This window comes from Phodopus roborovskii, unplaced genomic scaffold (assembly GCF_943737965.1).
Source record: "Phodopus roborovskii unplaced genomic scaffold, PHOROB, whole genome shotgun sequence".
Lineage (NCBI taxonomy): Eukaryota > Metazoa > Chordata > Mammalia > Rodentia > Cricetidae > Phodopus > Phodopus roborovskii.
In genome coordinates this window covers 5,938,591-6,000,840 of record NW_026125397.1, presented here as the reverse complement: position 1 = coordinate 6,000,840, position 62,250 = coordinate 5,938,591, and the positions used below count along the sequence as shown (strand labels likewise).

The 62,250-nt window shown below is 42.8% G+C and overlaps 2 protein-coding genes and 3 non-coding genes across 5 annotated transcripts; 4 read left to right on the top strand and 1 right to left on the bottom strand.

The window, feature by feature from the left end:
• Positions 1-7,590: 7,590 nt before the first annotated feature.
• On the bottom strand, positions 7,591-35,792 carry Slc18b1 (solute carrier family 18 member B1). The gene is made up of 14 exons (XM_051175394.1): positions 35,567-35,792; positions 34,349-34,488; positions 27,024-27,119; positions 26,446-26,519; positions 24,918-25,065; positions 21,637-21,793; positions 15,240-15,376; positions 13,651-13,752; positions 13,225-13,316; positions 11,746-11,841; positions 10,445-10,519; positions 9,263-9,356; positions 9,107-9,159; positions 7,591-8,717 (listed from the first exon to the last, which is right to left on the bottom strand). The coding sequence occupies exons 1-14, from the start codon at positions 35,604-35,606 to the stop codon at positions 8,651-8,653; spliced, it is 1,371 nt and encodes a 456-aa protein (XP_051031351.1). The 5' UTR covers positions 35,607-35,792; the 3' UTR covers positions 7,591-8,650.
• A 9,885-nt stretch (positions 35,793-45,677) lies between these two features.
• Positions 45,678-47,703, top strand: Rps12 (ribosomal protein S12). The gene is made up of 6 exons (XM_051175393.1): positions 45,678-45,696; positions 45,806-45,856; positions 45,969-46,085; positions 46,880-46,982; positions 47,217-47,318; positions 47,618-47,703. The coding sequence occupies exons 2-6, from the start codon at positions 45,843-45,845 to the stop codon at positions 47,678-47,680; spliced, it is 399 nt and encodes a 132-aa protein (XP_051031350.1). The 5' UTR covers positions 45,678-45,696; positions 45,806-45,842; the 3' UTR covers positions 47,681-47,703.
• LOC127215244 (small nucleolar RNA SNORD101) lies at positions 46,314-46,386 on the top strand. Its single transcript, XR_007833930.1, has one exon. It is a non-coding gene; the product is annotated as a small nucleolar RNA SNORD101 (small nucleolar RNA).
• Positions 47,070-47,144, top strand: LOC127215246 (small nucleolar RNA SNORD100). The gene has a single exon (XR_007833932.1). It is a non-coding gene; the product is annotated as a small nucleolar RNA SNORD100 (small nucleolar RNA).
• Positions 47,408-47,537, top strand: LOC127215245 (small nucleolar RNA SNORA33). Its single transcript, XR_007833931.1, has one exon. It is a non-coding gene; the product is annotated as a small nucleolar RNA SNORA33 (small nucleolar RNA).
• Positions 47,704-62,250: the final 14,547 nt, after the last annotated feature.

Below are 62,250 nucleotides of genomic sequence, written 5' to 3'. Positions count from 1 at the left end.
TTAAAGGTCTGCATCACCACTGCCCAGCCTTTTGTTTCAAAGATCTCAATTATGTTGGTCTACTTTATCTATTCGAAGAAGAGAAATGTGTGCTCTTGAAGGCCTCCTACTTTGTAAATCTCTCCAGAGCAAGCTGACTCCCACTAAGGATGATCTGAGGGAAAACATAGTTCCTCCCAAAGGTACCACTGAAAGAGAAGAGAATTCTTAGACCAGGCTGGTCTGGAACTCAGGGATGTACCTGCCTTTTAAACACGAACTTGCCTTCAGAGAACTCCCCAATCTGCTTTATGCTTTTCACCTTGAAGACAAGAAGGAGAATTTGTTCTGGTAAAAATGGAACAAATGAACTGTACTGCAGTTGCAAATAAATCTGATAAGTGCGACATTATACAAATTAACTGAATTTAATTCAATTTTGAAGAAAATGCTGTGATACCTATGTTGATTATGTTATATTTTATTTTATTTGTGAACTTGAGATAGCTAGGGTCATCTGGAAAGAGGAATCTCTTTTGAGGAAATGCCTCCATCAGATTGGAGGCAAGTCTGCAGGAGCATTTCCTTGATTCATGCTTATTTATGTGGGAGGGCCCACTATGGGTAGTGATGTGCCTGGGCAGGTCGTCTTGAGTTATTTGGGAAAACAGCCGAGCAAACCATGGGGAACCAGCCAGTAAGCAGCATCCCTCCATGGTCTCTGTTTTAGTCCCTGCCTTGAGTCCTTGCCCCGATTTACTGCGGTGATGGACTATGATTTCAACAGGAAGCCAAATAAGCCCTTTCCCTTTTAAGTTACATTATTTGTGGTCTTAAGTACAGTAATAAAAAGCAATGGCTTAGAAGAAAGCCTAGTAATAAGGTCACCCTAATGTATTCAAGCATAACACCTGTAATATTGGCCTTGCACCACGTGGCAAAAAAGCAGTTGGTGCTGTGCAGGTATGTTATCTTCTGTGAGGAGCAAATGAGGCATTGTGCAGTGGGAACGTAAACAAATAAACAGTACGTGGGCCTGGCTCAGTTTTCTCATGCAACAAATGATATTTGGCTTCCTTTCTACCTTAGAAAGTTCTTGTGGAGAAAAGCACACGTCATGAGCTAGTCTTTATGTTTATCCTAGAAATAAAAGGCAATGTGGCTTCAAATATTTGAATGTCTCTTGTGTGAGAGATATATCCTGTGAATAAAAGTCAACAAGACAGATCAGAAGCCAAAGTCCTAAGGAAGAGGATTTCACCGACTGCCTTCCATGAATAAATATGTTTTAAATCATTGTAATTTTCAGGATAATGCAGTAAAGTGACAAGTCTATTAAGTTATCATGGCTTAACGCAATTGGTTGTGTGCTGTGTATGTGTGCTCTTGTTCATGTGTGTGAGTGTAGGTGCACTTGTGAGTGTGGGTGCACATATGTGTGGGATCAGATGACTACCCTGGATGTCATTCTTCAGTCCTGTTCCCCCTCCACGCCCTTTCTCACACAGTGTCTCTCACTGGGATCAAACTTGGGCCTTCACACTTTCAATGCAACCACTTTATAGACTGAGCCCTCTCCCCAACCTGCAAATGGCTTTCTTTAATTCCATGTAACCCAATTACTTAACTTTTCCTTTCTTCCAGTGGTTAATATGCAAATAGTGACACCTACTGTCATTAGTGAAAGATTCAGTGTGCACAGCACAGCAGGTCCAGCTCTTGGAATTCTGCAAAGGAACAGAGAATAACTACCACCTCTTATTGATTTCTGTAAAAACCCAGGTGGATGCCCAAAGTTGATGCTGTATATCTTCCCTGAAAAGTCTCCCTTAATTTATCAAGATGGAATGGTCTGTAAGCACGGTTTGCTGATCCCTGCTAGTGTAACTGCTAAGTTTTCCTGGCAATCCCCCATCTCTGCATCCCAAGCCTTGAACTAGAGGTGGCCCTCATGCTTGCCTGGAATTTCCATAGGTCTGGGGATCTGAACTCCGGTTTTCACACTTAATTGGCAAGTGCTTTATTCAATGAGCCATCTCCCAGTAGTTCCATTTTGTTATTGTTGCTGTTTTCTTTGTTTTCAGTAGAGTTTTCCATGTAGCCCAGGCTGCCTTTGAGCTCATGAAGCAAAAAAATTCCTCCCACCTCAGTTTCCCAAGTGCTGGGATTAAAGTCATGAACCCCTCAACCCAGCTTGATTCCGCACTTTTGTTTCACAAAGCTGACTCTTTGTCGTTGGAATAATTCAGTGTTAAAATTCTGTGAGCCCTTTGCCTTCACAACTTAACAGAATTCAAGTAAGCATAACTACCAGATTTCTCAGCATCTTCTCCCAGGAGAGTCGGCTCTAGAGGCATTATCATATAAAGTGTATTTTAATATAAGCCTCTAGAATTACAGCAAGTAGTGATTGCTTCCTGTCCCAAGAAAAGCTTTTGACAAGGTGACATTGCATCACTATTCCATGCCCTCTGCACACACAAGTCATGTAACATTTAGAAAACACTTGCCCAAAGGTAGAAGTCTCAGCTTGAGGCTTGAGTTAAATAGAAGAGCTCAAGTAGGAGAGTGTTGGACACATTCCACCTGACTTCATGTGGCAAATTCTATTAAATAATAGAATTACTATTTAATAATTATAAGCTATAATTATAAAATGGGTGTAATACTAATTCTACTTAAAATCTCCTCTTTGGAGGCAACAGATATGAGTCTGAGGTGTACGCAGATATAAAATTAACAATTGGAAGACATTTTCAAATGTTTCCACTTAAAAAAAAATTACCTGTGAACTATGCTAATTACTTAGTTAACTGCATATTTTTTACGTGGTTTTAAATTGAATCCCCCTGAGCAGTGGTGGTGCACACCTTTAATCCCAGGATTTGGGAGGCAGAGGCAGGTGGATCCCTGTGAGTTTTAGGCCAGACTGATCTACAAAGCTACACAGAGAAACCTTGTCTCTAAAATCAAATAAATAAATACATAGATAGATAGATAAATATGATCCCTTCATTTGCATATGAGTTGATTTAAGGTAGCTTTTCTTTTAAGATTTAAGCCTGATTACAGAATTATTAATACTGGTTATTTCTTTAAGGGTTCTTCTTTTTTTTTAAAGATTTCTTTTTGAAATATTTATTTATTTATTATGTATACAGTGTTCTGCTGCATGCATCCCTGCAGGCCAGAAGAGGGCACCAAATCTCATTATGGATGGCTGTGAGCCTTCATAATGCTTGGATTTGAACTCAGGACCTCTGGAAGAACAACCAGTGTTCTTAACCTCTGACCCAACTCTCCAGCCCATCTTTAAGGGTTCTTAAATGATGTTCATTAAGGATTTGCAAATTTTGGAAATCTGTGTCTCCCCCTCCCCCTTTAGCTTGATTCTACGTTTCAGAGCCCCTTGAGTCTTACAAACCTTCCCACTGGCTATATCTTATTTCAGAGCCCTCATATCTTTATGCCTAGAAATGACATCCATAAATCCACTCTAGAAGGAATATCTAAGGATGAATTCCCAAAAAGAAAAAAATCTGAATTTTAAATTTCATGTTGAAATTCTTATTTGGCCCACCTGACTTTCTGAATAAAATCAGAGGAAAGGGTATGGGAATTCCCCTGAATTTTCCCCATCTCTCACTCCAGGAAATATTTCAGTATCTATCATATACAAACCAATAGACACTCAAAATAAATATTTTGTTTCCAGCAAGGTCAATAACCCCTTTACTTCCTGTATTAGGAACCAGGACTGTCCATAGGGATTATTTAAAATGACTTTATACATAATTTCAAGGACAGTTTGGATTATTGTAATGTTCGGAAATTTAAAGTTCTAAATTTTGTACTGAAATAAATGTAATTGTTCTTTTAAATATGTGAATTAAGAGCTAGAGACATTGCTCAGTGGTAAAGAACCTGCTTTGATCCCCAAATCAAAAGGTGTGTGTGTGTGTGTGTGTTTGTGTGTGTGTGTGTGTTTACAAGTCTGTGTGTGTATGTGTGTTAGATGAGTGTCTCTTTGTGTGTGAGTGTATGTGTAAGAGAAATTTTAAAAGGGGAGGAGAAACCTCAGAATAAAATCTTGGCTGGCACTCTCCAAGCCTTCCTTTCTCAGATACACTATGAGATCTCTTCTTTATTCCCATAATTATTTTTTGCTAATACATTTTTTGTATATTTTATGCTTTTATTGGCTTATACTAATTGCATATATCATATATTGAGCTTCACTGTGACCAGCTAATACCTGCGTGCATGCATTTTGATCACTCGGTCACCCTCCCCTCATCTCCCTCCCACTCCCACTGATCAGCTTCATTTTCTCGTCTAGTTACTGTCAGCTCCTCATTCCTTTTTACACCTTTTGTTCTAATTCTTTCCTGGTCTCTTTTTTCTGTGTGTGTGTAAGTGTATACCACAGTGCTTACATGACGGTCAGAGGACAATATGTGAAGCCTGTTGCGTGGCTCCCAGGGATCAAACTCGGGTTGTGAAACTTGGCACAGGCTCTTTACCCACTCAGCCAACTTACCCAAAGAATGTCATTGTTTTTGGTTGTTTTCTTTTTTTGTTTTGTAAGAGTATGGGTACCTAACCAGTGGCTACACCACTGGAAAAGAAAAAAAATATGTCTCTTTCTCCCTCAGTAACCATTAACTGCCTTTAGATCCTGGGGAAGAAGAGACTCTTATGAGTCTCAGGTTCCCCCAATTCAGGCTCAATGGGCCCAGTATTACGAAGGTCATTTGCAGGTGATCTTTTCTTCTGTGACTTCAGGAGTGCAAGCAAGGCATCAAGGTGCACCTTTATCCCAGCACTTGGGAGACAGAGGCAGGAGGATCTCTGTGAGTTCAAGGCCAGCCTGGTCTACAGAGTGAATTCCGGGACAGCTGGAGCTGAACTCCAAACTAACAAAAGAATATAGCAGTCATGTCACCATAGGAGATAGTGTTCCACAACAGTTCACTACATCCCCTGCTTTTACATCCGCTTCCATTCTCTGAGCTGAGGCTGCAGTAATACAGATGTCCCACTTCTGGCTAAAAATTCAACTGTCAGTTATTCTCAGGGTTTCGATCAATCACGAGTCTCTACCATTACTGCTGCCCACTCTAAAAAGAAACTTCTCTGACTGAAGCTGCCAGCAGCACCAATCTATGCAGATACAGTTTTTCAGAGGGGATTTGATCAGCTCATCATTTCCATTTAGCGACTGTAGTGACATATTATTTATGACTTATTAAAGCTTGACAGGCGATTCAGAAAGCAAAGTCATCCACAGGCCACAGAAACCAGGCACACACCTTTAATCCCAGCAGCTAGAAGCTAGGAGGTGTTGGTAGCAACTTTAATCCTAGGACTCAGGATTAAGAGACGGATGGATCTCTGTGAGTCCAAAGCTACTCAGATCCACACTAGACTGAATCAGTCTAAAAGAGAATTATAGCTCACATCTTTAATCCCTAACATTAGGGAAGTATCTAAGACAGAAGCAGGGTCTCTGAGAGGCATTCATTCTCCAGCCACACTGAGAGGCAGCAGTCTGAGACTTGGTAAAGACCCTGTGCATGGATCAGCCCTTTTAGCCTGAGCTAGAGGTGACAGCTCGTGGCCAGCTGCTTTGCTTTTCTGGTCTTTAGCTTGAAGGTTGAACCCAAATATCAGTTGGGTCTTTTACTTATCTGTATTACAAGCAACAAATGTAGTTTCCTCACTAGGGTCAGTTACTTCTACAGTCGTGGGCATCTGAACAGGTTTACAGTATGAGATAGGAGTTCCCACTTGGGAAGTGGTCTCAGTTCCAGTGAGAAAACATTGATTGGCCCCATAACAGTCTTGCCGAGACCGCACCAAATGCATTTCCCTTGTTCTTACAGGGTCTCTCCATCAGCCTCTCTGATTGCTTTCCTTCTGCGCTACCCACATACAGTACTGTAAATAATTTAAGTCCTATTCAGCCCAGATTTCATTATTTAACATCATTTCCATGTGACCGATTCTATGGAATGACACCAGAAAGATCTCCAAGACACGGAACAGCCACAAGGTATCCCAGAAGAGTTCTGGTGAGGATCCAGTGATGATGGTATACCAGAAACCAGAGGCCTTGAACCAGACTCATTGCAATAGACATTTGCCAGTCAAGCTGATGGGACAAAGGGGTTGTATATGGCACGTTGAAGCTTCCAGTGCCACCAGGACAAATGAAGAGATGTTGGAGAGGCAGGAGAGAAGGAGAAGCAAAGAGATTTTTCTGTTTTGTTAGGGTTTGGTGTTTTAAGGGTTTTCTGCTTTTGCTTTTGCTTGCTTGCTTTGTCCATTTTTTGTTTGTTTTTGGTTTTTTTCGAGGGGGACATGGCAGGGATGAGGGGGCGATATGAGGGGATTGTGAGGTGAGAAGAACTGAGGTGCATGATGTGAAACTCCCAAGTGTCAATAAATGTGCTCAAACTGTGATGCTGTCCTTTGACATAAACTCTAATCCAGGGGCAGGAGCTCTCCCAAAAGCAAAAAGATAGGCTAATCACCCCTAGATAAACTTTCAAAAGAAATAGAGAAGTATTTAACCATTACATTGTAACCCATGGGCAATTCTCACTCACACACACACACACACACACACACACACAGGATATCAGCCTCTTGTAGCTCAAGCTGGTATTAACTCTCTATATAGCCAGGAATGACCTTGAACTCCTGTTCCATCTCCCAAAATAACAAGATTACAGGTGTGTGCCACTGCATACGGCTTTATGCAGTGCTAGGGATCAAACCCAGGGCATCATGCATTATAGGCAAGGAGACAACCAACTGATTTACACCTCCTTGAATCCGTTTCCCTTCCTCGAAGCAGCAATTCTTTCATTTCTACTTCTGGATAGCTTCTCTCTTGATCACTAAGGCTACCTCCATGGTCCAAACCATTATTTCCTCTCAAAGTTTTCCTTCCATCTCCATCCTCATCCACTGTACACACAGACTCAAAGAACTTGACAAAAGGGGCATCCATTCTAGCAGCCTCATTGCCAAGCTGGCTGTCTCATCCTCATCCGGCCAACATCTTGCATACCAGACTCATCAATGAACCACATTCTTATCTTCTGTGTTGCCAATGGGCTGTGGCCATGAGTGTCTCATTTTCACTCCAGATGTCTGCTCAGAGGTATCGCATCCATGAAGAGGGCTTGTGTAAATTATCCCCCACACATAATCAATACCAAGCAGTAGCTCTGTTACAACATGATTTGTTTTTTATTGAGTGTTACTACAAAATATAAATGCTGGTATTTATGTACTTATTTCCCTTTCCACTGGTGTATGCTGCATAAAGGCATAGATTAAGTCCCTGGTACCCATCTATGCAGGGTTGATCCTGAGAAAGAATTCAAAAGGTATTTCAGGGAATAATTATATAGTTCAGCACACCCAAGGCCCTGGGTACCCTGTGTGGTGGTGACACATGCATATCAGTCCTAGCAATTGGGACGTTACAACCAGGTGGATCAGGAGTTCAAAGTTGTCCTTAGCTACAATGGTTTCCAGGCCAACCTGGGATACTTGAGACATTGTTTTAAAAAGAGTGTTTTGAATGAAAACAACGGATAGATAGACAAAAGTCATTTATTCTATTAGAAAAGAAATATAACTGCTAAAATAAGAAAATTAATCAAGAGGTACACAGTTGACATTCTCATTTCAAGTACAGCTAGGCTTTTACAGGAAGTTAGAGGGAGTAACCCTCCACTGTGCAGCACATCCTAGTAGCTGGGGGTGGGCCCCACCTAGTGATGGATCACATCTTCCAAGAAAAGTAGTAAGCACAATAAGCCACCATAAATTGTGGGACTAAAACAAAGAGATACTGAGATTGGAAATGAATAATGTTATGCCAAATAATTTTTGTAAATATAGATTACATCTGAAAATGTCACAAAATGGAAACTACATGTATTATTTTTTTTTCCAGAGAAACATTTTTAGAACACCTGAAAATGAAGGAACACTCTAGAAGTTTTCCCTGGCAGGCAGGAATCTTGCCTATTAAATGGAGATTTAAAAAAATCTCAGTGTAGAGAAAGCACATTTTTCAAAACTGATTTCATAAAATTATTCATTCTATTGCATATGTTCAATGTGTATTAAGTAGCTTCATTTTTTCATGTATTAATTTTAAGGGGTGCATTTGTAGAATTGATGTACTTAGAATGAAAAAACAAACACAAGAATAAGAACGCTAAAGAGAGCCGGGCATTGGTGGCACATGCATTTAGTCCCAGCACTCGGGAGGCAGAGGCAGGTGGATCTCTATGAGTTTAAGGCCAGCCTGGTCTATAGAGTGAGTTCCAAGACAGGCTCCAAAGCTACACAGAGAAACTCTGTCTCGAAAAAACAAACAAAAAAGAATGCTGAAGAGAGTCAATAACAGCACCTCAGGGGCAAGGTGGGCTGTTTACAAACACCAGTTTTCCCTTTCTCATAGATGTTCCAGACTACACTAAGCACAGCCTAGTGCAGGGTCATCTAAAAGCAGCTTGACACTTCCAGGGTGCATGAGTGCAGAAAGCGCAGCCCCCTGCATGGCACACAGAAAGGTCCTCCAGCAGCTGCTGACACAGCTCGAGGTACTGGTCTCTTGGTCTGCATCAACCCAGCATCTGCAAGGTTAGGTTTCATTGGGCAATAGAGCAGTTCGTTCCTCCTCTGTGCCAATGAGGTTCTGAGCTTTAGATCTACAGTGAGGAGGAAAAAAAAATTAACAGTACTAGTCAGCTTAAGAAAACTAAACACAGCCAGCTGGGTAAACCATGCCTTTAATCCCAGCACTCAGGGATAGAGGCAGGTGGATCTCAGAGTTCACACAGCCTGGTCTACAGATTGAGTTCTAGGACAGCCAGGGCTACACAAAGAATCAATCACAAACCTCATCCCATCACCCCCCACAAAATAAAACTAAACTCTAAGTACCTACATCTCCACCTCCTTGGACCTGCCTGTCAAGCAACAAGTCTTAGGATTCCCAGAAATCTAACAGCAAGAGTGGATGGAGCATAAAATTCCTTTTCTACTCTCATGTTCTAGCTTCTTATAGGAGGAAAAAAAACCCAGAAGTTGACCATACCTTCTTCTCATCTTTGAGTGCTCCCAGAGATAAAATAAGCCCATCGCAAGTCCCTTTAACACAATGAAATGCACTGTTAAAGTAAATCCTCCAAGGCAAATATCTGCAAAGTATAAGGCAATGGAGGGAAACTCATACAAACCCAGGGTTACTCACACTTATCAGAGCCCACAGGCCTTGTATAGCCGCTGCCCACTCAAAACCAATTTTCTCATACAGAAATCCGCCCAGCATTGGTCCCATGAAAGCACTAACAGTGGAAAGAACAGTGGGTGAGTGTCTAACAGTGCAAAAACTTTATGAAGATGTATGACCACCCCACCCCCACCCCAGCCTCTGGTCTTCCTTAAAGTAAAACAATAAAGGCTAAACACATAGGGAGATTCTCGACCTGGGTGTGCCCACAGTGTGCAAGGTCCTAACTTTGGTCGAGTGCTGAGATGGGGGCAGAGAAGAGGAGACAGAAAGAATAACGATTGTGGAGTGGGATTGCTGCCGTGAAGGGGGTGACTATATAACAATAAACAGTAGCGCGTGTTTAAGAGTCTTTCTGTTTTGTGGGTAGGCGTACATGCAACAGTACCATAAGAAAGGCAGAGGAAAACGCTGTGGAATAGGTTTCCTCTTCCTTCCTTCTTCTTCTTCTTTTTTTTAAGATTTATTAATTTATTATGCACACAGTGTTCTGTCTGCATGTATGCCTGCAGACCAGAAGAGGACACCAGACCTCATTACAGATGGTTGTGAGCCACCTAGTGGTTGCTGGGAATTGAACTCAGGATTTCTAGAAGAGTAGCTAGTGTTCGTAACCCTGAGCCATCTCTCCAACCCCCAGGTTCTCTTTTTCTTTCCATCCTTATGTGGGTTCCCAGGATTGAGCCGGGCCAGGCTTGTGTGGCAAGTGCCCTACCTGCTCAGTCATCTCACTGGGCTTCTATTCTTTCTAGGCTTAATATCTGAACCAGTTCACTGCATAGTTATAGACTCTGTGTGTGCCACATTGCTACTATACAGTGTATTGTCTGGTCTCTAGAAAGTACATAAACAAGCCAACAGGCAAGCAATTGAATCAATAAAGGATTGCATTTTAAAAGTCTGGGATATGCTTCTGTTAAAGGAAGTTTTACATATTGCTCAAAGCAAGGTTCATGAAGGTATCTTAGTTTCGTATACAGTCTGATGACATACTAGATTTTGGGTCACAGGTTGTGACTTGGAATTCTTGCTCCGCCCTCCATACGTTTTTGACTTAGAGAACCTCACATACCTTCTTAGTGTTTCAATTTTCCATCTGTAACATAGGCAGAACACTTTGCAGGTGCAAATGAATTCACTTACCCAACTGACCACATGGCGCTAACAAGACCAGACACGAGTCCCAGCGTACTTATTCCCTCTTCAAATCCATTTTCACTGCAGAGAAATGTGGACGTATCCATCATGAAAAGGAAAACTTGTATGGACAAATTGTTTGACAGACACATTAAGATGAAGCACATATAATCTGAAGAAACTAAAACAAGAGTGTTCAATTTCTAAACTAAAAACTAATACTGGAGCTGGATGTAGCGCAGCGGCACAGTGTGAGGCTGGCATGGCCAAGACTTTGGGCTCAAACACCAGCACAAAACAAACATCAACTCTACACAAAGATTATAGGCAACTGGAGAGAGCTGGGAGTGGGAGAGGTGCTTCTCCCCAGGGAAGAGTGCACCGATTGTTTGTCCAGTGACAAATGGTCAGCCCTGAAAACACACATACAAGTAATACTACACTGACCAAACAGGTTATACTTAGGAATACATATTTATGTATAAATGTACCTAAATGACATACGTGTGTTCGGGTATATATGTACACATATATATGCATGCAACAACATGGAGATTGAAGAGAGGTATATGGGAGGGTAACAAGAGAGTAAGGGGAAGGGTGAAATTTAATGATAATCTCAAAAGTTAAAAGCAAATAAATGAAATACGTAAATCAAATTTGAAGGCATTCTCACAAAATAACCTAATTTTACAACATCTGTATAATAGCAAAAGCCATACCTCATTTGCATTAAATGCTAACTAAGAACATAAATAACTAAGAAAATCTTAAAACGGGATGAAGAGAACAAAGGCTGCTCTAAGAAAACCGAACCAGCTTTTTGTCTTCTGAGCATCGTGGAGAAACCCTGGCACAGGCACAGAAATCAGTGGTCATCAGCATGCCCAAACACAAAGCAACAATGGCCAAGTGGCAGATGGCTGGTCACCCTATGCTGTTGTAGGATTCTCCTCCAGGCCACAGGAGCAACGCTGAAACCTCTTCATTTTGTTCTTGACTTTTAAAACTATACACACACATGCCACACCCCACACCTGAGACAAACAACAAGCCAAGCATCTCCATTTAACCTATACTGCCTTGCAGCACATTTATTTTCCTTATTTTCGGTGGGACTTCGTTATTACTTATATGATTGATAATGGCATAATATTTATATGCTATGAAACCTTGAAGATTTATTATTGGGCAAATATCCAACATCCTTTGGGCCTGAACAAGTGAGGTAAGACTGGTTGCCTACCCCACCCCCACTCCCACCATGCCGGTCACTATGGAGCTCGTCAAACAACCCAGAAACTTACTATGCACAGCTGAGCATCTCCGGGAAAGTTGGGATGATACTCATTCCAGCAGAGAAGCCATTTACAACTAGCACCAGCACCAGGAGCCAGAGCTGACTGCAGAGGCATCATGGAGGAGATGAAAGCATTAGTATTTTAAGAGACGCAAACTTAAAACCAAGGAGGGCAGGATCGCAGAGATGTTAGCATCACTGATAGTTGACTTGTTTCACTCATATTTTCACCGTGTCCCATTCCATTCAGTCAGAGATCATGTTAGTACCTCCCACCTCTGCAGCGAAAGCAACTCCTGCATCCTCTGACATCACTACTGGTCCCACATTTCATATGTATTTGTTTAGTCATACATATTACACGTGTAACCAGCCGGCCCACCCGCCGTAACAAAATCCTCTCATCATCAAAGCTGTTGTTCATCTAATCATTTCATCTTGAAATTCAACTAAACAATGGCAAAGAAGGGAGGGGGCACAGGAAGAGACTAGAAACTGACAGTTATTCTATGCAGGGCTCCATCTAATCCTGAATGTATGTGTTTTCTTTAGTTCCCTTTAAGATGACATTTATTTATTTTGGAGGGGAGGTATGGCTGTGTGTGTGTGTGTGTGTGTGTGTGTGTGTGGAGAGAGAAGTTGGACAGCACCCACAAATCTCTTCTCTCCTTCTACCATGCAGCGCCTGGAGTTTTAACTTGAGTTTCCAGGCTTGGCAGTAAATATCTTAGTGTGCTGACCATGTTGCTGGACCTCATTTCTTTTTATAGACAAGAAAGTTTAGGCTCTTTAGTAGTTAAGTAATTCACTGGAGTTCAACTACCAGTGACAGAACCAAAATTCAAGCCCAGATCCGAACAACTCCGCAATCGCCCTGTTCCTGTGATGCTGTGTTTTATCCCGGAAGTATGGGGGAAATTCCAAGAAGCTCACTTAGTTTCAATAGGTAAGTTACAGCCAATAAGCTTTAATGGGCAAGTACTGCATGCTGAGGATAACACTGAAACAGTGAACGCCTCCCCTCTTGATGAATGAGAAGGAAGAATCAGAAAAACGAAATTGCATTCTCGTAAGTATGAAGTCGAGGTTGTTAGCAACGAATGCCATTCTGCAAATAATTCCAAATAACAATGGTGCAGTGGAAACTCAGAAGACCAGGTAATGTGCTGCAAGCTTCAATCCTGGCACTTGAGAGGTGGAGTCCGGAAGACCATGAGTTTAAAGTTAGCCTCAGCTAACGGAACAAAACAAACACCTTATAGATAAGAATCAACATTCTTCTCATTGGAGAAATACTTCATGTGTTAAGATTTGCAAAGCTACTGCCAGCTTCTAGTAAATAAAGCGCTGCCAGCCAAATTGTTCAATACAATCCTAAGTCAAAGTCATTGTTTAAACAGCAAGGGTTGCAGTACTAATGCCACCTTTAAAAAATTAAATACTTACTGGTATTATTTCTCCAACAACACAGAACAAGGAGAGTTACCTTTTAATGTGCAAAATGGGGACAGGTCCTAAGAGCATGTAGCACCCAGCTGTGATTAAGTTTCCAAAAACCAGAAACCATTTCCTTAGATTCTGGTAAAGAGAAAGAGAGTAAAGCTGAAACCAAGGACCTCCATAATCAATCAATATAAAAATAACTAGAGTAACGACATCTACAAATCCAAATCCATTGAAGCAAATGAAACTTTATACTGAAGAGAAAATTGGCAGATGATAAACTTAAAAGGGCAAGGAGGATATTTTGCAAGACGGTGAGATGAGCAATGAAGGCCCCTGGGAAAGCCTGAACTCTCTCTACCAGGCCAAGTGACTGAGTCCACTTTAAGCAAGCGACATTTAGAATTGTGGAGAAGTAGCTACAGATCTAAACAAAGAAAACAACTCAAATATAAGTCAGTATACATACAGGCATTCTATCACTGAGGAAACCAAACAGCGGTGACGAAATGGTATAGGATAGAGCTAGACCCAGGAAGACCAGTCCCACGTATCCAGCTGGCAAGTTGAACTGGAAAGAAATCACATGTTAAAACAGCATGTTATGCCGGGCGTTGGTGGCTCACGCCTTTAATCCCAGCACTCGGGAGGCAGAGGCAGGTGGATCTCTGTGAGTTCGAGACCAGCCTGGCCTACAAGAGCTAGTTCCAGGACAGCCTCTAAAGTGACAGAGAAACCCTGCCATAAACACCCCCCCCAAAAAAAACCCCAAAACAAAAACCAGCATGTTATGCCTCTCTTTAAAATAAACACACCCCTTTCTCTCCTCTCTTCTCCAGCTCTGTTAACAGAAGTCTATCAGTAACACCCAGTATTTGTGTTGTTTCGCTGTCCGTAGCTGTGACTGACATACCGGAGGGAAAACTGTAAAGGAGGGTTCTTTATTTTGGCTCGTGGATTCAGAGCGTGGGGGCGGGGGGGGGGGGGGAATACTGGGAGAGCAGAGCGCTTACACGACAGTGGCCAGGAAGCAGGGAGAGGATGCCTGTGTTAACCGGCTCTCTCCATTCTCCCTTTTCTCATCCCATCCCCAGCCTCCGTGGAATGGTAGTGGCCACAGTTAGCGCAGTCTCTGTTTTGTCAGTACTGTCCTTCCTGGGCACGTTTCCATCCAATAAAGTTAACAATCAAGACTAGCTTACATCAAATTCCTCTTAACTTTTTCTTGCTTTGTAAGAAGGTTTTTTTTCTCCCCCCAAGAGGTAAAAATATTCCAGCCACTTATTAGACATCCTAGAAGTTTGATTTTGTAACAATTGATATTGAACATACAATTTGGTTTCTACAAATTGCATTTTTATATATAGTATATACATATTTTATGTATACCAAGATTCATACACAGAGCTTATTAAGTGATGCTCTTGGATCCTAGCCCGAGGTTTGGTTTCTGTGTGTGTGTGTGTGTGTGTGTGTGTGTGTGTGTGTGTGCGCGCGCGCATGCACATGCGGGGGTGAGGGGTGGGGGGGTTGTGTCACAGGGAAAAGCAAAGTAATATGAATTCAACACTCATGTTTCAGCATGAGTGTTGGTTCCTTTCTCCTACTCTGTTATATAGAACATAGTCATCTGATTATAACAAATAGCTAAAAAGTAAGTGGACCCAGAGGGCATTAGGGAGAGAAGGATAGCTCACATCAAAAGACCTTAGGATGTTCCTGCTGCCTCATTACAACTCACACAGGAAGAGAAAACGTCATGGTGAAGCAACATGGGGGGATGCCCTTGTAAACTTGGAATGGTGTGAACAAGGTCTCGGGTAGGAGACAATGCCCTGGACACTAGAGGAAGATTCTCTCTTCCCTCCTGGTGGATCAGACCCCCAGATCACAGAACACGTCCCCAACTCAAAGGAATGCCTCTGAGGGAAGACACGGCACCTGACATTTCCCCGGCAACTTCCTTCTCACAGCTGACAGGTCTTTCCCCAAAGAAAGAGCCCAAAGGCACATAATTATGACCACCTGTACAAGGCAGAGTTCCAGCAGGCTGTTTACCTTCTCCAAGACGAAGAGAGAGAGGATTGGATCGAGGAAGCCAAAGCAAGAGCTGAGGGAGATGATAACGGAGGCTATGAGACCGACCTTGGGTAGCGAGACAAGTTTCCAGAAGGAGTGTTCACCTGGATCCGACTCTTGGGGTTAAAAATAAAAACAGAAATGCATCATAGCGATCAGCATCTCTTCGCTTCATCTTTTACTTTGGAGGCAAAGCTAATAAAACAATCTGGTAGTAAAAATACTTGCACCTCTGAATTGCCTAAAATCAAATATTATCGTCTACATTAGCTTCTAAGTTCTTAAACTTTAGAAGGCATGATTGGTTTTATTTAAAAGACTGAGTTTTATCTTGGCATGGCTGTGTCTGTCTGCCTTCTCAGCGCTTGGGAGGTAAAAGCAGGAAGATCAGGAATTCAAACTCATGCTTGGCTACAGTGAGTCTGAGGTCAGCCTGAGCTACACAAAACTCATCTCAAAACACAAACAGCAATGTCCCAAATTTAAAAACAATCCATAACTTCTCAAATACAATACAATCAGGAGTCAGGCTGTGTTGGGAGGTTTTTAAGAAGCAATCTGGAAGGAAGGCCGTCTGGATGGTACAGCAGGGTTCACAGTTGCAGGAAAAGCGGCATCCCAGCTTCACCGAGGATGTGTGTGTGCTTAAGAGGGGACTCCTGGGTGGTGGCACAGGTCTTCAATACCAGCACTCGGGAGGCCGAGGCAGGTAGATCTATGAGTTCAAGTCCAGCCTGGTCTACAGAGCGAGTTCTAGGACAGCCAGGGCTGTGTCGAAAAATAAAATAATAAAAACAACTCCCTCCCAACCCAAAAAAGAGGGACTCACATTTTGCTTTTTAAGACCCAGTTATTTTTCTGGGGGAAACTAAACACGACATTGAGACTGAAAAGCGGTGTTACTGAATCCGTGTGAATGACTTTTATCATTTAAGATTACTTTGCTCATCCTGCTTACGGTCAGTAGCCCCATGTTCCTGTCTATTTGAATATCAGGCATGGCTACCTGTAATCCTCCAGCCGTGATTATTCTCTCGGGTCCCGGGAAGACCAGGAAGTGCTGTAAACCACGCAGCCGTCCCTCGCACCCTCCTCAAGGCATATTATTTAAGAAAAAAAAAATCACTTTGAAAAAGGATGCTGAGACTGTGTGGCTCTTAGAATACATTATGGAGTCTGAGAAATCACTAGGGATTGCACAAAGCACAGCTCACACAGACTCCTGTCTGCCGCGTTTCGGGAGCTTAGTTAGAACTGATTAGTGTGATCCTGTACAGAGATAACACGGGATGTGAACATGGAACTGGGGTTCGGGATCAGCCCTCACAGACCCGTTTCGCCCATAATCATTAATCACCATTCACAACAATGACCATGCGAATGCAAAGTCCAAAAATTCAGAGTGTACGAACTTCTGCTACTTTCGGAAATATTCTCAGGAAGTTTTCAGAATACAGAGAATAAGTCAAGACTATCAGCCGGTTACTCAAAATAATGGTCCTATATTCGACCCCCAAACCGCAGTTTGTATTTCGGTTTAGAGAGGGAACATGCGCCACCTTGTGGCAAAACGACATATTGCCATCAGGAAGTCAATCGGGAGAGGATTTTGAATTAATTGAACACATCTAATATCAGGTGGTTAATTCCCAGGATATTTAAGCCTAGCATGTTTTGGAAAGAAGTTTCCTGGTGGAATACAATTCCTGGTGCAAAGGAAGTGTAATTACACTGACACTCAACTCAGGGTACATGCCATTTCTTCCAAGAAGATGGGTTCTAGAGGTACACTGCCTGGACTAGCTTAATGGCCTAAGGGTCTGGCCTGGTCTTAGTCTTACAAATAGCATAGAGGTGATTTGGGCTATTAGCCACCTTTGGTCTGGTTGTGAGAGCTTGGAGGAGCCCGTGTTTATAAGGTTCATTTAGAGTATTAACCACCTCTAGCCTGGTTGTAAGAGCTTGATATGGCCTGCCCCAACAGATAAGGGAGATCACCTGGCTGTTAATCACTTCCAATTCTCAGCTTTCTGGATGGAAGAACAGGTTTATCAGCTTTCCCACTGGAAAGAGAGTCCTGTATGCTTAGCATCCCTGGTTTCTCTGGAGATCTACAGGCACAATGTCTTTCATGCTATGCTCCAAGCTCCCAATGAGGCGCACTGTGCGAAGACATACACACAGGCAAAACACTTATACACATCAAATAAAATAAGGAAGGAAGTTTATGTTTAGATAAAAGTGTGTGTGTGCGCATGTGTATGTATATATATATGTATGTATGTATATATATATATATATATATATATGTATATCTTACGAAGAGGAATACTTCGCTGGTTTCAGTGAAAACTGCTGGGTAAAACAGAAAAATCTACAGTGTTTCAAGGGTACTTGGGTGTCCCCATGTTTCCTCCCCACTGTGGTATGGTCATTCTCCTTGAGAGACAGAACTCCCTGGTCACCAACACCTGCCACAGGCTGAATCAGCAGAAGGAAGGAAGACAGCAGAGTCCACACCACGTGACAACTCTGCATCAGCCCAATAAGCTTTCGGGATATAAAGATTATATTTTTGCAGGCGTTGGTGGTGGCACAGACCTTTAATCCCAGGACTCAGGAGGCAAAGGCAGGCGGGTCTCTATGAGTTCGAGACCAGCCTGGTCTATAAGAGCTAGTTCCAGGACAGCCTCCAAAGTTACAAAGGGAAACCCTGTTTCAAATAATAATAATAAAACAGAATAAAAAAGGATTGTGTTTTGAGTTTGTCTGCAATTCTATCATGCTACAGGCAGAGACAGGAGAGCCAGTTTGTGTGTGTGTGGGGGGGTGCTACACAGCAAGACCCTGGCTCAGAAAAAAATTGTTTTCATTTACAAATAAAAATTATGTTTATCAGTAGTGAATGACACTGATGTTTGTACATATATGTGCATGTGTATGTAGTAGAATGAGTAAATCCAAGTATTTAATAAATGCATCATACCTTAACTCACATATTTGTCATTTTTTTGTTGTTGTGAGAACATTTATAATCTACTCCCTTAGTAATTTTCAAGTACAATAGCTTTGCTCTCTAAGATTTTATTTCCGCACTGTCAACAATGCTATGTAAAATAATTAACAGTCAGGCAATGGTAGCATATGCTTTAATCCCAGCAGAGGCTGGTGAATCACTGAATTCGAGACCAGCCTGGTCCAGGATGACCAGGGCTACATAGAAAAACCCTGTCTCAAAAAACCAAAATAGTGAATAAATAAAGTGAATAGAAAATTCCAGAAATAAAGAATTTCTAAGTTTTAAATAACTTTAATTATAGTAGTATACTTGTATCATAACTTCATTATTATTGCTGCTGTGGTTTTACGAACTATTTATTTATTTTATGTATGTGTGTGGTGTTTTGCCTGTGTGCATGTCTGTGCTATGTGGCTACTATGTGTTCTTGGTGTTGTGGAGGCCAGAAGAGGATGCTCTGTCCTGACCAGAGTTGCAGATGGTTGTGACCCACCATGTGGGTGTTGGGACTTGAACCCTGGTCCTCTGCAAGAGCACCCAGTACTCTTAACTGAGAAATCACTTCAGCCCCTCTTAACTGTGCCTAATTTTAAATTAAACTTTATTAGGTACGCAAAAACACAGTGTGGGGGGGGTGCTCTTCCTGGTTCCAGGCACAAGTGCCAGTCTTGTAGCATGTGACCCACGAGGAAGGTGGGACTACATGTGATAACACAGACCTGTCTGTCACCGTGACGTAAAGCGGACCTCTTCCGGTTCTCGGACTTAGGGTTTTGATGAGAGGTGCGGCATGCACATGACTGTTAACAGCACAACAGCAGGCGGAAACTGGAGACCAGATCTGAAGTCTGAGCGACAAGGGCTCCTAGCACAACACCAAACCCTGGCCATGGTACTGAAGGGATGCACAGAGTTCAAAAGTGCCTAATCCGGCCAATATGTCAAAAGAAAATTTGGTACCTTTCCTAGGTATTGTCTGCATTAAAATTTTCAGTAATGAGGCGTGGTGGTTAAGAGCACTGGCTGCTCTTTCAGAGGTCCTGAGTTCAATTCCCAGCAACCACATAATGGCTGGCAACAATCTGTAATGAGATCTGGTGCCCTCTTCAACAAGCAGGCATACATACATACATACATACATACATACATACATACATACATACATACATACATACTAAATCTTTAAAATAAATAATAAATCTTTAAAAACAACTTTCAATAACTTAAAGAATACTCTTAAATAGGTCTACTCAGATCTGAAAACCTTAGGGATTTTTTTTAAATTCTTTTTTAAAAAATTTTAGATGGTCTGTCTCTACTGTCTTTTCCCCTTTTCCCCTTTCCTAGTGTAATAAATTTTTTTGTGCTGCATTATTAGAATCTGACCTGCTGTTTCTTTTTTTTTTCTTTATTAGATTTATTCATTTTATGTGTGTTTTGCCTGCATGTATCTATGCACACCACATGTATGCCAGGGCATTGGATCCCCTAAAACCGAGGATGTTCGTGAGTCACCATGTAAGTGCTGGGAATTGAACCCAGCTCCTGTGCGGAAGTGGCTAGTCCTCTTATCCACTAAGCCATCTCTCCAGGACTGCTGGTGACTACATCTCTCCAGGACTGCTGGTGACTACTTCTGTTTGTTTGTTTGTTTTGTTTTTAAGACAGGGTTTCTCTGTATTGCTTTGGAGCCTGTCCTGGAACTCACTCTGTAGACTGGCCTCGAACTCACAGGGATCTGCCTGCCTCTGCCTCTCGAGTGCTAGGATTAATGGTGTGCGCCACCAATGCCCGGCCTGACTACTTCTTAATTCTCAGTCTAATATCCATCATACCAGGACACAGCTTAGGATGCTAAACCTAGGGGAAAGAAAGGGTTCCTTAGGCGCGCAGAGAAGGTAAGCACCACCTTGTGGTTCAATGTGGTATTGCCTCTCTGACTTTGCTCTCTGTAGCCCGGCTGTCTTGCTAATTCTCTAGCTCTGTTATATACTAATCTGGTAAGTGCACAATGTTGATTAACCCTACAAAAACGATGCTTGCAATGAATATAACCCTGGTTAGTACATTTCATCTGGACAAAGGAAATTACGAATGAGCCACTACGTACCTAAAGGGGGCAAGGTGTCCCGTGCTCCCTGCACTGATTAACTTTTACCAGCGTGTGTCGCCCTCACGACAATACACATACAGTGTCAGAGAGGAAGTTGCTCTCTATGGGGAGGGAAGCTTTGAACTCAGATTGACTTCCATCACTGCTGCCAGAGACCTTGTCACTGTTACTGCTACATGAGCAGGTGGAAGGCAGGCTGGGGAGGAAGAACTGGCCTTTTCCTCCTATATTGAATGTTTTATGACAGAATGACTCATTGTCTCACTCTGTGCCCCAGATGGCCTGGCCTTCCCTGTGTACACAAAGCTGGCCTAGAGTTGGGAGTGGTAGAGGCAGAGGATCTCTGTGAGTTCAAGGCCAGCCTGGGCTACATAGTGAGTTGCTGGATAACCAGAGCTGTTGTGGAATATTCCTTTATACTGTGTGAAGACATGTCTCTGTGGTTGGTTTAGTAAAAAGCTGAACAGCCAGTAGCTATACAAGATTTACAGGCATAGAGGACATTGGGAAGAAGAAGACCAGAGACAAAGAGCAAACAGGATGGGCAGTACAGAGATGAGGTAATAAAGCCATGAGACAAAAAGTTAATTTAAGTTGTAAGAGTGAGTTAGGAACAAGCCTGAGCTATCAGCCAAGCTTTCACAATTAATAGTAAGTGAGCCAGAGTTCCAAAGGAAAGTCTGTATACATAAGACTATGTAGAGAGACCTCAGTACAAATAAATAAATAATGAAAACAAAGCTGGCCTAGAACTTGTGGGAATCTTCTCTTGCTTTTTCAGCCTTGTAGACAAACTGTGTTGCCCACAGAAATTTCTGGTGAAGATTTAGTTCAGCCCAAAGATAATGGCCTGTAAATTAAGTATTTGTTTCTCCTAAAATCTGGAAATTTTGTGATATGCCTTTTTATTTTATTTATTCAAGAGAGAGCCTCATGCATCCCAAGCTGGCCTCAAACTCACAATGTAGCTGAGGATGCTTTAAAAACATGCCCCAGTGTCCTCTGCTTCTGTGGAGCTAGAACCTAGGACTTCGTGAATGAGAGAAAGACACTCTACTAATTGAACTATGTTCTTAGTCCTCTGTAAGCAAAAACTATCATGAACTACTTACCCATATTTTAGGAAACAACCAGTTTGAAGATGCTACAAAGAGGTGTTACACAAAATATATGGTAAATGTATCCTTTACAATAACATTAAAGTAAACTCAAAATTATAAAATGAGTATTAAGTTTGAACTTACCATAACTAGGCAAAATACATAGGTTGAGTGGTATCATCAGCAGGACTATGCACCCCAGAAGGATAAAAGGCACCTCATAGCCAAAGGATTGATACAAAAAGCCACCTAAAGGTGGACCTGCTATCAGCCCTAGTCCAGAAAAAACCTCAAGGCTTCCCTAAAAATGAAGAAGCAAGAGAAAATTTCGTTAATGTATTATAGCTGAAGAATTATGAATGTCGGGCATAATGGCATTGGGAGCAGAGGCAGGTGGATCTCTGTGAGTTCCCTGCCAGTCAGGGTGACATAGGAAAGTCCTGTCTCAAAATGCCCAGGACTGTAAACCTGGCCTCCCTGTGGCTGGTGAGGTCATGGTCGCTAGAGGAGACCGTTTTCCCAAACAAGTATAAGTTGTAACCACATTCAAAATATGTATCATTATATCCACAGGTAAAAGTAGCTGCCACCCTTTACCAAAGAGGCTTCTGTGCAGCTGATGGAGACCATTACGAAGGTCTACAACTGGTCAGCTGACCACAGGGTGCTCAATACCAACTGACACATCTGCCCCACAGCCCTATGCCTCAGCCTCAGGGGACAGCCAAGAATGCGGAGCTGAAAGATTGCAGGAGCCAGAGCCCCAGGACGCCTGCTGTGAGACAGTGTCCTCTACACATGACAGAGGGCTGCATCCAGGAAGTCTCAAGGCTACAGTCACCTAAACAAAACAAGCAACAGCTACACTGTCTGACATGTCACATGAACAGAGAAATTTTACAGAGCTTTATCCCCAGATGAAGGCAATCAATGGCTCCTGAGAGATCCAGAATCAGTTTTCTCCAGAGGTAAGCACCCCCCCCCATAAGTAGATTATCCAATCCAGCAACACTAAATGAATTCAGTTGGTTGAGGCTGTATTCATACACACAAAAACATACACAAACGTACATATACATATACACATACACATACAAATACATAAACACACACGCACGCGCGCGCACACACATACACAAACACACCAGTAATTACAGAGGAGAGCATGGTAGAAATTATGTAAATATTGCTCTCATATGAAATTCTAAAAAATAAATAAAAAAGAATTATGAGTACTATTTTTAATAAAAGGTTGTTTTACACACACACACACACACACACACACACACACGTTTGTTTAGACATTGACCTGGTGGCACTGTTTGCAATGTCAAGCTAGGTATGGTGACAGACACTTGGTGTAATCCCAGCACCCAGGAGAAAGATGCAGGCAGCAAGACCAGGAGTTCAAGGTCAACTTTTGAGAGTTCTAGTCAGCTTGAACTATTGGAGTCCCTGTTCTGAACAAACAAGCAAACAAAGAGATGCAAATGACTTCAATGCTAACTAACAATTAGATAAAATAGGTTATATCTATATATCTACACAGTGCAATTGGACACAGCCAATAAAGAAAGTATAAGAACGTTTTTATAAGTAGATAGAAAAGACCTCGAGTGTGAACTTGTCAGTATAATCAGCAAGTCGTTAAATGGTGTGAAGAGTATGCCAACATATGGGTAAAGAAAAGAAGGGGGAATCATGTTGCCACCCCATATGCTTATATGTGTGTGTGTGTACTCATAGATATGTAATTTTGGGGAAAGCCTGAGATACTTGGCTGCCCTCTTGGGGCAGCTAGAGCACTGGGTGCCTGAACAGCACCTGTGTATGTGAAGTCAGAACAGCTATGGTAAATGTCAAACATTTACTATTTTCTATACTCCACTTTGTAACTTTTTAATTTTATTCTGCATAAGTTAAACAAGGGGGTCCTATGGAAAAGAATTTTACTCTTTAGGGAATTATACCATTTTAAATCTTTAAAATACACCCATGATTTACAATCTTCAAGTCTTAAGATCCACGGAGTGCACAGAGCCATCATGATTAACTAACATATGGAATGTGTAGGATTTGGCTGCATCTTTATGTGGGAGATTGGGAGGTCAAATCTACTTTCTCCTGCTGATCTCAAATGTCTGAGGATGACTGCCACCGTCATAGGAATCTCCTGGACAGCAAGCACTGTCCGGAGTGTTCTACAGAACACCAACTCTTTAAAAGGTCAATAAGTTTTATATGGAAAAAGTTGGCCCATGGTCAAGCTGACACACATGGTAGTCAGTAAAGTCAAAATTAGATGGCATTCCTCAGACAAGACAGAGTGCTTTGACCACTTTCAAGATGACCCCTGAGATCTCTGGCACACTTCTAGGGAAAGTAAAGGAAAGATGCACAACAGATAAGCATCTGTCGTGAGGGAAAACTTGTAGAGGAGAGGAAAGCTATGGGCAGTTCAGCTAGGATCTACTAGGGAGACAGGGAGACAGCAAAATGCTAGTTTCAAATTTAAATATAAAAAGGGGAAAAAGAGAACAAATCTTCAAAATTATTTTAAGGGTGATATTTTAAAAATGGTTGGACCATGTTTACTCATCAAGGTGCCAATGTAGAGACCAGGAAGAGCACGTAGGAGACACTGGAGATCACTGTCTTCTTGTTTTCTTCTTTGCATACAGGGTCTCGCTGTGTAGCACTGGCTGGCCTGGCACTTGTGTGCACCTGTCTGACCTCAGACTCACAGAGATCCACCTGCCTCTGCCTCCTGAGTGCTGAGATTAAAGCCATGAGTCAACATCCTAGGCTTCACTTGCTTTTCAAATCCTCTCCTCCTGTGGTAGAATTGTCACAGAGAATTGTGTGATATTTTGATCACATTCTGACAATAAACTTTGCTTTGAATCAGAGGGTGCAGGTAGCTACTAGTTAGCCAAAATGAACCAGAAAGAAGTTTTGGAGAACTGAGGCCAGATAGACAGGAAGTAGTAGGGCAGGGCTTAGAGAGGGTTTTAGCCCTACTGGATGGAGGATCAGAAGAGACAGGAGGTCACTGGTTGCTTCTCCACTGCCTCTCTGGTCCTTCAGGTTCTTACTCCTATATCTGACTCCCAAGTTTTATTGACAAAGAATAATTAGACAAACATTTCAGATGCTCATCATTTCCTTGTTTGCTTTTGTTTTCCAGACAGTGACTCACTCAAGCTTTTGATGCTCCAGCCTTCACTTCCCAAGCAGTGGGTTACAGGCAAGTGTCACCACACCCAGCAATGCTGTGCTTTTTATTTTTACACTTTACTGCAGGAAATAGAAATCACAACAAAGGGGAACGCATTACACAAGAGAGTGTGGAAAAGCTTATAAGAACAGGTCAAACAAATGTTTTGGCCTCATAAAAAGCGAAATAAAAAGTTCACATGACATACCAAGACAGTAGCCACATTATTGGGGAAAGCCTTTGCGAGGATAGAAGACGATGCTGTTATCACTGCACCAAAGCCTATGGCATCTACTATTCTCACCAGAAAACACATGACGATAAATATGGGTCCTTCTGGAAGTTGGTCCAAGACACTGAAAAAGAATACAACTGTCAAGTGTCAAAATGGTTTTAATTTTTTAATTCGCTCTCCTTCCTTAAGACAGCCATACTATCCAAAGTTATTAGATAAAGTCTCTTAAGAAATCTTTTGCCGGGCAGTGGTGGTGCACACCTTTAATCCCAGCACATGGGAGGCTGAAGCAGGTGGATCTCTGTGAGTTCCAGGTCAGCCTGCTCTATAGAGTGAGTTCCAGGATAGCTAGAGCTATTACACAGAGAAACCCTGTCTCAAAAAAAAGTCAAAAACAAACAAACAAACAGAGTAGGTAAACAACATGTTATTAGGTAATAGTGATATGAAAATGCAAGGCCATGCCTTTAATCTCAGTATTCAGAGGCAGAGGCAGAGGCAGGTAGATTTCTATAAGTTCAAGGCCAGCCAGGTCTACATAGCAAGTTCCAGGCCACTCATGGCTACATAATGATACCCTGTCTCAAAAACAACAAAGGAAAAGGAGGAGGGTCAGGGAGCTTGTCTAGGAACATCGCCCAAGAAGAGGAGAGAAAAGAAGGAAGCTAAAGATTTCTCAGAAGACTACTAGTTCCCATCACCAGGGCCCACAGGACCAGTAGATGCACTTAGGAGCTGAGGCTCTGTTTTCTCTATTGCTGTTTTAAGATTGCATCTTCCTGCATAACCCACACAGGCTGGTGTACAGCACCATGTCTGGTCCAGTAGGAGTTTAGTTGGTGAACTTAGAGAACTCTCTTTTAAGATAACATTTTCTGGGTGGTGGTGGCCCACACCTTTAGTCCCAGCACTCGGGAGGCAGAGGCAGCAGGATCTCTGTGAGTTCGAGGCCAACCTTGTCTACAAAGCTACACAGAGAAACCCTGTTTTAAAAAACAAACAAACAAAAAGATAACATTTCTGTTTGCTATCTACCCACCTCCTTCCACCATTAGTTACATGTCATTCATTTGACAGTCTAGTAGTGATTGGTACTGATTGGTCTAAAAAGCCATTTAACAGCCTGGCAGTGGTGGCTCACCATTAATCCCAGAGCTCAGAAGGCAGAGGCAGGTGGATCTCTGAGTCTGAGGCCAGACCGCCTGATCTAGAGATATCCAAGTCTACACAGAGACTCTAAAACAAAAACAAACCAAGACGAGCCATTAATGGGTTAATGGCATGGCTCAGTGGGTAAGAATGCTTGCATTACAGCATGCACTAAGGGACCTGAATCCAATACCTAGGATCCATGTAACGGTGGAGAGAAAGAAATGACACCAGCATTGTCCTCTGTCCTCCACATGTACAGCACCCCATCATACATATATAGTAACAATAACATTATAGCCAACAGACTATGAGATCCTCCCACGTCTCTACACATTAGAAAGTTACTTACCCAAAGAGAATTGTAACTCCTCCTGAAATAAACATTCCTGCTATAAACATAAATTTGGCTCCAATTTGTACAAGCTATAATAAAAGGCAAAGAAGAGAGGTAAATTGATTGCTTTAAGAAGTCCACATTTACATAGACAAATCCACTCTATCAGAACATATAAAACCGCAGGAAAGCATGCAGAGTTAATATATTAAAATAATTACTTAAAAGAACTGTAATATAAACTGTTCGCAAGCATGGGCGGAACTAAGCAACCACAAGGATAGAACTGTGGCATAATCTATTAAAATGTCATGGTATCATTTCTACCTCCATAGAAATTTTAGATTAGTAAATTACAGTAATGCACCACATGCTTTTTGATAAAACATGTGTATGAGGGGCAGAAAGATGGTTCAGTAGTTAAGAGCACTGACTGTTCTTCCAGAAGGCCAGGGTTCAATTCCCAGCACCCACATGGCAGATCACAACTATCCATAACTCCAGTTCCAGGAGACCTGACACCCTCACACATCTGCACAAACAAGATACCAATAAATAATTGTAAAACTATGTATACAAGCACCAATACTTACATATTTTCCAAACACTAAAGATGCCAGCAGCTCAAATAAAGCATAGCACCCAAAGATCATCCCAATCATGGTGTTGCTGGCTCCCTTCTTTTCTGCCTTAGAAAAAGCAGAGACAGAAATAAAATTGGAAATACAAAACAGCATTGGTGGGAAGACAAGAGGGTGCGGTGACCAAGGGTTGGGGACACACTACCATGTCCATACAAAGGACATTAACTTACCTTGTAACATTTTCATACATACTTAATTTTGAGAAGGTCACCTTGTGACTTTCATGTACGGATAGTGATTTCCAAGGGTTGGGGACACACTACCATGTCCATACAAAGGACATTAACTTACCTTGTAACATTTTCATACATACTTAATTTTTGTTGGCCCTGACCCTACCCTATCTCCCTGTGCAAACCTACCCATTTCTGGTATTTACGACATTGATTTTAAAATAAGAAGGGTGAGGAAAAACAGGAGAGTAAATGGTAAAATCTAGACCTGATGTGAAATAATTCACTTAGTATGTCTACAAAGAATCCCCTTTATCTAGATAAAAGTCAGTATTACAGAATATAAAAACAAAACAAACAAATAAACAAAAAAAACACTTTGGATGAAGAAATCTGGACTGGACTCTGTCACAGGGCTCAGGAAACAGTCCAAGTAAAGAGACTTCGTTTTTAGAATCACTTCCGGTTACAGAATTGCACTCCACCAAAAACAGAAACAAACAAACAAAAATCACATGCCAGCTGTCAGTTGTCAGTTCCAGAAGAGAATATACAAAAACAAAAATCCTGAAGGAGAATAAATGCCCCGAACTGGCAAGTGGAGTCATATGGGTCCACTTCAACTGGGTCATATGAAGGCGGGAGAATCTGCCCCTGCTTTGTAGCTTCCTTGTGCTTAATGCAGGAAGAGTTCCTGTCCCCGCCCCTCCCCATGGCCTCCCTACATCCTCCTCCCCTGCTCCCTCACCCCTGCAACCCCACCCCTGCCCCGTGAGCAAAGTAGCTGAAGGATGCTCCCCACGGTCCACATGGTTCTGACACCCATGGGCATTTTACTCTCCATATCCTGAAATAACTATTAATGGTTATAGCCTGTTCCACCAGTGACCTCTGAACTTAGCACTTACTCTGAATCTACTTTTGAGTGTGTTCCTGAGTGTAAGCATGTGCACCACATTCTTGCAGGAGTCTACAGAGGCACAGCTCCCCAGGGACTGGAGTTACAGCAGTTCTGAGGCACTGCGTGAGTGCTGGGAACTGAACTCATGGCCTTGCAAGAACAGCAAGTGTTCTTAACCACTCAGCCATCTCTCCAGACCCTAAAGTCACTTTTGAAACTGTGCAAGTGTGACTGCCCTGTAAGCTCCAGTGAGGTGGTGGCCAAAGACAGAGCTCCATGGTGACTCCTCTAGCAGCCGGAGAAGTACTTTCCAGAAACCTCTACTCAGCTAAAGCTGAGATTTTTATTTATTTGTTTATTTATTTTGAACTCAGAACCTCAGAGCAGCCAGTGCTCTCAACCTCTGAGCCATCTCTCCAGCCCAAGCTGAGATTCTTCTTATTATTATTATATTTGTGACTTTTCGAGACAAAGTTTAATGTAGCCCAGGCTGGCCCAAGACTTGCTATGTAGCTGAGGCTGGCTTTGAATTCCTCCCGACCGTCCTGCCTCTGTCTCCCAAGTGCTGAGATTACAGGCATGTACCATCACACTTGTTTATGTGATTCTAGAGACCAAAGACAGAGCTTTGTGTGCTAGACAAGCACTGACCACTGAGCTGTGTCCCCAGCCTGCAGCCAGTACTGCAGAGGAAGAATTCCAAGACAAGTTAATATGAACCAAAGCTGAAGCTTATTATGACATACAGATGGAGTTTATAATACTTTAAACAGATCAAGCATAGACATTAGATTGGGGGTGGGGCTTAGGGATCCAGAGAGGCATTTAGGAAGGGATAGTACACACAACTGTGGGTGTGTACATCTCGAGAGAGGATCACTCTAATGTCTTTACAAGAGCCAAGCTAATATTTCCTTAATTTTCCCTATCTTGCCTCAGATCCTCACATTGGGCTATTTCTATATCCATTTAAGAGTTAAAATATGCATTTAATGGGACAGGTAATACATGCCTTTGATCCCAGCACTTGGGAGGCTGAGGCAGAGGGATCTCTGAGTTTGTCAGCCTGGTCTACACAGCAAGTATTACACTGTCCAGAGCTACATAGGGAGACGCTGTATCCAAAAAAGGAGCAAATTTTATGAAGTGGAGTGTGAAGGCTGACCCTCGAGTGGCTGTCACCTTTTACACAGCCTGTGTCAGGCTGTGTGTTACCTGGGAACACTTATGGTTGGAAAAGTAGTATGGATTCATCCTTTCACTGCAGTGTCTAATAGCTTTACACAGATGAATGTACCTGAGAACCCTCCAGAATGCATCCTTGGGCCTGGACAGCTGGATGAGCAGTTCAGAGCAACTGTTGCTCCTGCATGGCTTACAACGACTCATAACTTCAGCTCCAGGGGACCTACCTTCTTCTGACCTCTGAGGGTACTGCATGTACACATACATATATGCACAAAATAAAGTAAGTGACTCTTTAACGTGAATGTATACGCATATTTCAAGACTGTATTCTCTACAATAGCCATGATTGCATTTCCTCTTTTTTTTTTCTCTAACTGCAGTTCGTGTGTATGTATGTGCATGCGTGAGTACACAAGCATGTGAGTGTACAGGTGCCTGAAACGGAGCACACATAAGGAGGCCAGAGTGTCTTTTTTAAAACGACTTTGTTTGTTTGTTTATTATGTATACATTATTATGTATTATTATGTATGTCCTGCCTGTATGCCAGCAGAGGGCAATAGATCTCATCCAAGGTGGTTGTGAGCCAATTGAACTCAAGACCTCTGGAAGAGCAGTCCCTGCTCTTAACCACTGAGCCATCTCTTCCGCCCCATGACATTGGTATTTTATGCTATTGTTCGCCTTCAGACAGGGTCTCTCACTAAACCAGCTTTGCATCAGGCTAAACTAGGCTGGCTAGTGAGCCCTTAAGATCTCCCTGTCTCTGCCCCCTACTGTTGGGTTACAAGACGTGTACAGCTATGCCTGGCCTTTTACATAGGGGCTGGAGAATCAAACTCAGGTTCTCATGCTGGTGGAACATGTGTTCCTATGTATTGAGTCATCCCCTCAGCCCCTCCAGCCATGATTTTAAGAAAAATAACTTCTCGATGCCTTCCCATGTAAGTAAGCTATGTGAGAGTTATGAGCCAGGATCTGGAACACAAAACAAATTATATGTATCCATCTTATTGTAATATTATGATACACATATTTTGTTTTTTAAGAGATACTGTTATTTTATTTACTCTGTGTGTGTGTGTGTGTGTGTGTGTGTGTGTGTGTGTGTGTGTCTGGGGGCATGCATGTGGAAGTCAGAAGACAACATGCAGGGTCAGTTCTCTACTACCATTATGGGTCCAGGGGAAGGAACTCAGTGCTTTTACCCACTGAACCATCTTACCAACCTGTGTGTGTGTGTGTGTGTGTGTGTGTGTGTGTGAGAGAGAGAGAGAGAGAGAGAGAGAGAGAGAGAGAGAGAGAGAGACAGAGACAGAGACAGAGAGAGAGAGAGTTAGTTCCTAGCTTGTAACTCTCATCTAGCTTGTCTGACAAATTAGATTATAAGACTCTTCTCATTCCAGAAGGTTCTGTCTCACTCTCTGAGGGGAGGAATTTTATAAAGACAACAAAAAGAACCTGGACTGTCAGGCCTGACTGGGCTTCTACACCCAATCTGTAAACTATCACATCCACAAAACACCGAAGGCACAGGGCTCATAGAGTTTCTACACAGCTGTAAATGTGGATGTCCCTAATGGGCTACGAGCCACCCAATGCAGTTGTATAATAAATCCATACCTTTAAGTATTTTCCTGAGTTCTGTGGCCAATTAAGCAAACCAATCGAATCCAAGGAAGGTTTGTATGAGCCCTAACTTATAGTCAGTGAGTCACAAAGAGCAGGTTAGAGAATACGGGGTCTGCAGCTGGCGTTTGAGGCGGGGTACAGTCCTGGGACAGGGCTATCTCCAAGTGACAGAGTCATAGTTGTCCTAGATTAGAGACCACTGCCGTGTCTGCTGCTGAAGAGTTACTTGCTTGCTAGAGAAAAAGGAGGCAGACATCACTGTGTCTTTGAGGCCACAAAAGTGATCTGTGTTGTGAATAAATTTCTGTGGTTTCCCCCTTCTGTGATGGCCATTTTTATGCCAACTTGATATGAGCCAGAGTCACTGGAGAGGAGGAAGCTCCAACTGAAAAAAAATGCCTCAATAAGATCAGACTATAAACCGGGTGGTGGTGTCAAATGTCTTTAATCCCAGCACTTTGGAGGCAGAGACAGGCAGATCTCAGTGAGTTCAAGGCCAGCCTGGTCTACAAAATGAGTTTCAGGACAGCTGGAACTGTTACACAGGGAAATCCTATCTCAAGAAACAAAACAAAACAAACAAGAATCAGGCTATAAGCAGGCCTGTAGGGAATTTTCTTAATTAGCGATTAATTGGGAAGGGCCCAGCCCATGGTGGGTGGGGCCACCCCTGAGCAGGTTCTATAAGAAAGCATGGCAGATTTCTGCTCTATTTAAGCTCCTGTCCTGACTGCCTTCAATGGTGAACAGTGGTACGGAAATGTAAGCTAAATAAACTCTTTCCTCCCGAACTTGCTTTTTGGTCATTGCGTTTCATCATCACAATAGAAACCCTAAGGGGCCTGGAGAGATGGCTCAGTGGGTTAAGAGCTCTGGCTCTTTCAGAGGACCCAGGTTCAATTCCCAGCATCCACACGGCAGTTTAAAATCATCTGTAACTCCTGTCCCAGGGGATCTGATGCCCTCTTCCTGGCCTCCACAGGCACAGGCATGTACAGGGTGCAGGCAAAACCCCGAGCACATAAAATAAATGAATAAGTGAAGGGAAGCCAAACTAAGACACCTTCTTTAACCTTAGAGCAGGGTTCTCAACCTGTGGGTCGTGACCCCTTTGGCAGGAGTGTTATATCAGATATCTTGCACATCAGATATTGACATTACAATTTGTGATTACAGTTATGAAGTAGCAACGAAAATAATTTCATGGTTGTGGGTCACCACCACATGAAGAACTGTATTAAAAGATTATAGCATTAGGGAGGTTGAGAACTACTGCCTTAGGGGCTCCCATCATTATTTTTTCATAAAACCCAAATCTGCCCAGCCACTTTGATGCTCTTCCAGTGACCAAGCCCTGGGCATACATCCCAGTGTTCTTGCATTCCAACTTGCCCCTCAGAGCCTCAGCCTTCTATCAATGACTCACTCTGCCCTAAGCTTAAGCCCCGGTGAGCTGTCTTCTTTATGTCCCATAAGAATATGTCATTCATTGTGCTCTTCTCCTGCACACATCTGTAATGACCACCCTCCCCCGTTATTTACCATAGAAGCTACCATTTCTCACAACACACCTCACTTAACTGAAGAGTCTCAGTACTACACCTTTTTCCTCGGCTCGATTCTGCCCAAAGACAGGGAAGCTTCTTCCCTTCTCAGTATCATCACTCCTGGCCCACTTTACCCTAAAAGACACCCAAAGCCAATCGATTCTCCTCCTTCCCTCCTGTCTTCCCTTGCTCATATTTTTGGTTCATAATGAACAAGTGAGACAGGGAACTTCCTGGCTTTTCTTTCCCTGGGCATATTTATGTACAACACAATGAACCCCGAGTAGAAACTTGACCCTCCAGTGAAATTGTACTAACTAGGAAGCCCTTCACCGCGGAGACTGCTGTTTTAAAGTGACACGATGGGATGGATCCTCAGTATTGTCTCTCATTATGGGATGGTTGTAGGCACCAAGTGGATGAAAGGGTGGAGCATGTGCTGAGAACCAGTGAGTGTTATTGGGTGTGGAGCCACATTGTTCCTTTAGGAGAAAAGCCTTCCTGATAGCAAACCAAAGGAAGGACTACTTGCTGTCAAGGCGGTTTGAGAACTGAGAAGGTGTCAGTGGGCTGTGAACATAAAATGTTGGCAAGATGCACAAAAGAAACATTTGGACACGGTGTCTGAATGTGCCCAAACTAGTTCCCTTCCATCCATATCATTATATGCATGGACTCCATACCCCAGGTGAACCTCTGTGCCACCAGCTACACTTCCTAACATCATGTAAAGGACAAAGATTAGAGGATCCTGGCAACATTAATCAGAATCCTTCCTCTGGAGTGAATGAATATCCTGAACTACCCCCCTTTGGAGTCAGACTGACCATAAGACCACGGCTGCCTGGAACTCACTATAGACCAGGCTCCTACAATCTGCTGCTTACCTATGCTTTCTGACTACTGGGATTAAAGGCATGAGCCATCACACTTGGCTACAAACAACCTAATTCTAAAATATATGTAATGCCGACACCAGAAGACAGAGTTAGAGCCTTTTGGCAGTATTGGCATCTTGCTCCTTTGATGAATCTCCTTTTGTCAGCTGTAGACACCAAATAGAGATTAATTAAAGGGCATGGTAAAATACATAATACTTAGAAAATCAAGTCTATTTTAGGAGAATTACCCAGCAAGAGGATGCGCCTGTTTTTCTTTTTCCCCCTGATAATAAACACTAAGAAATGTGCTCCTGGCAGGAGGGGAATTAGGGGAATGACTCTGGGTGAGTGCTTGTGTGTTACCAGGAAGACCAAAGCTGGATCCCCAGCATCCACATAAAACACTGGCACACGCCTCGCCTGTAATGCTAGCCCTGGGAGGTGGAGGCAGGAGGATCCCAGGGGCCTGCTGGCTAGCCAGGCTAGCTGAACTTGTGAGCTCCAAGTACAGTAAAAAAAAGCATATCTTGATGAAGATGCCTGACATTGACCTTTGACCTCTGTGCACACATGCACTAACACCTCCCCCCACACACATACACACAGTATACACCCCATCATGCATCACACATATATATTATCTGTACTGTAGGTACAGTTTTATATTTTATTTATTTTGAAAAATTTTAATTATGTGTGTATACTTATGTGTCTATATGGAGATAGTTACATGTGAGTGCTGATGTCCACAAAGGCCAAAGTCACCAGACTCCTCCGGAGCTAGAGTTATGGTTATGAACTTCTTGATGTGGGTGCTGGGAACTAAACTCAGGTCATACTCTTTACTGCTAAGCCACCCCCCCCACCATATTCGTATATTCTATGTTCTCTAAAATTACATAACTAAAGGACTTTCTAAAACTTGGTTTGTACAGATATAAAAATGTTTTACCTCCTTGGGGAAAAATGGTCCAAGAATGGAATAGGCCATCATGCAACCCAAGTTCATGGATGCGGCTGACACCAGTACATAAATCTGTTCTCTTGAAAGTCTCCCAGATGTCTCTCTGGTTCTCCCTCTAGAGCCGTCACCTTGAATGCAAACATACTGCCATTACAAGGATGTAATTGGGATTCAGGGTAAAACACACTTGTGAGATTTTACTGTAGAATTAGTAGACTCTGAAAACACTTGTTGAGCTAAAAGGCTATTCTAAATACAGCTTGTATGACCTAACACAAAACAAGCCTGGAATATCACTGCAAATCTGAAACATGGTTTTCATGCATAGACTCTCCTGTTAGAATTTCAGTGTAGAAAATACTAAGCCATCTGATCTACCTTGATGTACAAGGAAAGGGGGCAATGTGCCTGCCTTTTCAGAAATCCCTACAGTGATGGGCACCAGGGAGCTTTGTGAGCTGCCTCAGGCTGTGAAGAAAGACATCTCATTTTCTCAAGCTACTGGTTTCACAAGCTACATAGACTCAGCCAGGGCTTGACTGTTTAAACGGGTAATGCTAGCTCTTTACCTGAGGCATGCTAGCTCATTACCAATCATTCAATTGGTGAACTTAACATTCTGGAAAGACAAGACTCACAAATATGTAAATCAAGGCATAATCAAGTCATTTTCAACACTAGTTCCTAGTCTTTTGAATCAACTCATTAAGTATTTTGTTTCCATATTTGAACTGTCAAAGAACTAATTAATCGCTCAGCTTCAAATGTCCAAGTAGATTCCTTAAACATTTTAAAATTAAATGATTCTGAGGGGACAAAAAAGGAAATGCATTTGATCTGCTGTTCTTCCAGGGGTAGTCACTGTGGGCCAGGAGGGAAAAGTCCTTCCTACACAAGATGAGGAAGTGTTAGAATCCTTTAAAAATGCCCGATTGAAGAAGGGACATGAGAAGGCCAGTGAATACCAAAGAATACACTTTAGGCCTGATGACTGTTAATTTGAAGGCATTCTGAAACCCCCTATTTTAAAAGCATAGCACATAAGCACAGGCAGTCCCCAAAGCAGAGAAAAGAAAATGCTGGCCCCACCCTGGTCTCAGGAAAAAAGAAAAAAAAAAAAAAAAGGAAAGCTAAGCCTACTGGATCCTATTTAAAGAGACAGGCCCGAAGCCAGTAGCAGCGAGCGACTGCGCAGATCACGGTCACCTCCTGTCCCCGCAGGAGCCGGGGATCCCGCTGCGTCCATGAGCGTCTGCTTCGGTTCGCCGGCGACACCGGCTTCAATCGCCACGGACTGGATGCACAGGCAGCGGACGCACTACCGGGCCTTGACTCCGCATTCCCGATCCAGAGGTGGAGATCCGAGCCGAGTGCATGATCCCTTCCAGATCCCTGGAGCCGGGGACCGAGGGGCGCGAGGGCGGGCAGGGGCGGAGCTGGGGTCCCCGCCCATGCCGATCTCTGGGTTCTGAAAAAAAAAAAAAAAAGAGGAGAAAGTCAGGTCCTGCGTCCTTTAAAGAAAACGAGGCTCGCACCTAAAGGGTGGAAATGACAGTGTGTGTGATCGCTGAAGGACGGACACTGAAGAAACGGAAGTGAACAAAACTTTGTACAACACCTGCCGACAAATGTTTGCAAGAAGGATGAGAACGGCCAGAAGGCTGGCTATGGAGACTTTTTTGCTCATCTGTTGTGTTTCTCTTTGGCTGGCAAGGTCCTTTTTTCTTCTGTCTCCACAACTGGGGTCGTAAGGTTTGTTTGTATGCGCTCCTAGACTGGTGTGCGCCTAGTGATAAGAGGTGCGAGCTCGTGTCCCCTTTCTTCCATCCAAAGTATCCCAGCACAAATCTACTTTTCACTTGGTCTTTCCCTTGTTTGTTATTTGGGAAGGACTTAAGTTTGGAAATCTAGGTCAAGGCGAAGATTCCCACTCCTGCCTCCTGCACTCGATGTGATTTCAGTATGAATGAAACCTCTTGTACACCATGCCGACCTACTAGCAGACATGGTAGACAGGATTAATATTTTACTACAATGCTAAGAGTTCTACAATGGAACCGTTGGGAACGGATTGTACTTCAGCAAAGTGAGCCCTGCATGGATCCTGGAAGGAGGGTTATTGTGTGGGTCTGTGTGTATGTTCCAAAGGAGGCTGTTGGATCCACTGGAGATGGACTTAAAATGATCATGAGCCACCTCACATGGGTGCTAGGAATTGAACTTGGGTCCCCTGGAAGGGCAGTAAGTGCTCTTAACCACTGAGCCATCTCTCCAGTTCCCCCAAAGCCATTTTACCATCTTCTCATTCCAACCTAACCTCTACCCACAGAAGATTTTCCTCCAATTATTTCTTTTACAATCTTCCTTCTTTCCTTCCTTCCTCCCTCCCTTTCCTTTCTTCCCCTTTGTTTGTTTGCTTGTTTTGGTTTTTTTGAAACAGGGCTTCTCTGTGGCTTTGGACCCTGTCCTGGAACTTGCTCTGTAGACCAGGCTGGTCTCGAACTCACAGAGATCTGCCTGCCTCTGCCTCCCGAGTGGTGGAATCAAAGGCGTACGCCACCATCTCCCGGCTTCTTTCATTCTTTTTTAAACTCACTTTCTGTACTGATATTAATTGCAGATGTTGGGTCACCCAAACTGGTCCTATTATTTGTTTTTCTCTCCCTCCCTCCCATTCTCCTTCCTTCCCTCCCTCCCTCCCTCTCTCCTTCCTTCCTTTCTCCCTCCTTTCCTTTCTCTTCTTTGACTCTGTCTTAGAACTTTTCTTAACCATCTCAGCAGTCTTTTAACTGATTTCCTCATTTCTGTTGACATCCATTCCCCTCTCCATTCCTATTTCCCTCTCACATCAGCAGCCATTCTTACATTGTGTGTGTCTGTGTGTGTGTGTGTGTGTGTGTGTGTGTGTATTTTGAAAAAAAAGTCCTTGGGCCTGCAAGATGGCTGAGAAGGTAAGGATTCTTACTGTCTAGCACTACAACCCAAGTTCTGTCCCTGGGATCCACATGTAGAAGGAGAGAGCCAAACCCCCCACATTGTCCTGAGCATGTCCCTCAAATGAATAAACACGGAATAAAATTTTCAAAGCTGTATTCCTGCTTTGTGTCTACCTATCACTGCCTCTTGGGGTCTCAACCAGGTGATTTCAAGTTCTTGTTTTTTTACTTAAGAATTAAAACCTGGGTGGTGGCGCACACCTTTAATCCCAGTACTGGGGGTGGGGGACAGTTCTCTGAGTTTGAAGCCAGCCTGGTCTACAGAGCAAGTTCCAGGACAGGCACAAAAACTACACAGAGAAACCTTGTCTTGGGGGCGGGGGGGGGGGGAGAATAAATAAAAGCATGCATAGCTTAGCAGCCTGAGTTGCCTTGGCCTTTGCAGACTTCTCTCTTTGAGTAATATACGGCATTGTTTTGTGAACCTGGGACCTCCCTGTGCATTAATCTGCACACATACTCTTCTCTTAACCTGGGTGAACTAGCTTGAAATGCGTGCATGATAAGTAAACTTGTGCTCTCAAGAGAACTTCTAGGGGGAAATCCCCTACTTACCACTTCATGCCTATGCAGGACCAGGTGTACCTGACTAAAATATATGCATTGGGCTGAAGAGATGGCTTAGCAGTTAAGAGTACTGGCTGCCCTTCCACAGGTCCCAAGTTCAATTCCCAGCAACCACATAGTGGCTCACAACCAATTGTAGTAAGATCTGGTGCCCTCTTCTGGCCTATGGGCATACATGCAGGACACTATAGATAATAACTAACTCTTAGGGGAAAAAAAAGATCATTGGCTCTTCTAGAGGACTGGCACTCTATTCCTAGTACCCAAATGGTGACTCCAGCTATAACTCCAGTTCCAGGGGATCTGACCCCCTTGTGGGCATGTGGTACACAGACATATACACTGGTAAAACACTTGTACATCTAAAATTAAAATAAATACATTAGATGCATTATGGGTAGGACTATATGAAGTAGGAATTTTATTTTATGACTAAATCTATCAAAATAGAGACTCCACCCTGACTGTAATACATACAAACCAAAATCCTCCTCTTTAATCCCGTAAAAAGCCCCAAACAATAATCAGGCCCCTTGAGTGTTCACTCATGTGGCTGCTTCTCTTGTCCCTACCACTTCGCTTTAAATAAAATTTCCTTACTGCTTTGCAATCTGTGTGGGCTTTTGATCCATTCTAGAATAAGAGAACAAAAATCTGGAAATATCCAGCCTCAGCCCTGATTGCTGGCCCAGAAAAGATCCAAATTCTAGGTACCATTTCTATCGAGGGAGTACTGCTTCTATGCCATCTTTGAAAGAGAAAATATTTATCGGGAGGACATGCATGCGTGGTAGGGGGTGAGGGGTGGGGGGGAGGCGGTGTCAGAAGACAATGCTCAGGAGTCAGTTGTCTCCTTTGACCACGTGAGCCCCTCCTCCTACAAGTGACATCATCAGCCTCGGCTTGCAAGAGCCTTTACCTCGGGAGCCATCTTGTCTGCCCATTCATACCATCCTAAAACTAAAATAATTATAAGTTGAATCACCATGAGTCATGGCCCATCTCTATTTTATTGTGTTAGTTTTCTGTGATGGCTATAACAAATTGCTATAAAGTTTTTAGTAAAAAGAAAGTAGAACAAAAACAAAACAAACCTCACTTCCTAAAGGGCAGAGGTCTAACATGGGCTTCAGCAAACCAGAATTAGTGGGTCAACATGCTTGATTCTAGTCTCAACTTGTGGAAAATGTTTTTTGTTTGTTTGTTTTTTTTTTTTTTTTTCCCCTGATACAGGGTTTCTCTGTGTAGCCTTGGCTGTTCTGGAACTCATTCTGTAGACCAGGTTGACCTCAAACTCACAGAGAGCTGCCTGTCTCTGCCTCCTAAGTGCTGGGATTAAAGGCCGGCACCACTACGGACCAGCAAGGTGTGGAAAATTTTAAGGTGAATTGGTATTGAATTTTACTAGATGGTATTTCTGCATTGTGTTTGAGATGGTGCAGTGGACAAAGGTGATTGATGCTAAGCCCGAATGACTGGAGTTCAATACCCAGGACCACACAATAGCAGGAGAAAACTATCCCCTTGGGCTATCCTCTGTCTTCTACTCAAAAGCCAAAGAATCTGAGCCCACACACATCAACATGCACAATAAATAAATGTAAAATATTTTTAAAGAAAACAAATACCTTATAGGCAGAACAGGATTTAGAGAAATTCATCCTGATTATCTTGACTTTTAGTGAAAGCAAATAATCTATTGATATTTAAAGTTAGTACAGACATGAGTGAGCTTAAGTACATCATTTTATTATCTCTTTTGTATTCCTGCTTCCCAGCACTGGGATTACAAGTGTGCTCCTTCTCAGCTGGCTTCTTCTGTGTGGTCCTCATTCTTATGTGACAGGCACTTTGCGGACTAAGTGATCTCCCTAGCTCATTAGCTTTTTAAAATATTGTTTAGTAGGGACAGGGATTGCCTGGGCACCATAATACCCAGCTTTAAACTTTTTGGTCTACTTAGTGGTAATATTACATCACTTCCTGAGCAACCCTGTAATTTTATACATTGCCCTCATTATAACCTTGCAACTTTATGAGTCATTTTACACACGACTCACCTTCTCTTCCTTTGGGCTTCAGTTGTCCTACGAGTTATGACTACCAAGACATACGGTTCATTATGCAATATTATAGCCTTTACCTTAAAAGACCTCGTTTCCTTCTTTTTTTTCAAAAGAGATTAATATTTTTTTTTTTAATGTGCAATGGTGTTTTCCCTGCGTGTGTGTCTGTGTGAACACTTTGTATCCCCTGGAACTGGAGTTAGAGACAGTTGTGAGCTGCCGTGTGGACGCTGGGAATTGAACCGGAGTTCTCTGGAAGAATACCCAATCAATGGGCGATTTCTCCACTTCCCTGCCCTCCTCCCCCACCCCATTTTTGTAACTAAGAGGGAAAGGAACTTCTTGCGTGCACTCTCATGGTTTCCATTTCCCGTGCTTGTCATTCGGGAACATCTGAGTTTTCTATCCCTTACCGCTTCTCTTCATGGATTTTTTTCCTGTAGCATCTGGTGGTGAATACTTTTTTGTTTTGTTTCTTTCTGGTTGAGTATAGAAATATACATAGAAAGTTGTCTCTTGGCCCTCACAAAATGTGGGTTTATCGTCATTTGTCCCCTTTCATTTCTACAAAGAAATTTATGGAATTTTGTGTATTATCGATCTCTTGTATGTAATGAATCCCTCCCACCTCGGTTCTGCTGCACTTAAAATGCTCTTTTTAGCTTTGGGTTATGCCTAGAGGACGTAAGTACAGGGAGTGTGTTTTTATCATTCTTAGGGAATTTTTTTTTTTCTTCCAGAGACAGGGTTTCTCTGTGTAACAGTCACTCTGCAGACCAGGCTGGCCTTGAGCTCATACACATCAGCCTGCCTCGGCCTCCTCAGTGCTGAAATTAAAGGTGTTCACCACCACTGCCCCGTGGCCACTCCCAATCTTAGTTGGTGCTGAGCAATAGAAAGCAGGACCTCAGGCATGCTGTCTCTGCAAGCATTCTGCATCTGAACAAATTCCTTCCCATACATTTTTGCGGGAAGTTCTGTACAAGGCAAATAAGCACTGTAAGGCACCATCTCACTTACCTCTTCCAGACTTATAGCGCTAGCAGCACTTTTGCTGGAAAATGAATAACCTGTCAGAGGCTAGCCGCAACGTGAGCTGGGGTTTTTAACTCATCTGACCTGAGACCCAAATAGAATATAGTTTGGGTACCTTAGCCCATCTTCTCTACCTAGCTCTAATTTCTTTTTCGATTTCTTACAATTTTTACTTTTTCTTCTTTGGGGGGGGTGCGTAGTTTTTGAGCCAATGTCTCTCCAGGTGGCCCTGGCTGTCTTGGCAATCAGAGGTCCACCTGTCTCTGCTTTTCAAGTGCTGGGATTAAAGGTGTGCACCACTAAGCCTTGCTTCTTTTTTTAACTTTTTTTTTTTTTACTTCAAAAATTATTAAGTCATCTCTGTGTGTGCACATTCATGTATGTGCTATGGCATGGCCGTGTAAGTCAGGAGACAACCTTGGGTGTTGTACTCATTTTCCCCCTTGTTTGAGACAGGGTCATTTTCTTGTTTTCCTGCGTCATATGCCAGGCTGAGTGGCACTGGGGGAATCTTCATTTCTACCACTCATTCCCCACCTCCCCATAAGGGATCACGTACATCTATGCCATGTGTCTGGCTTGTACAGGAGCCCCGAGGGTTTGAACTCACTTTCTCACACTTGCACAGCAAACACTGTATTCCAAGTCCTCTTTGTTTTCTAACATTCTTTGTTTTTTTCAGTCGAAATCAAAGATCCAGCAGGACGTTGGTGGCACACGCCTTTAGTCCCTGCACTCAAGAGGCAGAGGCGGGTGGATCTCTGCCAAACTGGCCTACAGAGCTAGTTCCAGGGCAGCCTCCAAAGCAATACAGAGAAACCCTGTCTCCACAAACAAACAAACAAAAACCAAATCAAAGATCTGTCCTCTTAGTGCATCTATTTTTAATCCCTTTCTTCTTTGTTGAGCTGTGTTCCCTCAAAATTAAAATCTAAAGCTCTTAAGTTCTGCCCCTCAGATGGAATGAGTTTTATTAATAGTTAAGACAAGGTCACCTGGAGCAAGGTGGACCCCTAAACTGACTGGTATTCATACACACACACACACACACACACACACACACACACACACACACACACACACACGTATGAGCTCCCCCTTGTTTAGGTCAGCAGTTTCTGTGGGTTTCTCCAGCCTGTTCTTGACCTCTTTGCTCATCACTCCTCCCCCAACTGGTATTTTTTTCAGAGACAGGGTTTCTCTGTGTGGCTTTGGAGCCTGTCCTGGAACTCACTCAGTAGTCCAGGCTGGCCTCGAACTCACAGAGATCCACCTGCCTCTGCCTCCCAAGTGCTGGGACTAAAGGCATGCACCACTAACAGCCGGCTCTCAACTGGTATTCTTACAAAAAGAAAACCTTTGGACACAAAGATAGACATACACACATGGGAAGAATGTTAACATGAGGAGGACTGGGTCTTTGCTAAGGCAGATAGTCAAGGAACCGGACTAGCAACGGAAGGGGGCATGCAGCTGACTCTCATTCTTGGAAGGGAGCTACAGGATGAGGTAATGCATTTGTGTGTAATTTGTTTTTCCTCTTATACCTGCCCTAGAAAACCACATCTACATTTGGATGATTCCGAAATCTAGATTTCAGTTCCTCTTTTCCTGTCTAATTGCAATATTTTCCATCTATGTCAATTTTTAGCACAGTGAGACAGGAGCAGTCATATTGTGATCAGAAGGGCAACCCTCGAATTCTCAGTGATCCCAGCTGACAGGTATTATGCAAATGCCTAAGGTATTCAGAGCAAATGCCTTGAAGTCCACTGTCATGAAAGATCAGCTTCCTGTCTCTCTGCCCCTGACATTGGGAATAGAAACTTTTCTGTCTTGGTTTCACAAAACAAAAACAAACAACAACAACAACAACAACAACAAAAAAAAAAAAAAAACAAAAAAACAAAAAACCATCATCATCATATCATTATTTTGAGTTTTTGGGACAGGGTCTCAGTAGGTAGCTCAGACTGGATTCAGATTTTGAGTGGTAAAACTCAAGATCCTCCTGCCACAACCTTTGGTGTACTACAGTTTTGGGCCTGCGCCACGATGCGCTCACCTTAATTAATATAGAGAATGAATACTGACACTGTTACTTAGGGCCTCGTTCAAGTTTCGTTTCTGTCGCTGTGATAGACACCTTGACCAAAGCAACTTAGGGGAGAGAGGGCCTGATTTGGCTTACAGTTCTAGGTTTCAGTGATTTCTGAAGGAAGGCAAGGCAGGAACTGAAGCTCAATAGTATAGTTCATAGAACTGAACAGAAGGGAAAGAATGAATGCACTGCCTCACCTAACTCTCTCCTGTCCTATACAGTTCAGGAGCCCTGCCCAGGGAATTGTACTACTCACAGAGGCCTGGGGCTTCCCACATCACCTAACAAGCAAGTCCATCTCACAGAAGCCAACCTAATCTCGGCAATGTTTCAGTTGGAGCTTTCTTTTCATGTGATTCTAAGTTGTGGTATCTTAACATTCAGGACTAAACAACACAGGTCTCTACGGCAAGGGTAAAATCAAGAAGCTAGCATATTAGCTGCAATTTATGAATTTATGCTAAACAAACTTTCTTATCATTATCCATTACTGTTTTCATCAAAGTAATGGTTTTATTCTCATGGCCCTGTTGATGTGCAGGTTCCTTTTGTATGCTTAGAAAAAGCTCTGTTCAGGAAGGTGTGGTGGCACAAGACTCTTATCCCAGCACTCAGGATGAGAGACAGAGGTGGCTCTCTGTAAGTTCAAAGCAAGTTCCATGACAACCTGGACTTAGGCCCTCATAATTTGTTCCTGGTCACCATCTTGGGGATGGTGGGTAGTTGCTCAAATTTCAAGTGTAGCTATCTGCATGTAAAGGGCTGCAGCCCACTGTTTTGTATGCACTCTTCCCAGTTTATATTTGTATATATTTATGTAAATGCTAGAATGTGCCGGGTAAGAACCACTAACCTCTATATAAAATTTTTGCTACCTTTGCTGATATCTGAAATTGAGAGTCTAACTTTAGAGTGTAAAGTAGGAGAATTTATATTTAAAACAAAAAATCTTCATCACAAGTGTGCCCATTAATGACTTCCTTTAGACTGACTATATAACCAGGGTTTAAAGGGGGTAATTCCAATTGCTAAAGGGTTACTGCTGACTGAATGGCATTTATTAGGGTAGAGAGACAACATCAAAAGGTTTGGAGAGAAATCAAGTTTGAACTGGTTTGTACTGTGATGGGAAAGGCACTAAAATTTAGGCACTAAGCTAAAAGCACTATTTTTTTCTTTTTGCTTAGTATAAATGCAAGTCTCATTATTTTCTCCATTTGCATTTTCCATCTTCGCCATTTAGTCTCTTCTGTGAAACTCTTTTTGGGAAAGAAACATAATAGACTTAACAATCACTCTTTTCTTTTTTTTGTCCTGGCCGGTCTGGAAAGCACAGGTACTCACCTGCCTCTACACTCAAGTGCTGAGATTAAAGGCTTGCACCATACGTCTAGTTTGACACGTTAACTTTTAAAAACTTTAAATTAAGGAAATTACTTAAACCTTACTTACTCCATTCTTTTCTGACTATGTAATGTTTCAAAATCACTTCCCAAAGAGTCAAAAGGTTGCACCCTCTTCCTGTACTAACCTGCCCGGAACTTTTTAGTTCAAGCCCCTTTCAATCAAATAAATGCTGCCATAAACCCAAAGTTCTCTACGTTTCCACATCGTCTCCACCCCGCAACACGACGGCATTTTGGTATTTTAATCTTTGGCTAAAATACTATCTTTAAAAATGGAGGCATTTTTAAAATATCGGCGGACTAACGTTTTAAAAGAAAAAGCACAATACTGGGAAAATATGCACCGAGAAACCAGCCACCTATCACATACCTTTTTTTTTTTTTTTTTTTTTTTTTAATTAGAGGCAAGCAGGCAAGCGTAAGGCTTTAAAGGTGAAACTCAAACCTTTATTAGAAAAGCTAAGAAGGAAGTCCATCAGTTTCTGAAATTCCCGAGTGGGGCAGTGACCACTGTGCCCATCCTCGGGGCTGGCCTTTGGAAGCTGATGGCTTGGGGACACCGTCAGGGAGGGACGTAGCCTGTGTCTCCGCTTGGGAAGTACAAGAACTGGCCGCGACCGCTCCCAAATTACAGAGTATCTGTGGACGAGGGCGGGAGGGAACCGGCTGCGGTCAGAACCAGCCGACCCGCCTGCAATTCAGACACCCAGGGCGGCTTACGACCAAGGGACAAAAGCGTGTCCTCGGGTATCCTCACCGGACTGTGACACCAGGAGAAAACTGCAAATGAGACGCGCAAGGACTTTTAAAACGAGCTTTTCAACGCAGCGAAGGCAGGCGCAGGACTCTTGGTCCTTCTCGCATCCCGTAGAAAGAGCTCTGGGGGCCTCCGGAGGCCACGCCCGCGCGTTGGGGGCTGTCTGTGGTGTTGCCTGTTGCGCGTGCCGAAAACTGGAGCCGAGGAAGGCCCGCCGGGTCCTTACCGCGGACGCTCCTGAAGCCGGAAGTAGAAACTCCTCAGGCCCGGCACTGCGAGAGCCACCTCGCTAGTGGGAGGAGACGCACATGCGCAAAGGCGTCCAGAAGGGCGCTTAAATACCGTCCTGCGGCCTCACGCGGTCTTTTCCCCTGCCGCCGCCGGGTTGCGCGGAGGCGGAGGCTCGGGGTGAGTGGGAAGTGAGCGCGGACGCTGAGCGCTCTCTGTCCTGTGCGTTGTAGTTCTAAGTGTCCCCTGGGGTTTAACGAAGGCGTTTTCTCCTGTTTCTGTCTTCCAGTGTGTACAAGATTCGGCCTCACCCGTAACCCACCGCCATGGCCGAGGAAGGGTGAGCTGGGCGTGGGGCTCCTGCGGGCTGCGCGGGTCTGGGTTTCCATGCGAAGCCGCTGGGCTGCTAAGCGTCTGCCGGGGGTTCTAACGCCATTCGCCCTGCTTTTCAGCATTGCTGCTGGAGGTGTAATGGACGTGAATACTGCACTTCAGGAGGTGCTCAAGACCGCCCTCATCCACGATGGCCTCGCACGTGGCATACGCGAAGCTGCCAAAGCCTTAGACAAGTACGTGTCTCAGTCTCAATACTGTGGGTTCTTGCAGCCGGAACAAAAACTGCAGCCGAGGCAAGCAAGCGTGAAGGTCATGCTGTTAGCACAAAAGTTCTGAGTGGCATCCGTTCGACAGGAAACCTAGGAAAAGGTATCAACTCAGATCTCTCTAGCCCACTTAGGATGCGTGGGTTGATGTGCGGACTGGGGATGAGCAGCAGTTGGCGTTTGTGGAACTACAGAGTTTGAGTGATGACTTTGATTGTCGGATACCCCTTCACCCCTTTCATGGGTGAGAAAAAACAGTCTGACAAACCTGTAGTTTAATGGGGGTAATGAGTTAAGGGGCAGAAAATGAGGTTAGCCACTTGCGAGTTAAGCCTGTTTGTAGCGTCTGCGTAAATCAGGGATCTGTTGGAGCACGTGGGAATACTCAGTCATTAAGCTTATGCATGCTGTTTTGTGGGAAGGGTGGTTTTTAACTTGGTATAAATAACAAGTGTACATCACAGGTACCGTTGTAGCATACTGCCTTTGATTTTTTTTTTTGGAAACATTTAGAAGGGTAACAACATGCCACCATGAAGAGGTTGTGGTTTCCTTATGCAATAAATAAGTTGCTAAGAATTACTGATATCTGAGGGATAGATAACTAAAAAAAGCGGGTCAATGTTTGTACAATTGGTTGAAAATAAACTCCAGTAGTTACTGGCCGTAAGCAGTTTGGTACACGTACATGCTTAGTGAAGATGCCTTGACTCCAAACTTATGCCATGAGTGTGGTTTCACCATTGGATTTTGCGTTCTAGGCGCCAAGCCCATCTCTGTGTGCTTGCATCCAATTGTGATGAGCCCATGTATGTCAAGTTGGTGGAGGCCCTTTGTGCTGAGCACCAGATCAACCTAATTAAGGTAAGTAACCTTTTCTTTTGCACATCCTGAGCAATAGTAGTATCAGTAGTCTTGACACTACTTTGAGCAAAAGATGACAGTCGGTGAGCTGTACATGATGACAACTGGCTCCCTCTACTGAACAGCCATGAGGAAAATGCCATGTCACCCTTCTGACACAGCCACCTTTGAGACTTGATTTCTCGTTTTCAGTAGCTGTATCCCCTGCTAATAATGGCTTTTGTTTTTGTGTAGGTTGATGACAACAAGAAGCTAGGGGAATGGGTTGGCCTCTGTAAAATTGATCGAGAGGGGAAGCCGCGGAAAGTGGTTGGCTGTAGTTGTGTAGTGGTTAAGGTAGGTCTGTCTTACTTTTTTGAGGTGTTTAATGGGAGGAAAAAGTCTTAGCAGAATAGCATTCTGTTCTTAAATGTAAACCATACTTTGAGCCAGCTGATTAATCTGCTTATCTCTGTGCTTCTGCAGAGATTTTAGGAAAGGCTGGCAAAAGTGATGCCATGTTACGAGCCTTAAGGACAACTGAAGTCTTTAAGGTCCCTGAAAATGGCTACAGTAATTGCTGGGAAGCACTTAAACTGACAGTTATAGTTACAGAATTTAATATAATAAGTAATTTGCTTCTAATTTTTTTTAAGGACTATGGCAAAGAATCTCAGGCCAAGGATGTCATCGAAGAATACTTCAAGTGCAAGAAATGAATAAATAAAAATTTTGGCTCATTTTTTCTCGTTTGTTTGCTGCTATAAAATAAGGTCCCTGTTTGTGCAGATGGTTGCTAGCAAATTAGAAGCATGCTTTAAAAATTACTTACTTGGTCTTGGTTTGATAATGACTATTACTGGGATTGGGAAGTATATAAACCTAAAATTAATGCTGCTATGGTGCTTGATGTCCAAGGCATTGGAGTTTTATCAGTGTGGAGGTCTCATACAGGGTCGGTGACCTGGGAAGTTTTGGAGCAGGACTATATTGAGTTACTTCAGTGAGAGCAGACACAGGTTCCCAGCCTAAAGCTTGTAGAATTTACTGTCTTCAAAGATTGAAGATCGTATATGACATGAAAGGGATCAAATTGAGAGAGCATGGGGAAGGGGTTAAAGGAGTATTTTTGGGTTAAAGAGTTTAGACTGGGGGCATAAGGACCCCTGAGGCTAAAAGTAAACATGGTTTACATCCTTATGTGTTGAAGTTAATTACCCTTTTCTAGTGTCCCTTGAAGTTGAATTGCAACTGCTTAGTGCTAAAGAATTCTTGAACTGCATTATTTGTATGAGACTTAATTGGTATTAAGTATTTGATAGTACAAGCTTGCTTCCATACAAAGTGCCTTGGAAGGCTTTTAATGTAAAAAATTTAAAATTGACAGCATGCTGTCAGCTGTGAGACTTGTCCATGTAAGAAAGGATGGGTAAACAGTACTAATGAATTAGAAGATCAGGAAACCCAGCTGTAGGGTAGAGGAAACACTTAAATCCTGCCAGTAATCCCAGTATTCAGGAGGTAGAGGCAGCTGGTTCTCAATTCTGAGACTAGCCTGATCTACAGAGCTAGTTGCAGGACAGGCAGAGCTGATGCAGAAATCCTGCCCCAAAAGTCTTGAAGTAAAAAGCTTGGGCATATATGAATGAGTGCTCGCCTTCCACAAAAGGCCTTGTGGTCCAGCATGGGCACAGATAAGTAATAGGATGTTTTAGTTCCCATAATACTAGCTTCAGTTGTGATTTTTAGTAGTCTTCTGGATCTAAACAGGTTTTTTTTTTTTTGAGACAGTTTATTTGGGAGCCTGTCTTGGTACCAGCTCTGTAGATGAGGCTGGCCTCGAACTCACAGAAATGCCTGCTTCTGCCTCCAAAGTGCTGGGATTAAAGGCTCAGGTTAAATTAATGTTTGCTAATTATAATAGAATTTTTGTTACAAAAGTTATCTGTGGTGTAATTGCATTGTCTATGATGTAACATGTTATCTTTAGAGAGGGCAATGATGTACCTGGCCTGAAACTCGTGGAGATTGACCTCAAAAACAGCTCTAGTGTCGGCCTCCTGTGTGCTAGCATTAAAAGGCATGTGTCACTGTGTTTTAAACATTGGTGGGGCTTGTTTGTGTGTCCCTGGCTGTCACAGAACTTTGTAGACCAGGCTGCCTTCAACTAAGACCCACCTGCTTCTGCCTCCTGAATATTGGAATTAAAAGTGTGCCCCACCTAAACACTTGGTTTTCAGAGGTGGAAGCAATTTGGCTTTCCCCACAAAAATGCAGTGTTTCCCTCATCCCAAGTCATAAGAAAGTGCTTCCCTCCAGGCATACCTTTCTGGCCAGTTACTAAGTCTTGCTGAACCTGGAACTAGGCTGGTGACCCATAGTCACCAATGATCGATCCTCTTGTCTCCAACTCACAGGTGTGCAGGCAGTCACCTTAAGTGGGTACTGAGGGTTTGAATTCAAGTTCTCATGCTTGCACATTGAGCACTCAACTATTTGACCAGCACTGTCTTTGTCCTAAAGAAGCAAGTGGATGAAGGACTTGGTCTAGGGCTTACAACTTGAATATTTTAGCATTTGTTTCAGAACACACACTGGTTCAGGAAGTCTTGAAGATGAGCATTATTTTTGACATGTGTTTGGGTAGACCGAAGCAGGGTTACTGTAATTGTGTATATTTGGGGGTCACTGAGGAGCAAGTGTAGGGCCTCACATTGCTAGGTATGATGGTTAGGGTTCCAAATAGAATCTAGGCTTGCTTGGGTGATGGAACTACCTGTGGGATAATGGTTACATTTATTGAGTTGGAAAGACCTGCCCACTGTGGGTGGTGCCATTCAATGGGATTCCGGGCTATATAGAGAAAGGGAGTCAAGTAATTGACTTTTCAACTATGAGATGTGGCCAGCTGCTTCAAACTCCGGCTTCCAACTCCTGCCTCAATGGCATCAAAATGTACCTTTGAACTGTGGGCCAGAATCCACATCTCTTAAATTGTTTTTGTCAGGATTTTATCATGGCAACAGGAAAAGAAGCTAAGACAGTAAGCAGGTACTCCACTACCCAACTGCATCCCCAGTCTCACTACAGCTAGACCATGGAAACTGCAACATATTCCTGGAGGAAAAGGAATATGGAATATATGTTTTATCTAGGATTCCCCCCTCCTTTTACTACTATTATATTCCTGTTTTGTATGTTACGTGAGTTTACAAAAGGTGCCAGAGAAGTCTGGCTTATAGAAATGGTGAAGGGGTGTGCTTGGAGATCTCTCCACATAGCTAACCCCGCAAGCATCAGTTCTCTTACACAGTCTCTGGTGCCTACAGCAGTGTTTAAGATGGTAGGCACTTAGGTATTTTGTCGTTAATTAGATGCATATATCAGGCTTGTTAATTTATTTACGGCCTTTATTCTAAGGCTGAATTGCTCAGTTGTTTTACAACCCTTTATTTCCTCATGTCCCTTTTCTCTGGCAGCAAAAGTCAATTTCAGTTTGGCCTCTGTCAGGTTAGTATGGTGTCGAGCTGTCTCAATTTTTCTTCTTTCCAACTCCACTCTAGGGAGCAAGGCAGAGAAACGTATCCTATCGCAATATGGGATACATGGCTCTAGGAGTCTGAAAAAATAATTTTAAAAGCTATTTTGAGACCTGGGAATAGTAAAACACATGTGAATTCAGGGAAACTATTTTTACACTGCAATAATTTCTTTTTGAAGCCTATTTATTGAGACATATTCCAACAGCACAGTATTGGGCAAGTGATAGGAATTAAACATTACACAAATGTAGTACTTGTCTTTATTTTCCATCTCAGCTCAACCACCCCTCACTAAAATTTACAAATCAACATAAAAAACCCTGTTTATACCTGGTTGACTTGTTACAGAAATCCTGAGTAAAAGGCCTGTGGTATTTCACATTGCTGTCACCAGGTTAAAGGAGCAAAATGTGTGTAAAAATAAATAACTGAGATCCATAGGGGGAAATAAACTGTTAATATACAGAATGGCACAAGGTAAAGACCCTGTCTTCCCTCCTAGACTTGATGCTGGGTAAACTTGGGAATCCAGGGCGGATGTCTTGCGGGATGGGTGCATGTTGTGGCTGGCTGGGAGGTAGGTGTTGCAGTCATGTTACTGTTTTACAGAGGAATGCACTTTAAGAGATCAATGATTTTGGCCAGATGGTAGTGGCACATGCCTTTAGTCCCAGCAGTTGGGAGCCAGAGGCAGGCAGATCTCTGAGTTTGAGGCCAGACTGGTCTACAGAGTGAGTGCCAGGATACGCTCCAAAGCTACAGAGAAACCCTGTCTTAACACCCCCCCCCAAAGAAAAAAATGATTTTTAAGACCTCTTTCAAATGGCTGTAGTTTGAAATAAAATCAGGTAAAATATTTTAAATTTTGTCGTATAGAAACTTAAACTGAGTTGCATAGGGTTTTGGTATGTGTGTGTGTGTTTGTTTGCAACATTCTAAATTTTAGATTGACTTATGTGTATGAGTATCTTGCCTGTGTGTATGTTTGTACATTATATGCATGCTTGGAGCTCTTCCAGTCCAGAAGAAGCCATGGAGTCCCCTAGAACTGTAGTTACAGATGGTTGTGAGTTGCCATGTGGATACTACTAATATATGGGTCCCTTGTAAGAGCTCTTAACCACTGGGCAATCTCCCCAGCCTTGTAATTTTTTAGATAATACAGTTAAATTAAAAAGTTAACATTAAAAATAGTAAGAAAAAGGCAAGCAAGGGAAAAAGGAATGTTATTATAAAGATTTTCTCTCATTACTGATTATTGTCTTCCTTACTGGAAGAACAAGCTGACAGGTAAGTATACTGAATATCACCAGATGATTTGTTTGCATGGCGTTGAGTAGAAACCCAGTGGGCAGCAAAATAAAATTCCTGCTATGTGAATGAATCCCTGCTGTAAGGCTTGAAGATGTGGCCATAGGAGCTGGAGCTGAGAAGGAAACATACTGACTGTACTCACTGGACTGAACTACACTTGGCCTGTAGATGAAAACCGCATTAAATCTCAAGCATCCATGACCAAAACTTAGTTAAAAATAAGTTTGAAAAGCAAGCTTGGTTGAGAAATGCTAATATTTATGTAAGGAAAGCAGAATTATACATATTTATAACACAAATTTGAAAAAATATGAATTGCTTTCTGTGAGCAATGAAGACCCTTGCTTTATATTAATAGTATTAGAGGCAGTTTTACAGTTTTTCACACTCAGGAATCAGGACACGTGTGACAATTTAGCACAGACAGATTTATTTATTTATGTATTTATGTATTTATTTATTTATGTGAGACAGGGTTTCTCTGTGTAACAGCCCTACCTGTCCTGGAACTAGTTCTGTGGACTAGGTTGGCCCTGGACTCAGTGATCCTTCTGTTTCTGCTTCCTGAGTGCTGGGATTCAGAAACAGTTTTAAAGCCCAGACACAAGACTCTTCCCTTTTCCTCACTGAGGAATCAATGGGAAGAGAAAGTCTTACATGCTTACATGCCATCGAGACCTATCTCTCCCTCTGTTACATTTGTCCTGGTTTACAGGACAAATGCCTATATTTTGTTGTTTTTGCCCTCCCACCTCTGCAGACAGGGTTTCTCTGTAGCTTTGGAGGCTGTCCTGGCCTCACTGTAGACCAGGCTGGCCTCAAACTCCGAGACTCACCTGTCTCTGCCTTCTGAGTGCTAGTATTGAAGACACTGGCAACCTACATGTTTTGCATCTTGTTTATTTTAGGCTTATCAGCTAATGACCTTGCAGGCAAGCTAACTCAGGACCACAACAGGAAACTTGCTGGGCTCTTATTAGGGGAGCAATACAGGTGAATTAACAGGATCCAGGGCCTTCAGGAAATAGAAGAGAGTCTGTTCAGAAGAGTAATTTGAATGAAACCTGTAGTGTTTTGCCCTGCCTATAAGGCATAGACTGAGCTGGAGATCAGAGGCATGGCATTGTTGGTGGATGTTAACAAGGAATGTTAACATTGTGTTACAAGGACCTATGAGTGGCCGGGGGAAGTAGCTCAGTTGGTAAGTTGCTTGCTATGCTAGCATGCGGAGCTTGAGTTAGATCTCGATGAATCCACGTAAGAGGACAACATAGGATATTCCTATAATTTCAGCATTGGGGAAGCAGAGACAGGTCAATCCCTGGGGCTGTCTATGCTTAGTCTAGCCTAGTCAGTGAGTTCAGGCCAAATGAGAGACCCTGTCCCAAAAATCAATGTGGCAACACCCAAGGATGTTCCCTCAGGATGATCTCTGGCCTCCATGCGTCATCCTACACACATATACATATAAGTCACAAACAATAACACACAAGAATCACTGAAGACCTCACTCATCCGAAGTAGCCTAGGAGGTACAATGTAGAATTTGCCAATACTTTACCCACTAGGGCCAAGGCTGTTTATGGGGTGTTCTTCCAGTAACTGTGATGTCCCCATGTGTGCCAAGTTGGTGGAGGCACTACGTCAAATTAAAGTTGACAACTAAAGAAACTGCTTGAGAAAGGAAACCGTGTAAAGTGGTTGGTTATAGTGTAGTAATTAAGGACCATGGCAAAGACTTTGCCTTGTTATTTAACTAAATCAGTTCCATTTTTCATTAGGCATTATAAATAACCTTTTTAGCTAGTTTTTTGAGGTATGATTTCTCAGTGTAGCCCTGGCTGTCCTGGAACTCATTCTGTAGAGCAGGTTGGCCTTGAACTCTGCCTCCCTAGTGATGGTATTAAAGCATGCACCCATACATCCATCCCATTATAGATTGCTTTAAGTGTGGAGTGTAGTAGGTAGTGGACTCTGATGTTTTAAAATATATTGTTTACTTAGGTATTCATTTTTTTGTGATATCAATAGAATGTTCCTAACAATAAATGCGTTTAGACCAACTTCAAAATTTCTCATGTCTGTATTTTATAAATAGTGCATGTGTGTATGTGTACATTCAAATGCACATACCTTCAGGGGCCAGAAGGGGGTGTTTGGATTGCCCTGGAAATGGAATTGCAGGCAGTTGTGGGTGCTGGGAACTGAACTGGGGTTCCCTGGAAGAGCAGTGTTCTCTCTCTCTCTCTCTCTCTCTCTCTCTCTCTCTCTCTCTCTCTCTCTCTCTCTCTCTCTCCAGTGTGCTCTCTTAAGTGGTGAGCTGTCTCTGCAGTCTCAGATTCTACCAATCTTATCATTTCCCTGTTCAAAAGTCCAGTCATTCTGGGAATGTATCTCAACTGGTAGAGTGCCTGCCTTTCTCTGCCTCCAGTTCACAGCACCACATAAAAAAGAGACACTGTGGCACTTAGGAAGTGGAGGCAGGAAGATCAGAAGTTCAAGGTTATTCTTGGCTATATAGCAAGTTTGAGGCAGCATGGGATACAGGAGACCCACTTTCAAAACAGAAAAATTCTGTTCTAAGATTCAAGACTATTGTTTTTGCTTTTTCCAGGCAGGGTTTCCTGTGTAACAACCCTAGTTGTCCTGGAACCACTCTGTAGACCAGGTCGGCCTTGAACTCAGAAATCTGCTTGCCTCTGCCTCCCAAATGTTGGGAATCAGGCATGAGCCAACACTGCCTGACTCAAGACAATTTTTATCTTGTTTTGAGATAATGTATCACTATGTAGTGAAGTAGATAACTGGTGCATGGCACAAGATTCATGGGACTGGCTCAAATATAGATTAATATGGTTTTATTTGGGGAGAAATCACTTACACACAATGCAGATGGCCACGCCAAGTCCCTGTGCCAAGGATCCACACCAGCTCCCTCTGTGGCCTGATCGGGAGCAAGAGAGAGAACTGGGATTGGGACTCCAGACCTAGCCTCCCACAGGTCACGTCCACACCTGTGCCCATGCCCCAATAGGCGTAGTCAGTGCAATAGGTGCCTGCAGGCCGGGTGAATGTCTCACTACATAGGTAGCCTTGGCTAACCTGGAACTCACTATATAGAGCAGGCTTCCAACTCATAGGGATCTGCCTTGCTCCTGCACTGTGTGCTTGGGTTAAAAGTTGTGCCACCATGCTCCACTCAAGACAATCTTTTTAACTGTGAGCCCCTGTAAAATCAAGAGTTACCCTTAGCAGCACACAATAGCACAGAGTAAGCATCTCCAGTACAAAAGTAAGCAGCAGGAGGAAGTCCAGTAGAGAATGGGACCATCACCCAGCAGGCAGACATTAAACTCTGTAACTGTTTTGAGCATCCAAGTTTCGTGGTGGCATCATTTGGGCATTCTGTAGCCCACACCTCCACACACACACACACACACACACACACACACACACACACACACACACACCCTTGTTTCTCCCGCAAACACATCTTAACGTGTACAAATCAACGTCTATATTTCTCACATCCATTATCCCACGGTTGGTACCCATTTGTGTGTGTGTGTGTGTGTGTGTGTGTGTGTGTGTGTGTGTTAGTTACCTTCACTGTGATGACATATCTGACAGACACAACTTAAGGGAAGAGATTTATTTTGGCTCACAGTTTTTTGTTTTTGTTTTTTTTTTTTTGGTTTTTTTCGAGACAGGGTTTCTCTGTATTGCTTTGGAGCCTGTCCTGGAACTTGCTTAGTAGACCAGGCTGGCCTTGAACTCACTGAGATCCGCCTGCCTCTGCCTCCCAAGTGCTGGGACTAAAGGCGTGTGCCACCAATGTCTGGACGACCTTAGGACTTTTGAAGTGCAAGAAATGTAGGATATCTTGTGAGGAAAGTGAATAAAGTTGGCTCAAACAAGAAGCCACACATGCAGCAGGGAACAGGGACATATGGGTAGGATTGCTGAAGCTTGTGAGTGCCTGAGATGCTACCACCGAAAGCCCTGAATGCTAGGCACCAACCTACAGAGTCTGATATATGTCCTGCTGTGTTTAGATAAAGATTAAAAACATCTCTAGAATAGCTGCAGCTTAAAAACATCACATGTAAAACAAAATCATTACAGCATTGTATTGATTTAGACTCAATAACTGAAAAGTCTAAGTAATTCTTTTTGAGAATAATGTTGTTGCATTCTATGGAGTGAACAGAAGATGGCAGCATGGCCTTAGCAGTTAAAAAGTTTCAATCCTGAAAAGGGATGGGGGCTGTCTGGCAGTCACAGTGTGCACAGAGCACAGGAACGCTGTTTCCTGTGTAGGAGATGTAGGGAGAAAACATGTAGTAAATCTGTTCAAGGCCTCTGAGGGCTGCACACTTTAACCTATGTTTTCCAGGGTAAGGGGACCTTCCCTGTAAAAATGAAATGGGTCAGATGTTGGGGTTTATGGGATTTAGAAAGCTGGGCAACAAAGAACTTGGTTGTACAGCTGTGGGCATTTAATCTGTATTTTTGTGGACTGGTAATTTTCTGAAAATAATAGATGTTTGTCTTCATATCTTCTCAAACTTTAAGGAGATATCGGTGATGAGTAAGGACTTGGATCGCAGGTAAGTAGACATGCAAATATAGCATGGAGAATTAATGCACATTTGTTTCAGTGGTTCATGCCAGAGAACGGCAATGGGTTAGAGAGTCACTGGCCTCAAGGCCCCAGATCATTTCAGCATCGTATTTTGTACCTCCCTTTGTATAGTAAACACGAATTCCTACATCCACACTCAACTTTTAATGTGTAAATAAGTACATATGTGTTATGTATAGAGAACTTGTAACCTTTCTTAGTTTATGTCATTAAGTTTAACCAGTTGTTTGGGAGAGTTTCTGAAAAATAAAATTTATTGACTGAGAAAGAGAAGAAATAAAGGTCCCTCAAAATTTTTTATCGATAACTGTGTTAAAGAAGAGACAAGTCTGAATTAACTTTGAAAGTCACCTTTGATAGTTTACATAAGAAACCCAAAAAAACTCTACCAGGGAACTCCTACAGATGATAAACACCTTCAGCAAATTAGTAGGTTACAAGATAAACTCAAAAAAACAAACAAACAAAATACCAGTAGCCCTACTTTATACAGATGACAAAGGGGCTGAGAAAGAAATCAGAGAAACATTCTTTCCAAACAAGTGAAAGACCTATATAGCAAGAACTTTGTGTCTTTAAAGAAAGAAATTAAAGAAGATACCACAAAATGGAAAGATCTCCCATGCTCTTGGATAGGTAGGATAAACTTAGTAAAGATGGCAATCTTGCCAAAAGCAATCTATAGGTTCAATGCAATCCCCATCAAAATCCCAGCACAATTCTTCACTGACTTTGAAAGGATACTACTCAACTTTATATGAAAAACAAAAGACCCAGGATAGCCAAAACAACCCTGTACAATAAAGGAACTTCAGGAGGCATCACTATCCCCAACTTTAAGCTCTACTACAGAGCTATAGTTCTGAAATCAGCTTGGTATTGGCACAAAAATAGACAGGTAGACCAATGGAATTGAATAGAAAATACTGATATTAACCCACACACACCTACAAACACCTGATTTTTGACTAAACAGCTAAAAGTATACAATGGAAGGAGGAAAGCATCTTCAACAAATGGTGCTGGCACAACTGGATGATGGTGTGTAGAAGACTGCAGATAGACACATGTCTGTTGCCGCGCACAAAACTCAAGTCCAAATGGATCAAAGACCTCAACATAAATCCAGCCACATTGAACCTCTTAGAAGAGAAAGTGGGAGGTACCCTTGAACAAATTGGTAGAGGAGACCGTTTCCTGAATATAACTCCAATAGCACAGACACTGAGATCGACAATTAATAAATGGGACCTCCTCAAACTGAGAAGCTTCTGTAAGACAAAGGACACAGTGGACAAGACCAAACGGTAGCCCATTGACTGGGAAAAGGTCTTCACCAACCCTACATCTGACAGAGGGCTGATCTCCAAAATATACAAAGAACTCAAGAAACTAAGTCAACAAAACACCAAATAACCCTATTAAAAACGGGTACAGAACTGAAGAGAGAATTCTCAGTAGAGGAAATCAAAAAGGCTGAAAGACACTTAAGAAAATGCTCCACATCCTTAGCTATCAGGGAAATGCAAACCAAAACAACTTTGAGATACCATCTTACTCCTGCCAGAATGGCTAAAATTAGAAACACCAATGACAACTTATGCTGGATAGGATGTGGAGAAAAGGGAACACTCCTCCACTGCTGGTGGGAGTGCAAACTCGTACAGTCACCTTGGAAATCAGTATGGCGGTTTCTTAGGAAAATGGGAATCAGTCTACCACAGGACCCGGCAATCCCCCTCTTAGGCATATACCCAAATGATCCACATTCATGCAACAAAGACATCTGCTCAACTATGTTCATTGCAGCATTAATCGTTATAGCAAGAAACTGGAAGCAACCTAGATGTCCCTCAACTGAAGAATGGATAAAGAAGATGTGGCACATTTACACAGTGGAATACTACTCAGCAGAAATAAACAATGGGATCTTGAAATTCACCGGCAAATGAATGGAACTTGAAGAAACCATCCTGAGTGAGGTAACCCAGTCACAAAAAAGAGGAACATGGTATGTACTTGTTCATATATGAATTTTAGACATAGAGTGAAATATCCGCAGCCTATAATTTACACTGCCAGAGAAACTAGGATAGAAGGAAGGTTCTAAGAGATTCATATGAGGTCCCTCACAGAAGGGGAAAGGAATAAGATCTCCTGAACATATTGGGAGTGGAGGGGCAGTGAGTGGAGAGGGAGCTAGGAGAAAGAGAAGGGGAGGAGAGGAGAGCATGTGGGACTAGGAAAATTGAGTCAGGGAAGGAATAGATGAGAGAGAGAGAGAGAGAGAGAGAGAGAGAGAGAGAGAGAGAGAGAGAGAGAGAGAGAGAGAGAGAGAGAGAGGAGATAGCCATTATAGGTTTGAAACAGTGGAGAGGCTACCTTAAATGCTCTTCCCTGACAACGAGATTGATGACTAACTTATCTGCCATCATAGAGCCCTCATCTGGTAGCTGATAGAAATAGAAGCAGACACCCACAGCTAAACACTGAGCCTAACTCCAGGAATCCAGATGCAGAGAGGGAGGAGTCATAAGAAAATGGGGTCAAGACCAGGCTACAGAAACCCACAGAGACAGACTGATAGCTGGAAAACCAGCATTGGACTGACTCAGACCCCCTGAACATGGGTCTCAGTTAGAAGGCCTGGGCAGTCTAAGGGACCTCAGACAGTGGAACCAGGATGTATCCCTGGTGCACAAAGGGACTCTGAGAGCATATTCCCCATGGAGGGATACTGCCTTAACCTAGAGACAGGAGGGAGGGCCTAGTCCCTACTCCAAATGACTTGACAGATTTTGTTGACCCCTCCTGGAAGGCATCACCCTCCTTGTACAGTGGGAGGGGTAATGGGGTGGGAAGGAGGTCAGGGGGCAAGGGAGGGAGGGGGAGGAGGGAGTGAGAGGGAACTGGGATCGATTTGTAAAATAGGAAAAAAAAAGTCACCTTTGACATCATTTTAAAACTCTTGGCCTTGGGAGAGATTTCATAGTTAGTGATGCTTGCCACCATCTGAAGACCCGAGTTTCATTCCTGGAAATAACATAGGAGAAGAAGAAATCCACTTCTGCAAGTGCCTTCTCCCCAAAACAAAAGAAAACAAAACAAAAAACCAAACACATAAACAAACTGAAAAAGTCTGTTCTTAGAAGACTGCCTTGCATATGCTAGGCAAGTCCTTTACCACCAAGTTACATCCCGAGCTAGAAATCTTGTTTCAATGATGTCTCCAAATTTTACCTTTCAAAGATGGATTTATATTACTCATTTAAATTAACATTTGAACTTTAATTTCCTCATGTCTACTTATAAGTTGATCTGGGCAACGATTGCTTTTTAAAATTTTGAGACAGCAACCTTTATAATTACATGCATTTGACTGTGTGTACTAAACAGAACACTTTATTAATATGCTAACTCATTTTTCCATTGAAAGCAGAAGCTATCACATACATAAATACAGCTTTTATGGGTTCACTAGAGTCCTAAAGGTGAGCTTGAAATGCAGTCTACTACTTGGTGGCTTATATCACTGTCAGGGTTAATATATGAGAAATAATGAGTTGAGTGTGAGCTTGAATGAATGAAAACCATGGATGTTTAATAATGCAGTCAGATTTTTTTTCTGAGCTCCATAAATAGTGTAGGGGCATATACGATCCTAAAACCTATTACTCTGCTGCTCTTTTTATATATGCCAGGCCCCCCAGCAGCCAATTGTGACAAGGGCACTGAACAGTTTTCAGGTCTTTCGAGGTAATGAGGACTTTAAATTGGATAATTGCATAAGAGATTGTTGGTGCATCTGTAGAGCTCATCACTGGGCTTCAGGCCGATGAATAGAAGCTTCTTACACTGTCCATATCAACCCATTTGAAAAGTGGTAATTTGGGGAGGGAAATAAAATTGCATTGAAATATCAATGTGTTGTATGTCTGTCTTTCCCTTTGTCTGTTTGTCTAGCTGCTTTTCAGCACACTTGGCTTTACAGTCAAAGGGGGCTTAGATAGGAATCCCACTCCTACCATTTTAAAGTTGTGTGACAGCAGAGAGGTCATTTAGTTCTAAGGAACCCCAGTGGTTTTTATCTAAGATGAGAGTGATAATTAGTTGTCTTACAGTGTTCTGTGAGAGTTACCTGGGATGATGATATGAAATGTTTGGGGTAGTATTTGGAGCATAAATGGTGGTGGTTATCATGATGGCCCAGAATTTATTATAGCAGATATGTATGTATATATGATATTTTAAAATAATATCATTGGGTTCCATTTTATGTGACAAAGCACAACCTATATAAAGATAGTTTTCCGATGTGTTAAAACTCAGATATCCCTAATGGAATAGGTTACAAGTTTTATTTGCACAGTTCTTGAGATGATATGTTTATGTAACCTTCTCAGAAAGGGTTTATAAATAGCTTTCATAGGCATGGATTTTATTAGGGTCCCAGTCCTGAGGGGTTCATAGAAGCTGGTCTAAAGACTACTTAGAGAGATTATGGAAAAAACTGCTCTGCCTCATGAGACTTTGTGCCTGTTCAGATTCCTGCTGTTGGCTTCAGCTCTCAACCATGGCTTTTTGCCTGTGGAGCTGACATGTTTGTAAAGAGCTCTGCTTGTGACCATTGAGGGCTCTGCTGCTCTGCACAGCACTGGACAGAATGCTCCATACATGCTGGTGGAACACAATGCTTTACTTCTTATTTTTTTATTTTTGTGTGTGTGTTTTTAAACTATTTAAAACAACAACAACAAAAAACAAAAACAAAAAACCCACAAACAGTGAATGCTGGCAAGATGGCTGAGTGCCACCACCATGACCGATGAGCTGAGTGTGATGCCTGGGGCTCACGTGGTGGAAGAAGAGACAGGACTTCTGCAAGTCCTACTCTAACTCCCATACACACCTTGGTATGTGCACATTCCTGCCTTCCTGCTAGGAAACAATTAACAGAACGAGACAAGATAAAACTCACTTCAGTAAACTACCTGTAAGCTGTAGGCCTTCTCGAACTCTTTAGTGTTCAGTTCTTAAATTTTCTTTTCTTTTCTTTTTCTTTTTTCTGCTTTGGTTTTTTTTTGAGACAGGGCTTTTCTGTAGCTTTGGAATCTGTCCTGGAACTCGCTCTGTAAACCAGGCTGGCCTCGAACTCAGAGATCTGCCTGCCCCCCCCTCTGCCTCCCGAGAGCTGGGTCACATTTTCTTTCTGTTATATTTCTGTGAGCAATGGGGCCAGCTTTTTGTTTTTATACTTCTGCCCTTCCTTTCCTCTTCTCCTCATTTGTTCACCTCACACTCACCCACATTGCATTTTCAGTGGGGAACATTGATACCCCACTTGCCTAAGGTCTGTGTTCTCCGTCTCTGTTCTAGCTGATGCTGAAGTTATGTCAATACAGTGGCCACTCTCAGAAGCTCTCTGCACCTTCTCCTGCAACCACTGGTGATTTATATGCTACCACACTGGATGGCTGACCGTGCTCCTCAGGTTTCTTGACTTCTCAATAGCACTGGACAATCGATCGCCCCCACTTCACTGGAATGTGTTTTTGGCTTGTCTTTAGGACAGTGCAGCCTTTGGTTTGTTTAGTTTGTTTATTGTGTTGCTTTCTTATTTTTTTCTGCTTTGTTGACTTCTTCCTCAATTTCATTACTGATTCTTTTTGTTTGTTTGTTTGTTTGTTTCAACCCTCGGTTTCTCTGCGTAGCCTTGGCTGTCCTGGAACTTGCTCCATAGACCAGGCTGGCCTTGAACTCAGAGATCTGCCTGCCTTTGTCTCCTGAG

What these genes read in the sequence shown, in the direction of transcription:
- Slc18b1 (XM_051175394.1), bottom strand. Translation starts at nt 35,606, where the DNA reads ATGGACGCAGCGGGATCCCCGGCTCCTGCGGGGACAGGAG. An exon ending in GGAGTTACAATTCTCTTTGG is followed by an intron (nt 25,066 to 26,445) that starts GTAAGTAACTTT and finishes ATTCTTTTTCAG; the next exon opens with TGTCTTGGACCAACTTCCAG. An exon ending in AGCGCCATGTGGTCAGTTGG is followed by an intron (nt 9,357 to 10,444) that starts GTAAGTGAATTC and finishes TTCCACTGTTAG; the next exon opens with TGCTTTCATGGGACCAATGC.
- Rps12 (XM_051175393.1), top strand. An exon ending in GCTGCCAAAGCCTTAGACAA is followed by an intron (nt 46,086 to 46,879) that starts GTACGTGTCTCA and finishes TTTGCGTTCTAG; the next exon opens with GCGCCAAGCCCATCTCTGTG. An exon ending in ACCAGATCAACCTAATTAAG is followed by an intron (nt 46,983 to 47,216) that starts GTAAGTAACCTT and finishes GTTTTTGTGTAG; the next exon opens with GTTGATGACAACAAGAAGCT.